This window comes from Neoarius graeffei, chromosome 1 (genome assembly GCF_027579695.1).
Source record: "Neoarius graeffei isolate fNeoGra1 chromosome 1, fNeoGra1.pri, whole genome shotgun sequence".
Lineage (NCBI taxonomy): Eukaryota > Metazoa > Chordata > Actinopteri > Siluriformes > Ariidae > Neoarius > Neoarius graeffei.
In genome coordinates this window covers 17,378,602-17,450,690 of record NC_083569.1, presented here as the reverse complement: position 1 = coordinate 17,450,690, position 72,089 = coordinate 17,378,602, and the positions used below count along the sequence as shown (strand labels likewise).

At 38.0% G+C, this 72,089-nt stretch overlaps 4 protein-coding genes across 4 annotated transcripts; all 4 read right to left on the bottom strand.

The window, feature by feature from the left end:
- Nucleotides 1-9,678: 9,678 nt before the first annotated feature.
- On the bottom strand, nucleotides 9,679-12,183 carry LOC132883846 (uncharacterized). The gene is made up of 4 exons (XM_060917909.1): nucleotides 10,926-12,183; nucleotides 10,665-10,820; nucleotides 10,181-10,276; nucleotides 9,679-9,798 (listed from the first exon to the last, which is right to left on the bottom strand). The coding sequence occupies exons 1-4, from the start codon at nucleotides 12,018-12,020 to the stop codon at nucleotides 9,679-9,681; spliced, it is 1,467 nt and encodes a 488-aa protein (XP_060773892.1). The 5' UTR covers nucleotides 12,021-12,183.
- A 2,523-nt stretch (nucleotides 12,184-14,706) lies between these two features.
- Nucleotides 14,707-31,861, bottom strand: LOC132883836 (uncharacterized). Its single transcript, XM_060917897.1, has 5 exons — nucleotides 30,604-31,861; nucleotides 30,343-30,498; nucleotides 29,859-29,954; nucleotides 29,401-29,476; nucleotides 14,707-14,819 (listed from the first exon to the last, which is right to left on the bottom strand). The coding sequence occupies exons 1-5, from the start codon at nucleotides 31,696-31,698 to the stop codon at nucleotides 14,707-14,709; spliced, it is 1,536 nt and encodes a 511-aa protein (XP_060773880.1). The 5' UTR covers nucleotides 31,699-31,861.
- Nucleotides 31,862-34,384: 2,523 nt separating this feature from the next.
- LOC132883830 (uncharacterized) lies at nucleotides 34,385-46,286 on the bottom strand. Its single transcript, XM_060917885.1, has 5 exons — nucleotides 45,029-46,286; nucleotides 44,768-44,923; nucleotides 44,284-44,379; nucleotides 43,826-43,901; nucleotides 34,385-34,497 (listed from the first exon to the last, which is right to left on the bottom strand). The coding sequence occupies exons 1-5, from the start codon at nucleotides 46,121-46,123 to the stop codon at nucleotides 34,385-34,387; spliced, it is 1,536 nt and encodes a 511-aa protein (XP_060773868.1). The 5' UTR covers nucleotides 46,124-46,286.
- Nucleotides 46,287-48,809: 2,523 nt separating this feature from the next.
- On the bottom strand, nucleotides 48,810-64,209 carry LOC132883824 (uncharacterized). The gene is made up of 5 exons (XM_060917869.1): nucleotides 62,952-64,209; nucleotides 62,691-62,846; nucleotides 62,207-62,302; nucleotides 61,749-61,824; nucleotides 48,810-48,922 (listed from the first exon to the last, which is right to left on the bottom strand). Exons 1-5 carry the CDS (start codon nucleotides 64,044-64,046, stop codon nucleotides 48,810-48,812), a joined length of 1,536 nt encoding a protein of 511 aa, XP_060773852.1. The 5' UTR covers nucleotides 64,047-64,209.
- Nucleotides 64,210-72,089: the final 7,880 nt, after the last annotated feature.

The following is a 72,089-nucleotide window of genomic DNA, read 5'->3' as shown; positions in this document are numbered from 1 at the left end:
TGATATGCACTTGTTCAGAGAGATAAAACACACTTTGTGTCTCTGAGTGCAAGAAAACAGCTTTCCTACAGCAGGAGCCTCTTCAACCTGTTCCTAACGCATTTTCAGCGCATAAAGCAAACATTTAACAAGGACCAGTATTTTCAGTGAAATGAGTGCCTTCGAGCATATGTGACATGAAACAACTTTCTAAGCATGGATTTTCATGTTTTCGAGCTTTTAACACATTTTAATCATATTGGTCATGTTAACTGTAAAAGCACGTCTGAAACGAGTTTTTAACATAGTACTGTGATATGCACTTGTTCAGAGAGATAAAACACACTTTGTGTCTCTGAGTGCAAGAAAACAGCTTTCCTACAGCAGGAGCCTCTTCAACCTGTTCCTAACGCATTTTCAGCGCATAAAGCAAACATTTAACAAGGAACAGTATTTTCAGTGAAATGAGTGCCTTCGAGCATATGTGACATGAAACAACTTTCTAAGCATGGATTTTCATGTTTTCGAGCTTTTAACACATTTTAATCATATTGGTCATGTTAACTGTAAAAGCACGTCTGAAACGAGTTTTTAACATAGTACTGTGATATGCACTTGTTCAGAGAGATAAAACACACTTTGTGTCTCTGAGTGCAAGAAAACAGCTTTCCTACAGCAGGAGCCTCTTCAACCTGTTCCTAACGCATTTTCAGCGCATAAAGCAAACATTTAACAAGGAACAGTAATTTTCAGTGAAATGAGTGCCTTCGAGCATATGTGACATGAAACAACTTTCTAAGCATGGATTTTCATGTTTTCGAGCTTTTAACACATTTTCCTCATATTGGTCATGTTAACTGTAAAAGCACGTCTGAAACGAGTTTTTAACATAGTACTGTGATATGCACTTGTTCAGAGAGATAAAACACACTTTGTGTCTCTGAGTGCAAGAAAACAGCTTTCCTACAGCAGGAGCGCCTTCAACCTGTTCCTAACGCATTTTCAGCGCATAAAGCAAACATTTAACAAGGAACAGTAATTTTCAGTGAAATGAGTGCCTTCGAGCATATGTGACATGAAACAACTTTCTAAGCATGGATTTTCATGTTTTCGAGCTTTTAACACATTTTCCTCATATTGGTCATGTTAACTGTAAAAGCACGTCTGAAACGAGTTTTTAACATAGTACTGTGATATGCACTTGTTCAGAGAGATAAAACACACTTTGTGTCTCTGAGTGCAAGAAAACAGCTTTCCTACAGCAGGAGCCTCTTCAACCTGTTCCTAACGCATTTTCAGCGCATAAAGCAAACATTTAACAAGGAACAGTATTTTCAGTGAAATGAGTGCCTTCGAGCATATGTGACATGAAACAACTTTCTAAGCATGGATTTTCATGTTTTCGAGCTTTTAACACATTTTAATCATATTGGTCATGTTAACTGTAAAAGCACGTCTGAAACGAGTTTTTAACATAGTACTGTGATATGCACTTGTTCAGAGAGATAAAACACACTTTGTGTCTCTGAGTGCAAGAAAACAGCTTTCCTACAGCAGGAGCGTCTTCAACCTGTTCCTAACGCATTTTCAGCGCATAAAGCAAACATTTAACAAGGAACAGTAATTTTCAGTGAAATGAGTGCCTTCGAGCATATGTGACATGAAACAACTTTCTAAGCATGGATTTTCATGTTTTCGAGCTTTTAACACATTTTAATCATATTGGTCATGTTAACTGTAAAAGCACGTCTGAAACGAGTTTTTAACATAGTACTGTGATATGCACTTGTTCAGAGAGATAAAACACACTTTGTGTCTCTGAGTGCAAGAAAACAGCTTTCCTACAGCAGGAGCCTCTTCAACCTGTTCCTAACGCATTTTCAGCGCATAAAGCAAACATTTAACAAGGAACAGTATTTTCAGTGAAATGAGTGCCTTCGAGCATATGTGACATGAAACAACTTTCTAAGCATGGATTTTCATGTTTTCGAGCTTTTAACACATTTTAATCATATTGGTCATGTTAACTGTAAAAGCACGTCTGAAACGAGTTTTTAACATAGTACTGTGATATGCACTTGTTCAGAGAGATAAAACACACTTTGTGTCTCTGAGTGCAAGAAAACAGCTTTCCTACAGCAGGAGCCTCTTCAACCTGTTCCTAACGCATTTTCAGCGCATAAAGCAAACATTTAACAAGGAACAGTCAAATGAGTGCCTTCGAGCATATGTGACATGAAACAACTTTCTAAGCATGGATTTTCATGTTTTCGAGCTTTTAACACATTTTCCTCATATTGGTCATGTTAACTGTAAAAGCACGTCTGAAACGAGTTTTTAACATAGTACTGTGATATGCACTTGTTCAGAGAGATAAAACACACTTTGTGTCTTAGAGTGCAAGAAAACAGCTTTCCTACTGCAGGAGCGCCTTCAACCTATTCCTAACGCATTTTCAGCGCATAAAGCAAACGTTTAACAAGGAACAGTAATTTTCAGTCAAATGAGTGCCTTCGAGCATATGTGACATGAAACAATTTTCTAAGCATGGATTTTCATGTTTTCGAGCTTTTAACACATTTTCCTCATATTGGTCATGTTAACTGTAAAAGCACGGCTGAAACGAGTTTTTAACATAGTACTGTGATATGCACTTGTTCAGAGAGATAAAACACACTTTGTGTCTCTGAGTGCAAGAAAACAGCTTTCCTACTGCAGGAGCGCCTTCAACCTGTTCCTAACGCATTTTCAGCGCATAAAGCAAACATTTAACAAGGAACAGTAATTTTCAGTCAAATGAGTGCCTTCGAGCATATGTGACATGAAACAACTTTCTAAGCATGGATTTTCATGTTTTCGAGCTTTTAACACATTTTAATCATATTGGTCATGTTAACTGTAAAAGCACGTCTGAAACGAGTTTTTAACATAGTACTGTGATATGCACTTGTTCAGAGATATAAAACACACTTTGTGTCTCTGAGTCCAAGAAAACAGCTTTCCTACTGCAGGAGCGCCTTCAACCTGTTCCTAACGCATTTTCAGCGCATAAAGCAAACATTTAACAAGGAACAGTAATTTTCAGTGAAATGAGTGCCTTCGAGCATATGTGACATGAAACAACTTTCTAAGCATGGATTTTCATGTTTTCGAGCTTTTAACACATTTTAATCATATTGGTCATGTTAACTGTAAAAGCACGTCTGAAACGAGTTTTTAACATAGTACTGTGATATGCACTTGTTCAGAGAGATAAAACACACTTTGTGTTTCTGAGTGCAAGAAAACAGCTTTCCTACAGCAGGAGCCTCTTCAACCTGTTCCTAACGCATTTTCAGCGCATAAAGCAAACATTTAACAAGGAACAGTAATTTTCAGTGAAATGAGTGCCTTCGAGCATATGTGACATGAAACAACTTTCTAAGCATGGATTTTCATGTTTTCGAGCTTTTAACACATTTTCCTCATATTGGTCATGTTAACTGTAAAAGCACGTCTGAAACGAGTTTTTAACATAGTACTGTGATATGCACTTGTTCAGAGACATAAAACACACTTTGTGTCTCAGAGTGCAAGAAAACAGCTTTCCTACTGCAGGAGCGCCTTCAACCTGTTCCTAACGCATTTTCAGCGCATAAAGCAAACATTTAACAAGGAACAGTAATTTTCAGTGAAATGAGTGCCTTCGAGCATATGTGACATGAAACAACTTTCTAAGCATGGATTTTCATGTTTTCGAGCTTTTAACACATTTTAATCATATTGGTCATGTTAACTGTAAAAGCACGTCTGAAACGAGTTTTTAACATAGTACTGTGATATGCACTTGTTCAGAGAGATAAAACACACTTTGTGTCTCTGAGTGCAAGAAAACAGCTTTCCTACAGCAGGAGCCTCTTCAACCTGTTCCTAACGCATTTTCAGCGCATAAAGCAAACATTTAACAAGGACCAGTATTTTCAGTGAAATGAGTGCCTTCGAGCATATGTGACATGAAACAACTTTCTAAGCATGGATTTTCATGTTTTCGAGCTTTTAACACATTTTAATCATATTGGTCATGTTAACTGTAAAAGCACGTCTGAAACGAGTTTTTAACATAGTACTGTGATATGCTCTTGTTCAGAGAGATAAAACACACTTTGTGTCTCTGAGTGCAAGAAAACAGCTTTCCTACAGCAGGAGCCTCTTCAACCTGTTCCTAACGCATTTTCAGCGCATAAAGCAAACATTTAACAAGGAACAGTATTTTCAGTGAAATGAGTGCCTTCGAGCATATGTGACATGAAACAACTTTCTAAGCATGGATTTTCATGTTTTCGAGCTTTTAACACATTTTCCTCATATTGGTCATGTTAACTGTAAAAGCACGGCTGAAACGAGTTTTTAACATAGTACTGTGATATGCACTTGTTCAGAGAGATAAAACACACTTTGTGTCTCTGAGTGCAAGAAAACAGCTTTCCTACAGCAGGAGCCTCTTCAACCTGTTCCTAACGCATTTTCAGCGCATAAAGCAAACATTTAACAAGGAACAGTATTTTCAGTGAAATGAGTGCCTTCGAGCATATGTGACATGAAACAACTTTCTAAGCATGGATTTTCATGTTTTCGAGCTTTTAACACATTTTAATCATATTGGTCATGTTAACTGTAAAAGCACGTCTGAAACGAGTTTTTAACATAGTACTGTGATATGCACTTGTTCAGAGAGATAAAACACACTTTGTGTCTCTGAGTGCAAGAAAACAGCTTTCCTACAGCAGGAGCCTCTTCAACCTGTTCCTAACGCATTTTCAGCGCATAAAGCAAACATTTAACAAGGAACAGTAATTTTCAGTGAAATGAGTGCCTTCGAGCATATGTGACATGAAACAACTTTCTAAGCATGGATTTTCATGTTTTCGAGCTTTTAACACATTTTCCTCATATTGGTCATGTTAACTGTAAAAGCACGTCTGAAACGAGTTTTTAACATAGTACTGTGATATGCACTTGTTCAGAGAGATAAAACACACTTTGTGTCTCTGAGTGCAAGAAAACAGCTTTCCTACAGCAGGAGCGCCTTCAACCTGTTCCTAACGCATTTTCAGCGCATAAAGCAAACATTTAACAAGGAACAGTAATTTTCAGTGAAATGAGTGCCTTCGAGCATATGTGACATGAAACAACTTTCTAAGCATGGATTTTCATGTTTTCGAGCTTTTAACACATTTTCCTCATATTGGTCATGTTAACTGTAAAAGCACGTCTGAAACGAGTTTTTAACATAGTACTGTGATATGCACTTGTTCAGAGAGATAAAACACACTTTGTGTCTCTGAGTGCAAGAAAACAGCTTTCCTACAGCAGGAGCCTCTTCAACCTGTTCCTAACGCATTTTCAGCGCATAAAGCAAACATTTAACAAGGAACAGTATTTTCAGTGAAATGAGTGCCTTCGAGCATATGTGACATGAAACAACTTTCTAAGCATGGATTTTCATGTTTTCGAGCTTTTAACACATTTTAATCATATTGGTCATGTTAACTGTAAAAGCACGTCTGAAACGAGTTTTTAACATAGTACTGTGATATGCACTTGTTCAGAGAGATAAAACACACTTTGTGTCTCTGAGTGCAAGAAAACAGCTTTCCTACAGCAGGAGCGTCTTCAACCTGTTCCTAACGCATTTTCAGCGCATAAAGCAAACATTTAACAAGGAACAGTAATTTTCAGTGAAATGAGTGCCTTCGAGCATATGTGACATGAAACAACTTTCTAAGCATGGATTTTCATGTTTTCGAGCTTTTAACACATTTTAATCATATTGGTCATGTTAACTGTAAAAGCACGTCTGAAACGAGTTTTTAACATAGTACTGTGATATGCACTTGTTCAGAGAGATAAAACACACTTTGTGTCTCTGAGTGCAAGAAAACAGCTTTCCTACAGCAGGAGCCTCTTCAACCTGTTCCTAACGCATTTTCAGCGCATAAAGCAAACATTTAACAAGGAACAGTATTTTCAGTGAAATGAGTGCCTTCGAGCATATGTGACATGAAACAACTTTCTAAGCATGGATTTTCATGTTTTCGAGCTTTTAACACATTTTAATCATATTGGTCATGTTAACTGTAAAAGCACGTCTGAAACGAGTTTTTAACATAGTACTGTGATATGCACTTGTTCAGAGAGATAAAACACACTTTGTGTCTCTGAGTGCAAGAAAACAGCTTTCCTACAGCAGGAGCCTCTTCAACCTGTTCCTAACGCATTTTCAGCGCATAAAGCAAACATTTAACAAGGAACAGTCAAATGAGTGCCTTCGAGCATATGTGACATGAAACAACTTTCTAAGCATGGATTTTCATGTTTTCGAGCTTTTAACACATTTTCCTCATATTGGTCATGTTAACTGTAAAAGCACGTCTGAAACGAGTTTTTAACATAGTACTGTGATATGCACTTGTTCAGAGAGATAAAACACACTTTGTGTCTCAGAGTGCAAGAAAACAGCTTTCCTACTGCAGGAGCGCCTTCAACCTATTCCTAACGCATTTTCAGCGCATAAAGCAAACGTTTAACAAGGAACAGTAATTTTCAGTCAAATGAGTGCCTTCGAGCATATGTGACATGAAACAATTTTCTAAGCATGGATTTTCATGTTTTCGAGCTTTTAACACATTTTCCTCATATTGGTCATGTTAACTGTAAAAGCACGGCTGAAACGAGTTTTTAACATAGTACTGTGATATGCACTTGTTCAGAGAGATAAAACACACTTTGTGTCTCTGAGTGCAAGAAAACAGCTTTCCTACTGCAGGAGCGCCTTCAACCTGTTCCTAACGCATTTTCAGCGCATAAAGCAAACATTTAACAAGGAACAGTAATTTTCAGTCAAATGAGTGCCTTCGAGCATATGTGACATGAAACAACTTTCTAAGCATGGATTTTCATGTTTTCGAGCTTTTAACACATTTTAATCATATTGGTCATGTTAACTGTAAAAGCACGTCTGAAACGAGTTTTTAACATAGTACTGTGATATGCACTTGTTCAGAGATATAAAACACACTTTGTGTCTCTGAGTCCAAGAAAACAGCTTTCCTACTGCAGGAGCGCCTTCAACCTGTTCCTAACGCATTTTCAGCGCATAAAGCAAACATTTAACAAGGAACAGTAATTTTCAGTGAAATGAGTGCCTTCGAGCATATGTGACATGAAACAACTTTCTAAGCATGGATTTTCATGTTTTCGAGCTTTTAACACATTTTAATCATATTGGTCATGTTAACTGTAAAAGCACGTCTGAAACGAGTTTTTAACATAGTACTGTGATATGCACTTGTTCAGAGAGATAAAACACACTTTGTGTTTCTGAGTGCAAGAAAACAGCTTTCCTACAGCAGGAGCCTCTTCAACCTGTTCCTAACGCATTTTCAGCGCATAAAGCAAACATTTAACAAGGAACAGTAATTTTCAGTGAAATGAGTGCCTTCGAGCATATGTGACATGAAACAACTTTCTAAGCATGGATTTTCATGTTTTCGAGCTTTTAACACATTTTCCTCATATTGGTCATGTTAACTGTAAAAGCACGTCTGAAACGAGTTTTTAACATAGTACTGTGATATGCACTTGTTCAGAGAGATAAAACACACTTTGTGTCTCAGAGTGCAAGAAAACAGCTTTCCTACTGCAGGAGCGCCTTCAACCTGTTCCTAACGCATTTTCAGCGCATAAAGCAAACATTTAACAAGGAACAGTAATTTTCAGTGAAATGAGTGCCTTCGAGCATATGTGACATGAAACAACTTTCTAAGCATGGATTTTCATGTTTTCGAGCTTTTAACACATTTTAATCATATTGGTCATGTTAACTGTAAAAGCACGTCTGAAACGAGTTTTTAACATAGTACTGTGATATGCACTTGTTCAGAGAGATAAAACACACTTTGTGTCTCTGAGTGCAAGAAAACAGCTTTCCTACACTCTAAAAAGTAATACTGCATATTACTTAATACAATTGGTGAAACATTTTTACACTCAAAGATATTGAGTAGATTTGAAAGCTCCCAAATCAGTTAAATCAAAACATGAATCATGAGTAAATCTGAGTAATATTTTCAAGTAAGTCTGAATGAATTGACTAGGCTCAAATACCACATAAATTAAGTAAATGTAACTGAAACGTTGTGTTAATCGTATTGAAAAACCTGAGTAAAAAAACTAAAGAAACTAAGTAAATGTAATTGAAAACATTTATAGGAGATACTAGCAAATTTGCCAATGACTTACTAAAAAAGGTGTTGTATTGAATGATTTTTTTAGTTTTTATTTTTATTTGAGGATATTCAGTAGCTACTATAAATGAATATGACCAAGGCTTCACAAAACAGGAAAAGTTTATTCAAAACAATTTTCAGAAATTGACATTTTTCCCCCCAACATCTGCACATACTAGCATCAACCAAAAGTGCATCTTAACAGCCCCCCACTCCCACCCCCCCATTCTTCAAAATTCTCCACGAGAACTGGAGTTGTATCACAACAGAAGGATTCAACTGTGATTTTCCCTATCTCAATCACCAACTTTATTTACCTTGTCCGTCTGTCTTAACACTCAAGTTATGGGGACACAACCTACAGCAGCACATTTGAAACTGCTACAAGATCAAACAAATACTTCTTGCCAAATGGCCATGGAAAAAAAAGATAGAAATGAATATTAATGCTAGGTGTAATCTTAACACTAAACACATTGATGAATAGTTACACCTTTCAATCTGTAACATAACGGCAAACATCATCTCCAGCATATAGTATGTGGCTTCATGTTTAGATGTGACGATACAATAGTCAACTCTTGCGCTTTTCTCACATTTCCAAATACTTCAAACTGAAAATACAAAAACTTCTTCTTTAGAAGAACAAAGTTATTTCTGGCCTCAACACTCTATAGTTGAAAAAATTGAAGCCTTGTGGTAAATATGAAATCAAAAAGAAATCAGATGTGCAGTCTGTGCAGAGACAGACTTGCCACACAGGTTCAGTGAATGGCACTTTAGTCCCAATGATGAATGGTAACAATCTCAGTGTCCAGTTCTCGTGTGCGTTTCCGCTGATAGATCTGCGAGAAGAAAGTTTTAGCAGGAGGGCGGTCAGTGTTGTCGGTCCAAATGTATGGAAACTCTGCAATTAAAATGTTCAGTTGTAAATAACGCTTTACAAACAAGTTAAGACATAGTACTATCTCCAATGGTATTACTCCTTCTAAGAGGTTGTGGAGCACATCACAGAACATGTGATGCATAATTGTCCTTTGTTCTTGCTGGAAAAAAAATCCAGAATGCACCTCTTTTTGCTGGTAGTCTGAATGGTCCTCGATACAAAATCTACATATATAATGCCCAGTAACCAGTCTTGTGGCTCAGAAATGATGAACACAACACAACACAATGTAAATGTGCAATGGGTAGAGTCTGTTTTTGCCTTACACGCATAGTTCTATGTTTGAGTCTCAGCTGTGCTCACTCAACAGATATCTATATCATCACGTTGTTTTTCAGTCTTTGCACCTTTGTTGACAGGTTCCCAGCATCCACTTCAACAAGCATCTTCTGAAATACTTCAAAAGTGTACTTGTGAGTTTTTGGGTATTTAAGATCCAAGGCATAAGTTAGCCCAAGCAAGTAGCAGCAGGCTCTGCTGAGATCATCATGGTGGTTGAGTACAATGGAACCCTCGATGACGATTCCTACGTCCACGATTTGTCCATTGAGCCATCATTTCTGCTCCGAGCTCTTCTTCCACATCGATGGCTGAGTCACCAGAAGTCTGTAGACATTGTAAATGAAAGTGGTTAGAGCAGGCAGAATGTCACCAGAACAACATAAATGACCAACTACATAAAATAAGCTATACAAACATCATGGTCCAAGTTGTCTATTATTTTAACAAGCACAACTTTGAATTATAATGAATAGACCCATGAAAATAATAATGATGACGACTTAAACACTAATTCAGGTAATTAACGTTTCAACTTGTAGTTTGGCCTTGGTGTCTCTTTGTTTCCACAGATCCTCGAGAGCTCCACCTCCCTGCACTAACTGATCTGATCTGATTTAGATATAAGCTACAAGAGCAATGTTGCAGTCTTTCCAATAGACACAAAAGGGCAAAGTGCAGCTGACAATGTATTTTTTTTTGCACTCACCTCAAACTCCTTGATTAAGGCACTGACATCTTCTCCCAGGTGATCAATGAGGCATCTGATGACAACTTCTCTAGTTTTCTCAATAGGAATTCCACTCTGTTAAGGAGAGGGGGAAAAAACAACAGCTGACAAGATACTGTAGTCACTCAGTGTACATTTTGGCCCTTCTACTTTAAAGATTATAACAGTTTTGACTACACTGGAAAAATGAAACAGTTTAGTCGAGCAGTTGGTAAATCATTAAAATTTCTATGAACATTCATCCCTTATCTGTAGTGGTCACTGGAATCTTGACGTCATATTTGCCATATGATATTTCTGATGTAGCTCAGAATACAGTCATATTGAAACAGTAAAAATTAACAGTAAAACATTGTAGTAGGCAGAGTATGTTGTTGTATATGAACAAGAAATAGTTGGTTAGAGCAGATAAACAAGAAAACACTGTGGTGGAAAAAATGATCTCAGGAGTAAACTAAAATACCTGCAGTAGAATATTCATCTCTGCACGATGTCTCTCTGCAGCAGCACCTTTCTTGGCCTGGAAGATGGCAAGGAGTTTCGGGGTGTAGTGGTCCAACTTGAACATGAATTTGGCCTCAAGATTTATGGTGGTTATTCGATGGAACTCTGCGTTGACCTGAAAAAAGACAAAACAAAAGCACAAGGCCCAATTTATAGACTTGGGTTTAAACAAGCTGCCTAAGGTGCATTTGCATAAAACTGTACAGATTTTTAATCTCACCTGTGACATGTCAAACAAGGCAGGCCACCTTTCTTTGATCTCTCTGATGCTCAGTTGAAGACTGACAACATCCTGTCTTCTATGAGCAAAAGTGTTGGACATCAATTGGCTGACGGTCGCCCTCTCTCTCTTCTTTAGTTCGGACAGGATTGTTAGCCGCTGTGCCTCTTGTTGTTCAGAGCTTTCTCCTGAAGGATAATGTGGGAGATACATCACTTCCCCTTTGCGTGCCTTTTTAACATTTTGGGCTGGTTTCCTCTCACCAGGACGTTTGTTTTTAAGAGAATTGCACGTGACTTCAGGAAATCCAAGATTTCTTAACTTGGACCTATAATTTCCCATTTTGTATTTGAGGCTGTACATCCATCCAATCCATCCGTTGCGACTTCCGGGTTCTGTTAGACATGGATGTTTTTGGACTAAGGCTTCTGCAACCTGTCCAACCTGAAGGCCTGTAGGATAGGCAGTGTAAATGTACATGTAATCTGACAGCTTTTCCATTATTTCAGACTTGACCCGGGTGTTGTTGAGGACAGTGCCATCTTTCAAAAACAGTTCATTTGCATTCCTGAGTACTGCCTCTGTTGCAACTGAAAAAAGTGGAATTTCAACTTCACTTGGCCACAATGCCCGTTCAGGGCTCAACAATATAGTATCTTGTGATGACACCGATGAGCCATCTGACTGGTAGTCTACAGAACTACAGGATGACTGTGAAGGCAACGTTTTTGAAGTAAAGCTGGAAGTGTCACTCACATCACTTACATCTGCCACATTTTCAGTCTCTGGTGGTACCGTTGTGAGCACTATGGAAGGAATGACAACCACTTTGATTGTTCCCTTATGTTTAACGTCCTTAGTAGAATGAATTGTGAAGAAATCTCCAAAGTCCTCGTCAAGGTAATGAAGAGTGAATTCTTCATGAATCTGAAATGTGTCCTTCACAGTCTTATGCAATTGCTCCACTGTATCTGGAATCCCTGGTGACAGTGTGAGCTTCTCACTATGATGATCAATAATCACCTTCAGAACAACAGGGTCCATCTGTACAAAAACAAATACAGCTTTTACTGACCTAATACTGGATAATAACATGTCGTTTTAAACTGACCATGCATTTCCCTCCCACATAGTATGGTGTCAGTGGGTATGTATCACTAAGTTGCTCTATGCCGAGCAGGGTCACCTTCCCAGAGTGCTCCAAAACAAACCCCCTAAAATGTTCATAATACCAGCTGTTGAGCAACTTAACAATGAAGTTTAGATCACTGCCCACAATCACAATTTGTGAAATCTCCACAAAATTGGGCAGACCACCGGTAGATCCATGGGGTAGAATCATCCCAACTGCATATCTGGTTCCATGATATGACAGTGCACTTGTCAGCTCCACTGTGGTTTGTGTTGGATATGCTTTTTTAAAAGACTCCTGTATCTCTTCATGCAGCAATGCCAATGGAATACTAGTTACTTTACTCACACATAATGCAGGTTTCAAAGCATCAGCATGTAAATGATAAGCCAGCATCATTTGGTGCTTTGTGGCGAGAGTGAGTAGAATGTTTCTGAAACTGTTGGTGTGTCTGACAGTACGCTTGAAAAAATTATGTTTAGCTTCAAAGCGCATGGTCCAGACACAAACCAAAGGCCCAAAGCATTTTATCATGTCCGGATAATGTTCTAAAAAATGGAACTTCGGAGTTAACTTAAAGCCAGGAAACACTTCTAACAGTTGATGGCGATGTTCAGAAATCAATTTATCGAGATAACTAATACTGTCCTCGGTATGAACAGGGGATATCACAAGTTCAGTAATGTCTTTTAAGGTCATGAGAACTTGCCAAGCGGGTTCAGTGAATGGCACTTTTGTACCAATTATGAATGGTAACAATCTCAGTAGTGTCCAATTCTCGTGTGCGTTTCCGCCGATAGATCTGCGAGAAGAAAGATTTAGCGAGATTGGTTGAGGGCGGTCAGTTTTGTCAGTCCACTTATATGGAAACTCTGCAATTAAATTGTTCAGTTGTAACAGAGTGAAATACTGCTTTTTTACAAACAAGTTAAGACATAGTGCTAACTCCAATGGTATTACTCCTTCTAAGAGGTCGTGGAGCACATCTGGGGGGTACCCTGTCACAAAATGGAAATGCTTCAATTTTTCTGTTAAGGGACAAACCTTCTTTACACCATAACAATGTCCCTGATCAGGGTTTTCCTTTACAGCTTGAACATGTGATGCATAATTCTCCTTTGTTCTTGGTGGAAAAAATCCAGAATGCACCTCTTTTTGCTGGTAGTCTGAATGGTCCCCAACACAAAATCTACATATGTAATGCCCAGTAAAACTTTCCACCAGACCACTCAAAGCATGGGCACCCAGATTATCCGCTGAAACACAAAAAACTGTTCCTCTAATATTTTTGCCAATGGCAGGGAAAAAAATGCCTTCTTCCTCTAATATAATAAGGTCCTTCAAGAGAGGCTCCAGGACGGTTTCATAGCCAAATTTCTTAACATCATTAGCTTTGCAAAGTAGTGCCAAATTAATTGATGTTAACTGGGATCTCAATTCTGAAGGCACATCTGCAAGTACCCAATAGAAGGCTGTCACTTTATGTTTTTTCCGCGAGGTTCCAAGCGGATTACATATTTCAAAATCATCCGCATAAAGTATGAGTGAAATTTTTAACTCTCCATCTGAATAAAACTCATTTAACTTAAAATATTTGCCATCTTTAAAGGATGAAAGCTGTGACGCCTTGCCTGAATGACTTGTCAGTATTTTGCTCACAATATCTTTATTGTTTAACAGTTGCTGTAAGGATTTTAGGATAGGCACATATTGAAAGCTATTACTGTCCTGTGGATCAAATATATATTCAACTGGCTCAATAAAATTGAAGTTTTCTTTAAAGTATTTCCCCCTCTTATACTTAGAATGAAAGGGACCATCAGCCGCAAAGGCTTTAGTTAGAGGATTACAGAGTTGTAATTTTTCAACTAACTCACTGATAACATTTTCATCAACAGTGCAGTTATTCTGTGTCAAAATATTTCTCACTAAATTTGGAATTTGTTGAGATGACGATGCACAAATAAACTGGAGCTGTTCCACCAAGTCATCTAAACATTTACCTGTGACATTATAAATGCTTTCTAGCTTCAACAAGAGAGAACCAATTATTTCCACATATGCACCTGTATGTCCCTCGCAATCTGAATCTACAGTAGTTTCCAACTCCACATCATCAGTTGATTCCAGTGATGAAAAATGGCTTTCATTCTGTTGAACACTGGTAGAAATTGGAATTTTTACAATGACATCAGCCTTCAAGTCCTCACATGAGTAAGATTGGTGCTTTCGACTTCTATGAGTAGCATAAGTGCCATATACGTTTGTTGTGAACTCACAGCCATCAAACACACACTCGATCGTTTCTAGTCTTTTAAGATGAGAGTTAATGTGTTGAAAATAATCTTTAGTATTTGGAAAGCATGAGTCACAAATTTTACATTTGAAAGCTATTGCATCTTGTTGATTTTCAGTTTCCTCTGATTTGTGAGCTCTATACAAGTGTGTACGCAAGCCACCCCAAGTTTTAAAGGAACATGAACAGTTCAAATGAATACAAGGCAGAAAATGTCCACGACCAAAATGTCCATGTTTCAGTCGATAGTGTTTAAGAAGTCCCCCCTTCGATGATGCCACAAATGTGCAGAGCTTGCAGTGCCATTCCATACACTGTTACCTTAATGTGGGTTTATAGGGAGCATCAGCAGCTCACACGCCAAAGAACAAGGTGGTCGTGGTAATCTGGGTCAAGTGTGGCCTTCTGCTGTCCTCCCTCAATTTTTCTCTGTAATACGTGCACTTCTGTGGCTCCCACGCCGATTCTGTAACATAAGGAAAAAGAAAAAATGTGACCGCAATAAAAATCTCTGTTACCTGCTACAGCAAGTATATCTTCCCACAAAATTTATAATAAATATTCAGTGTGCTTTACTATTATTAAATCCAAACAACTTACCTCTCCACTCACTCTTACTCAGCGATTTTTTCCCATGCTGAAAAGCAGGTTTTGAAAATATTTTTAAATGCATGAAAACACTTTAACAACCAAACATACAAGCCACTATGAACTTAAAAAAAAGCCTACTACACACACACTGGCTCAAGTGAGTGAGACAGACAACAGACCTGCACTGAAAATCAATATAAGACAGAGCCCAGCCTGAGACGTTAACATTTGAGACAACTATGATAAACACAGGCACAGCACATGTAGTGACTTTTTTTTTTACTTCGTCATGTTTAATCTTAATTACTTAAGACTTACTTAATTTTGATAATATTATTTACACCATAGAAACAATTTTCCCCTTCCATTTATGTGTTTAATTAAAGCACATGAAATTAAAAACAGAGAAAAGGAGATGAGAACGGAGACAGCATCATTCCAAAGTTGGGAGAATTCATACATGGACCACATTTCGCATAGTTTATGGCTCTAAACTCAACAAAACCCCGTGCACACCGCTTCGACCAAGACCACCTCTCCCAGGTGAACCAGGTCGACGGTGAGAGCAGCTCAAAAGACAGCCAAACCCGTGGATATATGAAGCAGACCGACACTTACTTCCAGGCGAACTCGAAAAAAATATGCAGCGCGTGCAACAGTGCATTCAGAGCTTGTACATCCGCTATTTCGGTGCTGGATAACACTACATGCTACCGTAGAGGCCGGGGGCTTGTCCTGCCATAACCCGTGGGTCGGGCCGGGTTGACCCGGCGCCAGAATTAACGTTCACGCGGTCTGAAACCGAACTACAAAGCAAGTCTGTATATGGCTAACTTAGCACGGAGAAAAGTTTTGGAATTTATTGCCGAAACTGTCTCTACCTTAAAATATGCCACAACATGTTTGACACAGTGTTTCAAATAAGTTATGCCATTAAAATAATGTTAGCTAACAAGGCCAATTAGCTTTGGTGAGGAATGGCTTCGTCGCGATAGTAATGTTTGTAACGTTAAATTGATATTTAATGCAAAGGAATGTTATCACAAAAAAATAAATTCATTCAAAATCAGCTACTTACCGTCAGGTCAGGTTGATATTTAAATTAATCCGCTTTGCCCGCCAGCACGACGGCCACATGCTCCTCCATGCCTGCCTCCATTTTTCAGATCTGTCCCAACCGTCAGGGGAAAGACGTCACACAGTCGGTTCTGCTTACTTGATTTTTTTAAGTTGTTAAGTTACTGTCCAATAAAATTGAGTTGAATTGTTTGATAACCACACGTACTTAAAGCTAATTGATATTTGTAGTGCATTCTCAAAAAAATTGTTGAAAACAAACATTTATTATTACAAATATTCAAATAATATAATCTGTGAGTCAAATATGAATTTATTTTAAAGACATTAACTTAATTTTAGTATAGGTATTTCACACAAAGATTCCTGTTGGATTTTTACTAATGAATTTTGATGTAGTCAAATCAAATACCCGTCATGATGACATTCAGCAGTTTTATTAAGCATGCCTACCTATATATTAATGTTACATTTACTGGGCTCTTGAATGATTTCTTTCAGTGTACAGCAGGAGCCTCTTCAACCTGTTCCTAACGCATTTTCAGCGCATAAAGCAAACATTTAACAAGGAACAGTATTTTCAGTGAAATGAGTGCCTTCGAGCATATGTGACATGAAACAATTTTCTAAGCATGGATTTTCATGTTTTCGAGCTTTTAACACATTTTCCTCATATTGGTCATGTTAACTGTAAAAGCACGTCTGAAACGAGTTTTTAACATAGTACTGTGATATGCACTTGTTCAGAGAGATAAAACACACTTTGTGTCTCTGAGTGCAAGAAAACAGCTTTCCTACAGCAGGAGCCTCTTCAACCTGTTCCTAACGCATTTTCAGCGCATAAAGCAAACATTTAACAAGGAACAGTATTTTCAGTGAAATGAGTGCCTTCGAGCATATGTGACATGAAACAACTGTCTAAGCATGGATTTTCATGTTTTCGAGCTTTTAACACATTTTCCTCATATTGGTCATGTTAACTGTAAAAGCACGTCTGAAACGAGTTTTTAACATAGTACTGTGATATGCACTTGTTCAGAGAGATAAAACACACTTTGTGTCTCTGAGTGCAAGAAAACAGCTTTCCTACAGCAGGAGCCTCTTCAACCTGTTCCTAACGCATTTTCAGCGCATAAAGCAAACATTTAACAATGAACAGTATTTTCAGTGAAATGAGTGCCTTCGAGCATATGTGACATGAAACAACTTTCTAAGCATGGATTTTCATGTTTTCGAGCTTTTAACACATTTTCCTCATATTGGTCATGTTAACTGTAAAAGCACGTCTGAAACGAGCTTTTAACATAGTACTGTGATATGCACTTGTTCAGAGAGATAAAACACACTTTGTGTCTCTGAGTGCAAGAAAACAGCTTTCCTACTGCAGGAGCGCCTTCAACCTATTCCTAACGCATTTTCAGCGCATAAAGCAAACATTTAACAAGGAACAGTAATTTTCAGTCAAATGAGTGCCTTCGAGCATATGTGACATGAAACAACTTTCTAAGCATGGATTTTCATGTTTTCGAGCTTTTAACACATTTTAATCATATTGGTCATGTTAACTGTAAAAGCACGTCTGAAACGAGTTTTTAACATAGTACTGTGATATGCACTTGTTCAGAGAGATAAAACACACTTTGTGTCTCTGAGTGCAAGAAAACAGCTTTCCTACAGCAGGAGCCTCTTCAACCTGTTCCTAACGCATTTTCAGCGCATAAAGCAAACATTTAACAAGGAACAGTATTTTCAGTGAAATGAGTGCCTTCGAGCATATGTGACATGAAACAACTTTCTAAGCATGGATTTTCATGTTTTCGAGCTTTTAACACATTTTAATCATATTGGTCATGTTAACTGTAAAAGCACGTCTGAAACGAGTTTTTAACATAGTACTGTGATATGCACTTGTTCAGAGAGATAAAACACACTTTGTGTCTCTGAGTGCAAGAAAACAGCTTTCCTACAGCAGGAGCCTCTTCAACCTGTTCCTAACGCATTTTCAGCGCATAAAGCAAACATTTAACAAGGAACAGTATTTTCAGTGAAATGAGTGCCTTCGAGCATATGTGACATGAAACAACTTTCTAAGCATGGATTTTCATGTTTTCGAGCTTTTAACACATTTTAATCATATTGGTCATGTTAACTGTAAAAGCACGTCTGAAACGAGTTTTTAACATAGTACTGTGATATGCACTTGTTCAGAGAGATAAAACACACTTTGTGTCTCTGAGTGCAAGAAAACAGCTTTCCTACAGCAGGAGCCTCTTCAACCTGTTCCTAACGCATTTTCAGCGCATAAAGCAAACATTTAACAAGGAACAGTATTTTCAGTGAAATGAGTGCCTTCGAGCATATGTGACATGAAACAACTTTCTAAGCATGGATTTTCATGTTTTCGAGCTTTTAACACATTTTAATCATATTGGTCATGTTAACTGTAAAAGCACGTCTGAAACGAGTTTTTAACATAGTACTGTGATATGCACTTGTTCAGAGAGATAAAACACACTTTGTGTCTCTGAGTGCAAGAAAACAGCTTTCCTACAGCAGGAGCCTCTTCAACCTGTTCCTAACGCATTTTCAGCGCATAAAGCAAACATTTAACAAGGAACAGTCAAATGAGTGCCTTCGAGCATATGTGACATGAAACAACTTTCTAAGCATGGATTTTCATGTTTTCGAGCTTTTAACACATTTTCCTCATATTGGTCATGTTAACTGTAAAAGCACGTCTGAAACGAGTTTTTAACATAGTACTGTGATATGCACTTGTTCAGAGAGATAAAACACACTTTGTGTCTCAGAGTGCAAGAAAACAGCTTTCCTACTGCAGGAGCGCCTTCAACCTATTCCTAACGCATTTTCAGCGCATAAAGCAAACGTTTAACAAGGAACAGTAATTTTCAGTCAAATGAGTGCCTTCGAGCATATGTGACATGAAACAATTTTCTAAGCATGGATTTTCATGTTTTCGAGCTTTTAACACATTTTCCTCATATTGGTCATGTTAACTGTAAAAGCACGGCTGAAACGAGTTTTTAACATAGTACTGTGATATGCACTTGTTCAGAGAGATAAAACACACTTTGTGTCTCTGAGTGCAAGAAAACAGCTTTCCTACAGCAGGAGCCTCTTCAACCTGTTCCTAACGCATTTTCAGCGCATAAAGCAAACATTTAACAAGGAACAGTATTTTCAGTGAAATGAGTGCCTTCGAGCATATGTGACATGAAACAACTTTCTAAGCATGGATTTTCATGTTTTCGAGCTTTTAACACATTTTCCTCATATTGGTCATGTTAACTGTAAAAGCACGTCTGAAACGAGTTTTTAACATAGTACTGTGATATGCACTTGTTCAGAGAGATAAAACACACTTTGTGTCTCTGAGTGCAAGAAAACAGCTTTCCTACAGCAGGAGCCTCTTCAACCTGTTCCTAACGCATTTTCAGCGCATAAAGCAAACATTTAACAAGGAACAGTATTTTCAGTGAAATGAGTGCCTTCGAGCATATGTGACATGAAACAACTTTCTAAGCATGGATTTTCATGTTTTCGAGCTTTTAACACATTTTCCTCATATTGGTCATGTTAACTGTAAAAGCACGTCTGAAACGAGTTTTTAACATAGTACTGTGATATGCACTTGTTCAGAGAGATAAAACACACTTTGTGTCTCTGAGTGCAAGAAAACAGCTTTCCTACTGCAGGAGCGCCTTCAACCTATTCCTAACGCATTTTCAGCGCATAAAGCAAACATTTAACAAGGAACAGTAATTTTCAGTCAAATGAGTGCCTTCGAGCATATGTGACATGAAACAACTTTCTAAGCATGGATTTTCATGTTTTCGAGCTTTTAACACATTTTAATCATATTGGTCATGTTAACTGTAAAAGCACGTCTGAAACGAGTTTTTAACATAGTACTGTGATATGCACTTGTTCAGAGAGATAAAACACACTTTGTGTCTCTGAGTGCAAGAAAACAGCTTTCCTACAGCAGGAGCCTCTTCAACCTGTTCCTAACGCATTTTCAGCGCATAAAGCAAACATTTAACAAGGAACAGTATTTTCAGTGAAATGAGTGCCTTCGAGCATATGTGACATGAAACAACTTTCTAAGCATGGATTTTCATGTTTTCGAGCTTTTAACACATTTTAATCATATTGGTCATGTTAACTGTAAAAGCACGTCTGAAACGAGTTTTTAACAGAGTACTGTGATATGCACTTGTTCAGAGAGATAAAACACACTTTGTGTCTCTGAGTGCAAGAAAACAGCTTTCCTACAGCAGGAGCGCCTTCAACCTGTTCCTAACGCATTTTCAGCGCATAAAGCAAACGTTTAACAAGGAACAGTAATTTTCAGTCAAATGAGTGCCTTCGAGCATATGTGACATGAAACAATTTTCTAAGCATGGATTTTCATGTTTTCGAGCTTTTAACACATTTTCCTCATATTGGTCATGTTAACTGTAAAAGCACGTCTGAAACGAGTTTTTAACATAGTACTGTGATATGCACTTGTTCAGAGAGATAAAACACACTTTGTGTCTCTGAGTGCAAGAAAACAACTTTCCTACAGCAGGAGCCTCTTCAACCTGTTCCTAACGCATTTTCAGCGCATAAAGCAAACATTTAACAAGGAACAGTATTTTCAGTGAAATGAGTGCCTTCGAGCATATGTGACATGAAACAACTTTCTAAGCATGGATTTTCATGTTTTCGAGCTTTTAACACATTTTAATCATATTGGTCATGTTAACTGTAAAAGCACGTCTGAAACGAGTTTTTAACATAGTACTGTGATATGCACTTGTTCAGAGAGATAAAACACACTTTGTGTCTCTGAGTGCAAGAAAACAGCTTTCCTACAGCAGGAGCCTCTTCAACCTGTTCCTAACGCATTTTCAGCGCATAAAGCAAACATTTAACAAGGAACAGTATTTTCAGTGAAATGAGTGCCTTCGAGCATATGTGACATGAAACAACTTTCTAAGCATGGATTTTCATGTTTTCGAGCTTTTAACACATTTTAATCATATTGGTCATGTTAACTGTAAAAGCACGTCTGAAACGAGTTTTTAACATAGTACTGTGATATGCACTTGTTCAGAGAGATAAAACACACTTTGTGTCTCTGAGTGCAAGAAAACAGCTTTCCTACAGCAGGAGCCTCTTCAACCTGTTCCTAACGCATTTTCAGCGCATAAAGCAAACATTTAACAAGGAACAGTATTTTCAGTGAAATGAGTGCCTTCGAGCATATGTGACATGAAACAACTTTCTAAGCATGGATTTTCATGTTTTCGAGCTTTTAACACATTTTAATCATATTGGTCATGTTAACTGTAAAAGCACGTCTGAAACGAGTTTTTAACATAGTACTGTGATATGCACTTGTTCAGAGAGATAAAACACACTTTGTGTCTCTGAGTGCAAGAAAACAGCTTTCCTACAGCAGGAGCCTCTTCAACCTGTTCCTAACGCATTTTCAGCGCATAAAGCAAACATTTAACAAGGAACAGTATTTTCAGTGAAATGAGTGCCTTCGAGCATATGTGACATGAAACAACTTTCTAAGCATGGATTTTCATGTTTTCGAGCTTTTAACACATTTTAATCATATTGGTCATGTTAACTGTAAAAGCACGTCTGAAACGAGTTTTTAACATAGTACTGTGATATGCACTTGTTCAGAGAGATAAAACACACTTTGTGTCTCTGAGTGCAAGAAAACAGCTTTCCTACAGCAGGAGCCTCTTCAACCTGTTCCTAACGCATTTTCAGCGCATAAAGCAAACATTTAACAAGGAACAGTAATTTTCAGTGAAATGAGTGCCTTCGAGCATATGTGACATGAAACAACTTTCTAAGCATGGATTTTCATGTTTTCGAGCTTTTAACACATTTTCCTCATATTGGTCATGTTAACTGTAAAAGCACGTCTGAAACGAGTTTTTAACATAGTACTGTGATATGCACTTGTTCAGAGAGATAAAACACACTTTGTGTCTCTGAGTGCAAGAAAACAGCTTTCCTACAGCAGGAGCGCCTTCAACCTGTTCCTAACGCATTTTCAGCGCATAAAGCAAACATTTAACAAGGAACAGTAATTTTCAGTGAAATGAGTGCCTTCGAGCATATGTGACATGAAACAACTTTCTAAGCATGGATTTTCATGTTTTCGAGCTTTTAACACATTTTCCTCATATTGGTCATGTTAACTGTAAAAGCACGTCTGAAACGAGTTTTTAACATAGTACTGTGATATGCACTTGTTCAGAGAGATAAAACACACTTTGTGTCTCTGAGTGCAAGAAAACAGCTTTCCTACAGCAGGAGCCTCTTCAAACTGTTCCTAACGCATTTTCAGCGCATAAAGCAAACATTTAACAAGGAACAGTATTTTCAGTGAAATGAGTGCCTTCGAGCATATGTGACATGAAACAACTTTCTAAGCATGGATTTTCATGTTTTCGAGCTTTTAACACATTTTCCTCATATTGGTCATGTTAACTGTAAAAGCACGTCTGAAACGAGTTTTTAACATAGTACTGTGATATGCACTTGTTCAGAGAGATAAAACACACTTTGTGTCTCTGAGTGCAAGAAAACAGCTTTCCTACAGCAGGAGCGCCTTCAACCTGTTCCTAACGCATTTTCAGCGCATAAAGCAAACATTTAACAAGGAACAGTAATTTTCAGTGAAATGAGTGCCTTCGAGCATATGTGACATGAAACAACTTTCTAAGCATGGATTTTCATGTTTTCGAGCTTTTAACACATTTTCCTCATATTGGTCATGTTAACTGTAAAAGCACGTCTGAAACGAGTTTTTAACATAGTACTGTGATATGCACTTGTTCAGAGAGATAAAACACACTTTGTGTCTCTGAGTGCAAGAAAACAGCTTTCCTACAGCAGGAGCCTCTTCAAACTGTTCCTAACGCATTTTCAGCGCATAAAGCAAACATTTAACAAGGAACAGTATTTTCAGTGAAATGAGTGCCTTCGAGCATATGTGACATGAAACAACTTTCTAAGCATGGATTTTCATGTTTTCGAGCTTTTAACACATTTTCCTCATATTGGTCATGTTAACTGTAAAAGCACGTCTGAAACGAGTTTTTAACATAGTACTGTGATATGCACTTGTTCAGAGAGATAAAACACACTTTGTGTCTCTGAGTGCAAGAAAACAGCTTTCCTACAGCAGGAGCCTCTTCAACCTGTTCCTAACGCATTTTCAGCGCATAAAGCAAACATTTAACAAGGACCAGTATTTTCAGTGAAATGAGTGCCTTCGAGCATATGTGACATGAAACAACTTTCTAAGCATGGATTTTCATGTTTTCGAGCTTTTAACACATTTTAATCATATTGGTCATGTTAACTGTAAAAGCACGTCTGAAACGAGTTTTTAACATAGTACTGTGATATGCACTTGTTCAGAGAGATAAAACACACTTTGTGTCTCTGAGTGCAAGAAAACAGCTTTCCTACAGCAGGAGCCTCTTCAACCTGTTCCTAACGCATTTTCAGCGCATAAAGCAAACATTTAACAAGGAACAGTATTTTCAGTGAAATGAGTGCCTTCGAGCATATGTGACATGAAACAACTTTCTAAGCATGGATTTTCATGTTTTCGAGCTTTTAACACATTTTAATCATATTGGTCATGTTAACTGTAAAAGCACGTCTGAAACGAGTTTTTAACATAGTACTGTGATATGCACTTGTTCAGAGAGATAAAACACACTTTGTGTCTCTGAGTGCAAGAAAACAGCTTTCCTACAGCAGGAGCCTCTTCAACCTGTTCCTAACGCATTTTCAGCGCATAAAGCAAACATTTAACAAGGAACAGTAATTTTCAGTGAAATGAGTGCCTTCGAGCATATGTGACATGAAACAACTTTCTAAGCATGGATTTTCATGTTTTCGAGCTTTTAACACATTTTCCTCATATTGGTCATGTTAACTGTAAAAGCACGTCTGAAACGAGTTTTTAACATAGTACTGTGATATGCACTTGTTCAGAGAGATAAAACACACTTTGTGTCTCTGAGTGCAAGAAAACAGCTTTCCTACAGCAGGAGCGCCTTCAACCTGTTCCTAACGCATTTTCAGCGCATAAAGCAAACATTTAACAAGGAACAGTAATTTTCAGTGAAATGAGTGCCTTCGAGCATATGTGACATGAAACAACTTTCTAAGCATGGATTTTCATGTTTTCGAGCTTTTAACACATTTTCCTCATATTGGTCATGTTAACTGTAAAAGCACGTCTGAAACGAGTTTTTAACATAGTACTGTGATATGCACTTGTTCAGAGAGATAAAACACACTTTGTGTCTCTGAGTGCAAGAAAACAGCTTTCCTACAGCAGGAGCCTCTTCAACCTGTTCCTAACGCATTTTCAGCGCATAAAGCAAACATTTAACAAGGAACAGTATTTTCAGTGAAATGAGTGCCTTCGAGCATATGTGACATGAAACAACTTTCTAAGCATGGATTTTCATGTTTTCGAGCTTTTAACACATTTTAATCATATTGGTCATGTTAACTGTAAAAGCACGTCTGAAACGAGTTTTTAACATAGTACTGTGATATGCACTTGTTCAGAGAGATAAAACACACTTTGTGTCTCTGAGTGCAAGAAAACAGCTTTCCTACAGCAGGAGCGTCTTCAACCTGTTCCTAACGCATTTTCAGCGCATAAAGCAAACATTTAACAAGGAACAGTAATTTTCAGTGAAATGAGTGCCTTCGAGCATATGTGACATGAAACAACTTTCTAAGCATGGATTTTCATGTTTTCGAGCTTTTAACACATTTTAATCATATTGGTCATGTTAACTGTAAAAGCACGTCTGAAACGAGTTTTTAACATAGTACTGTGATATGCACTTGTTCAGAGAGATAAAACACACTTTGTGTCTCTGAGTGCAAGAAAACAGCTTTCCTACAGCAGGAGCCTCTTCAACCTGTTCCTAACGCATTTTCAGCGCATAAAGCAAACATTTAACAAGGAACAGTATTTTCAGTGAAATGAGTGCCTTCGAGCATATGTGACATGAAACAACTTTCTAAGCATGGATTTTCATGTTTTCGAGCTTTTAACACATTTTAATCATATTGGTCATGTTAACTGTAAAAGCACGTCTGAAACGAGTTTTTAACATAGTACTGTGATATGCACTTGTTCAGAGAGATAAAACACACTTTGTGTCTCTGAGTGCAAGAAAACAGCTTTCCTACAGCAGGAGCCTCTTCAACCTGTTCCTAACGCATTTTCAGCGCATAAAGCAAACATTTAACAAGGAACAGTCAAATGAGTGCCTTCGAGCATATGTGACATGAAACAACTTTCTAAGCATGGATTTTCATGTTTTCGAGCTTTTAACACATTTTCCTCATATTGGTCATGTTAACTGTAAAAGCACGTCTGAAACGAGTTTTTAACATAGTACTGTGATATGCACTTGTTCAGAGAGATAAAACACACTTTGTGTCTCAGAGTGCAAGAAAACAGCTTTCCTACTGCAGGAGCGCCTTCAACCTATTCCTAACGCATTTTCAGCGCATAAAGCAAACGTTTAACAAGGAACAGTAATTTTCAGTCAAATGAGTGCCTTCGAGCATATGTGACATGAAACAATTTTCTAAGCATGGATTTTCATGTTTTCGAGCTTTTAACACATTTTCCTCATATTGGTCATGTTAACTGTAAAAGCACGGCTGAAACGAGTTTTTAACATAGTACTGTGATATGCACTTGTTCAGAGAGATAAAACACACTTTGTGTCTCTGAGTGCAAGAAAACAGCTTTCCTACTGCAGGAGCGCCTTCAACCTGTTCCTAACGCATTTTCAGCGCATAAAGCAAACATTTAACAAGGAACAGTAATTTTCAGTCAAATGAGTGCCTTCGAGCATATGTGACATGAAACAACTTTCTAAGCATGGATTTTCATGTTTTCGAGCTTTTAACACATTTTAATCATATTGGTCATGTTAACTGTAAAAGCACGTCTGAAACGAGTTTTTAACATAGTACTGTGATATGCACTTGTTCAGAGATATAAAACACACTTTGTGTCTCTGAGTCCAAGAAAACAGCTTTCCTACTGCAGGAGCGCCTTCAACCTGTTCCTAACGCATTTTCAGCGCATAAAGCAAACATTTAACAAGGAACAGTAATTTTCAGTGAAATGAGTGCCTTCGAGCATATGTGACATGAAACAACTTTCTAAGCATGGATTTTCATGTTTTCGAGCTTTTAACACATTTTAATCATATTGGTCATGTTAACTGTAAAAGCACGTCTGAAACGAGTTTTTAACATAGTACTGTGATATGCACTTGTTCAGAGAGATAAAACACACTTTGTGTTTCTGAGTGCAAGAAAACAGCTTTCCTACAGCAGGAGCCTCTTCAACCTGTTCCTAACGCATTTTCAGCGCATAAAGCAAACATTTAACAAGGAACAGTAATTTTCAGTGAAATGAGTGCCTTCGAGCATATGTGACATGAAACAACTTTCTAAGCATGGATTTTCATGTTTTCGAGCTTTTAACACATTTTCCTCATATTGGTCATGTTAACTGTAAAAGCACGTCTGAAACGAGTTTTTAACATAGTACTGTGATATGCACTTGTTCAGAGAGATAAAACACACTTTGTGTCTCAGAGTGCAAGAAAACAGCTTTCCTACTGCAGGAGCGCCTTCAACCTGTTCCTAACGCATTTTCAGCGCATAAAGCAAACATTTAACAAGGAACAGTAATTTTCAGTGAAATGAGTGCCTTCGAGCATATGTGACATGAAACAACTTTCTAAGCATGGATTTTCATGTTTTCGAGCTTTTAACACATTTTAATCATATTGGTCATGTTAACTGTAAAAGCACGTCTGAAACGAGTTTTTAACATAGTACTGTGATATGCACTTGTTCAGAGAGATAAAACACACTTTGTGTCTCTGAGTGCAAGAAAACAGCTTTCCTACAGCAGGAGCCTCTTCAACCTGTTCCTAACGCATTTTCAGCGCATAAAGCAAACATTTAACAAGGACCAGTATTTTCAGTGAAATGAGTGCCTTCGAGCATATGTGACATGAAACAACTTTCTAAGCATGGATTTTCATGTTTTCGAGCTTTTAACACATTTTAATCATATTGGTCATGTTAACTGTAAAAGCACGTCTGAAACGAGTTTTTAACATAGTACTGTGATATGCTCTTGTTCAGAGAGATAAAACACACTTTGTGTCTCTGAGTGCAAGAAAACAGCTTTCCTACAGCAGGAGCCTCTTCAACCTGTTCCTAACGCATTTTCAGCGCATAAAGCAAACATTTAACAAGGAACAGTATTTTCAGTGAAATGAGTGCCTTCGAGCATATGTGACATGAAACAACTTTCTAAGCATGGATTTTCATGTTTTCGAGCTTTTAACACATTTTAATCATATTGGTCATGTTAACTGTAAAAGCACGTCTGAAACGAGTTTTTAACATAGTACTGTGATATGCACTTGTTCAGAGAGATAAAACACACTTTGTGTCTCTGAGTGCAAGAAAACAGCTTTCCTACACTCTAAAAAGTAATACTGCATATTACTTAATACAATTGGTGAAACATTTTTACACTCAAAGATATTGAGTAGATTTGAAAGCTCCCAAATCAGTTAAATCAAAACATGAATCATGAGTAAATCTGAGTAATATTTTCAAGTAAGTCTGAATGAATTGACTAGGCTCAAATACCACATAAATTAAGTAAATGTAACTGAAACGTTGTGTTAATCGTATTGAAAAACCTGAGTAAAAAAACTAAAGAAACTAAGTAAATGTAATTGAAAACATTTATAGGAGATACTAGCAAATTTGCCAATGACTTACTAAAAAAGGTGTTGTATTGAATGATTTTTTTAGTTTTTATTTTTATTTGAGGATATTCAGTAGCTACTATAAATGAATATGACCAAGGCTTCACAAAACAGGAAAAGTTTATTCAAAACAATTTTCAGAAATTGACATTTTTCCCCCCAACATCTGCACATACTAGCATCAACCAAAAGTGCATCTTAACAGCCCCCCACTCCCACCCCCCCATTCTTCAAAATTCTCCACGAGAACTGGAGTTGTATCACAACAGAAGGATTCAACTGTGATTTTCCCTATCTCAATCACCAACTTTATTTACCTTGTCCGTCTGTCTTAACACTCAAGTTATGGGGACACAACCTACAGCAGCACATTTGAAACTGCTACAAGATCAAACAAATACTTCTTGCCAAATGGCCATGGAAAAAAAAGATAGAAATGAATATTAATGCTAGGTGTAATCTTAACACTAAACACATTGATGAATAGTTACACCTTTCAATCTGTAACATAACGGCAAACATCATCTCCAGCATATAGTATGTGGCTTCATGTTTAGATGTGACGATACAATAGTCAACTCTTGCGCTTTTCTCACATTTCCAAATACTTCAAACTGAAAATACAAAAACTTCTTCTTTAGAAGAACAAAGTTATTTCTGGCCTCAACACTCTATAGTTGAAAAAATTGAAGCCTTGTGGTAAATATGAAATCAAAAAGAAATCAGATGTGCAGTCTGTGCAGAGACAGACTTGCCACACAGGTTCAGTGAATGGCACTTTAGTCCCAATGATGAATGGTAACAATCTCAGTGTCCAGTTCTCGTGTGCGTTTCCGCTGATAGATCTGCGAGAAGAAAGTTTTAGCAGGAGGGCGGTCAGTGTTGTCGGTCCAAATGTATGGAAACTCTGCAATTAAAATGTTCAGTTGTAACAGAGTTAAATAACGCTTTACAAACAAGTTAAGACATAGTACTATCTCCAATGGTATTACTCCTTCTAAGAGGTTGTGGAGCACATCACAGAACATGTGATGCATAATTGTCCTTTGTTCTTGCTGGAAAAAAAATCCAGAATGCACCTCTTTTTGCTGGTAGTCTGAATGGTCCTCGATACAAAATCTACATATATAATGCCCAGTAACCAGTCTTGTGGCTCAGAAATGATGAACACAACACAACACAATGTAAATGTGCAATGGGTAGAGTCTGTTTTTGCCTTACACGCATAGTTCTATGTTTGAGTCTCAGCTGTGCTCACTCAACAGATATCTATATCATCACGTTGTTTTTCAGTCTTTGCACCTTTGTTGACAGGTTCCCAGCATCCACTTCAACAAGCATCTTCTGAAATACTTCAAAAGTGTACTTGTGAGTTTTTGGGTATTTAAGATCCAAGGCATAAGTTAGCCCAAGCAAGTAGCAGCAGGCTCTGCTGAGATCATCATGGTGGTTGAGTACAATGGAACCCTCGATGACGATTCCTACGTCCACGATTTGTCCATTGAGCCATCATTTCTGCTCCGAGCTCTTCTTCCACATCGATGGCTGAGTCACCAGAAGTCTGTAGACATTGTAAATGAAAGTGGTTAGAGCAGGCAGAATGTCACCAGAACAACATAAATGACCAACTACATAAAATAAGCTATACAAACATCATGGTCCAAGTTGTCTATTATTTTAACAAGCACAACTTTGAATTATAATGAATAGACCCATGAAAATAATAATGATGACGACTTAAACACTAATTCAGGTAATTAACGTTTCAACTTGTAGTTTGGCCTTGGTGTCTCTTTGTTTCCACAGATCCTCGAGAGCTCCACCTCCCTGCACTAACTGATCTGATCTGATTTAGATATAAGCTACAAGAGCAATGTTGCAGTCTTTCCAATAGACACAAAAGGGCAAAGTGCAGCTGACAATGTATTTTTTTTTGCACTCACCTCAAACTCCTTGATTAAGGCACTGACATCTTCTCCCAGGTGATCAATGAGGCATCTGATGACAACTTCTCTAGTTTTCTCAATAGGAATTCCACTCTGTTAAGGAGAGGGGGAAAAAACAACAGCTGACAAGATACTGTAGTCACTCAGTGTACATTTTGGCCCTTCTACTTTAAAGATTATAACAGTTTTGACTACACTGGAAAAATGAAACAGTTTAGTCGAGCAGTTGGTAAATCATTAAAATTTCTATGAACATTCATCCCTTATCTGTAGTGGTCACTGGAATCTTGACGTCATATTTGCCATATGATATTTCTGATGTAGCTCAGAATACAGTCATATTGAAACAGTAAAAATTAACAGTAAAACATTGTAGTAGGCAGAGTATGTTGTTGTATATGAACAAGAAATAGTTGGTTAGAGCAGATAAACAAGAAAACACTGTGGTGGAAAAAATGATCTCAGGAGTAAACTAAAATACCTGCAGTAGAATATTCATCTCTGCACGATGTCTCTCTGCAGCAGCACCTTTCTTGGCCTGGAAGATGGCAAGGAGTTTCGGGGTGTAGTGGTCCAACTTGAACATGAATTTGGCCTCAAGATTTATGGTGGTTATTCGATGGAACTCTGCGTTGACCTGAAAAAAGACAAAACAAAAGCACAAGGCCCAATTTATAGACTTGGGTTTAAACAAGCTGCCTAAGGTGCATTTGCATAAAACTGTACAGATTTTTAATCTCACCTGTGACATGTCAAACAAGGCAGGCCACCTTTCTTTGATCTCTCTGATGCTCAGTTGAAGACTGACAACATCCTGTCTTCTATGAGCAAAAGTGTTGGACATCAATTGGCTGACGGTCGCCCTCTCTCTCTTCTTTAGTTCGGACAGGATTGTTAGCCGCTGTGCCTCTTGTTGTTCAGAGCTTTCTCCTGAAGGATAATGTGGGAGATACATCACTTCCCCTTTGCGTGCCTTTTTAACATTTTGGGCTGGTTTCCTCTCACCAGGACGTTTGTTTTTAAGAGAATTGCACGTGACTTCAGGAAATCCAAGATTTCTTAACTTGGACCTATAATTTCCCATTTTGTATTTGAGGCTGTACATCCATCCAATCCATCCGTTGCGACTTCCGGGTTCTGTTAGACATGGATGTTTTTGGACTAAGGCTTCTGCAACCTGTCCAACCTGAAGGCCTGTAGGATAGGCAGTGTAAATGTACATGTAATCTGACAGCTTTTCCATTATTTCAGACTTGACCCGGGTGTTGTTGAGGACAGTGCCATCTTTCAAAAACAGTTCATTTGCATTCCTGAGTACTGCCTCTGTTGCAACTGAAAAAAGTGGAATTTCAACTTCACTTGGCCACAATGCCCGTTCAGGGCTCAACAATATAGTATCTTGTGATGACACCGATGAGCCATCTGACTGGTAGTCTACAGAACTACAGGATGACTGTGAAGGCAACGTTTTTGAAGTAAAGCTGGAAGTGTCACTCACATCACTTACATCTGCCACATTTTCAGTCTCTGGTGGTACCGTTGTGAGCACTATGGAAGGAATGACAACCACTTTGATTGTTCCCTTATGTTTAACGTCCTTAGTAGAATGAATTGTGAAGAAATCTCCAAAGTCCTCGTCAAGGTAATGAAGAGTGAATTCTTCATGAATCTGAAATGTGTCCTTCACAGTCTTATGCAATTGCTCCACTGTATCTGGAATCCCTGGTGACAGTGTGAGCTTCTCACTATGATGATCAATAATCACCTTCAGAACAACAGGGTCCATCTGTACAAAAACAAATACAGCTTTTACTGACCTAATACTGGATAATAACATGTCGTTTTAAACTGACCATGCATTTCCCTCCCACATAGTATGGTGTCAGTGGGTATGTATCACTAAGTTGCTCTATGCCGAGCAGGGTCACCTTCCCAGAGTGCTCCAAAACAAACCCCCTAAAATGTTCATAATACCAGCTGTTGAGCAACTTAACAATGAAGTTTAGATCACTGCCCACAATCACAATTTGTGAAATCTCCACAAAATTGGGCAGACCACCGGTAGATCCATGGGGTAGAATCATCCCAACTGCATATCTGGTTCCATGATATGACAGTGCACTTGTCAGCTCCACTGTGGTTTGTGTTGGATATGCTTTTTTAAAAGACTCCTGTATCTCTTCATGCAGCAATGCCAATGGAATACTAGTTACTTTACTCACACATAATGCAGGTTTCAAAGCATCAGCATGTAAATGATAAGCCAGCATCATTTGGTGCTTTGTGGCGAGAGTGAGTAGAATGTTTCTGAAACTGTTGGTGTGTCTGACAGTACGCTTGAAAAAATTATGTTTAGCTTCAAAGCGCATGGTCCAGACACAAACCAAAGGCCCAAAGCATTTTATCATGTCCGGATAATGTTCTAAAAAATGGAACTTCGGAGTTAACTTAAAGCCAGGAAACACTTCTAACAGTTGATGGCGATGTTCAGAAATCAATTTATCGAGATAACTAATACTGTCCTCGGTATGAACAGGGGATATCACAAGTTCAGTAATGTCTTTTAAGGTCATGAGAACTTGCCAAGCGGGTTCAGTGAATGGCACTTTTGTACCAATTATGAATGGTAACAATCTCAGTAGTGTCCAATTCTCGTGTGCGTTTCCGCCGATAGATCTGCGAGAAGAAAGATTTAGCGAGATTGGTTGAGGGCGGTCAGTTTTGTCAGTCCACTTATATGGAAACTCTGCAATTAAATTGTTCAGTTGTAACAGAGTGAAATACTGCTTTTTTACAAACAAGTTAAGACATAGTGCTAACTCCAATGGTATTACTCCTTCTAAGAGGTCGTGGAGCACATCTGGGGGGTACCCTGTCACAAAATGGAAATGCTTCAATTTTTCTGTTAAGGGACAAACCTTCTTTACACCATAACAATGTCCCTGATCAGGGTTTTCCTTTACAGCTTGAACATGTGATGCATAATTCTCCTTTGTTCTTGGTGGAAAAAATCCAGAATGCACCTCTTTTTGCTGGTAGTCTGAATGGTCCCCAACACAAAATCTACATATGTAATGCCCAGTAAAACTTTCCACCAGACCACTCAAAGCATGGGCACCCAGATTATCCGCTGAAACACAAAAAACTGTTCCTCTAATATTTTTGCCAATGGCAGGGAAAAAAATGCCTTCTTCCTCTAATATAATAAGGTCCTTCAAGAGAGGCTCCAGGACGGTTTCATAGCCAAATTTCTTAACATCATTAGCTTTGCAAAGTAGTGCCAAATTAATTGATGTTAACTGGGATCTCAATTCTGAAGGCACATCTGCAAGTACCCAATAGAAGGCTGTCACTTTATGTTTTTTCCGCGAGGTTCCAAGCGGATTACATATTTCAAAATCATCCGCATAAAGTATGAGTGAAATTTTTAACTCTCCATCTGAATAAAACTCATTTAACTTAAAATATTTGCCATCTTTAAAGGATGAAAGCTGTGACGCCTTGCCTGAATGACTTGTCAGTATTTTGCTCACAATATCTTTATTGTTTAACAGTTGCTGTAAGGATTTTAGGATAGGCACATATTGAAAGCTATTACTGTCCTGTGGATCAAATATATATTCAACTGGCTCAATAAAATTGAAGTTTTCTTTAAAGTATTTCCCCCTCTTATACTTAGAATGAAAGGGACCATCAGCCGCAAAGGCTTTAGTTAGAGGATTACAGAGTTGTAATTTTTCAACTAACTCACTGATAACATTTTCATCAACAGTGCAGTTATTCTGTGTCAAAATATTTCTCACTAAATTTGGAATTTGTTGAGATGACGATGCACAAATAAACTGGAGCTGTTCCACCAAGTCATCTAAACATTTACCTGTGACATTATAAATGCTTTCTAGCTTCAACAAGAGAGAACCAATTATTTCCACATATGCACCTGTATGTCCCTCGCAATCTGAATCTACAGTAGTTTCCAACTCCACATCATCAGTTGATTCCAGTGATGAAAAATGGCTTTCATTCTGTTGAACACTGGTAGAAATTGGAATTTTTACAATGACATCAGCCTTCAAGTCCTCACATGAGTAAGATTGGTGCTTTCGACTTCTATGAGTAGCATAAGTGCCATATACGTTTGTTGTGAACTCACAGCCATCAAACACACACTCGATCGTTTCTAGTCTTTTAAGATGAGAGTTAATGTGTTGAAAATAATCTTTAGTATTTGGAAAGCATGAGTCACAAATTTTACATTTGAAAGCTATTGCATCTTGTTGATTTTCAGTTTCCTCTGATTTGTGAGCTCTATACAAGTGTGTACGCAAGCCACCCCAAGTTTTAAAGGAACATGAACAGTTCAAATGAATACAAGGCAGAAAATGTCCACGACCAAAATGTCCATGTTTCAGTCGATAGTGTTTAAGAAGTCCCCCCTTCGATGATGCCACAAATGTGCAGAGCTTGCAGTGCCATTCCATACACTGTTACCTTAATGTGGGTTTATAGGGAGCATCAGCAGCTCACACGCCAAAGAACAAGGTGGTCGTGGTAATCTGGGTCAAGTGTGGCCTTCTGCTGTCCTCCCTCAATTTTTCTCTGTAATACGTGCACTTCTGTGGCTCCCACGCCGATTCTGTAACATAAGGAAAAAGAAAAAATGTGACCGCAATAAAAATCTCTGTTACCTGCTACAGCAAGTATATCTTCCCACAAAATTTATAATAAATATTCAGTGTGCTTTACTATTATTAAATCCAAACAACTTACCTCTCCACTCACTCTTACTCAGCGATTTTTTCCCATGCTGAAAAGCAGGTTTTGAAAATATTTTTAAATGCATGAAAACACTTTAACAACCAAACATACAAGCCACTATGAACTTAAAAAAAAGCCTACTACACACACACTGGCTCAAGTGAGTGAGACAGACAACAGACCTGCACTGAAAATCAATATAAGACAGAGCCCAGCCTGAGACGTTAACATTTGAGACAACTATGATAAACACAGGCACAGCACATGTAGTGACTTTTTTTTTTACTTCGTCATGTTTAATCTTAATTACTTAAGACTTACTTAATTTTGATAATATTATTTACACCATAGAAACAATTTTCCCCTTCCATTTATGTGTTTAATTAAAGCACATGAAATTAAAAACAGAGAAAAGGAGATGAGAACGGAGACAGCATCATTCCAAAGTTGGGAGAATTCATACATGGACCACATTTCGCATAGTTTATGGCTCTAAACTCAACAAAACCCCGTGCACACCGCTTCGACCAAGACCACCTCTCCCAGGTGAACCAGGTCGACGGTGAGAGCAGCTCAAAAGACAGCCAAACCCGTGGATATATGAAGCAGACCGACACTTACTTCCAGGCGAACTCGAAAATAATATGCAGCGCGTGCAACAGTGCATTCAGAGCTTGTACATCCGCTATTTCGGTGCTGGATAACACTACATGCTACCGTAGAGGCCGGGGGCTTGTCCTGCCATAACCCGTGGGTCGGGCCGGGTTGACCCGGCGCCAGAATTAACGTTCACGCGGTCTGAAACCGAACTACAAAGCAAGTCTGTATATGGCTAACTTAGCACGGAGAAAAGTTTTGGAATTTATTGCCGAAACTGTCTCTACCTTAAAATATGCCACAACATGTTTGACACAGTGTTTCAAATAAGTTATGCCATTAAAATAATGTTAGCTAACAAGGCCAATTAGCTTTGGTGAGGAATGGCTTCGTCGCGATAGTAATGTTTGTAACGTTAAATTGATATTTAATGCAAAGGAATGTTATCACAAAAAAATAAATTCATTCAAAATCAGCTACTTACCGTCAGGTCAGGTTGATATTTAAATTAATCCGCTTTGCCCGCCAGCACGACGGCCACATGCTCCTCCATGCCTGCCTCCATTTTTCAGATCTGTCCCAACCGTCAGGGGAAAGACGTCACACAGTCGGTTCTGCTTACTTGATTTTTTTAAGTTGTTAAGTTACTGTCCAATAAAATTGAGTTGAATTGTTTGATAACCACACGTACTTAAAGCTAATTGATATTTGTAGTGCATTCTCAAAAAAATTGTTGAAAACAAACATTTATTATTACAAATATTCAAATAATATAATCTGTGAGTCAAATATGAATTTATTTTAAAGACATTAACTTAATTTTAGTATAGGTATTTCACACAAAGATTCCTGTTGGATTTTTACTAATGAATTTTGATGTAGTCAAATCAAATACCCGTCATGATGACATTCAGCAGTTTTATTAAGCATGCCTACCTATATATTAATGTTACATTTACTGGGCTCTTGAATGATTTCTTTCAGTGTACAGCAGGAGCCTCTTCAACCTGTTCCTAACGCATTTTCAGCGCATAAAGCAAACATTTAACAAGGAACAGTATTTTCAGTGAAATGAGTGCCTTCGAGCATATGTGACATGAAACAATTTTCTAAGCATGGATTTTCATGTTTTCGAGCTTTTAACACATTTTCCTCATATTGGTCATGTTAACTGTAAAAGCACGTCTGAAACGAGTTTTTAACATAGTACTGTGATATGCACTTGTTCAGAGAGATAAAACACACTTTGTGTCTCTGAGTGCAAGAAAACAGCTTTCCTACAGCAGGAGCCTCTTCAACCTGTTCCTAACGCATTTTCAGCGCATAAAGCAAACATTTAACAATGAACAGTATTTTCAGTGAAATGAGTGCCTTCGAGCATATGTGACATGAAACAACTTTCTAAGCATGGATTTTCATGTTTTCGAGCTTTTAACACATTTTCCTCATATTGGTCATGTTAACTGTAAAAGCACGTCTGAAACGAGCTTTTAACATAGTACTGTGATATGCACTTGTTCAGAGAGATAAAACACACTTTGTGTCTCTGAGTGCAAGAAAACAGCTTTCCTACTGCAGGAGCGCCTTCAACCTATTCCTAACGCATTTTCAGCGCATAAAGCAAACATTTAACAAGGAACAGTAATTTTCAGTCAAATGATTGCCTTCGAGCATATGTGACATGAAACAACTTTCTAAGCATGGATTTTCATGTTTTCGAGCTTTTAACACATTTTAATCATATTGGTCATGTTAACTGTAAAAGCACGTCTGAAACGAGTTTTTAACATAGTACTGTGATATGCACTTGTTCAGAGAGATAAAACACACTTTGTGTCTCTGAGTGCAAGAAAACAGCTTTCCTACAGCAGGAGCCTCTTCAACCTGTTCCTAACGCATTTTCAGCGCATAAAGCAAACATTTAACAAGGAACAGTATTTTCAGTGAAATGAGTGCCTTCGAGCATATGTGACATGAAACAACTTTCTAAGCATGGATTTTCATGTTTTCGAGCTTTTAACACATTTTAATCATATTGGTCATGTTAACTGTAAAAGCACGTCTGAAACGAGTTTTTAACATAGTACTGTGATATGCACTTGTTCAGAGAGATAAAACACACTTTGTGTCTCTGAGTGCAAGAAAACAGCTTTCCTACAGCAGGAGCCTCTTCAACCTGTTCCTAACGCATTTTCAGCGCATAAAGCAAACATTTAACAAGGAACAGTATTTTCAGTGAAATGAGTGCCTTCGAGCATATGTGACATGAAACAACTTTCTAAGCATGGATTTTCATGTTTTCGAGCTTTTAACACATTTTAATCATATTGGTCATGTTAACTGTAAAAGCACGTCTGAAACGAGTTTTTAACATAGTACTGTGATATGCACTTGTTCAGAGAGATAAAACACACTTTGTGTCTCTGAGTGCAAGAAAACAGCTTTCCTACAGCAGGAGCCTCTTCAACCTGTTCCTAACGCATTTTCAGCGCATAAAGCAAACATTTAACAAGGACCAGTATTTTCAGTGAAATGAGTGCCTTCGAGCATATGTGACATGAAACAACTTTCTAAGCATGGATTTTCATGTTTTCGAGCTTTTAACACATTTTAATCATATTGGTCATGTTAACTGTAAAAGCACGTCTGAAACGAGTTTTTAACATAGTACTGTGATATGCACTTGTTCAGAGAGATAAAACACACTTTGTGTCTCTGAGTGCAAGAAAACAGCTTTCCTACAGCAGGAGCCTCTTCAACCTGTTCCTAACGCATTTTCAGCGCATAAAGCAAACATTTAACAAGGAACAGTATTTTCAGTGAAATGAGTGCCTTCGAGCATATGTGACATGAAACAACTTTCTAAGCATGGATTTTCATGTTTTCGAGCTTTTAACACATTTTAATCATATTGGTCATGTTAACTGTAAAAGCACGTCTGAAACGAGTTTTTAACATAGTACTGTGATATGCACTTGTTCAGAGAGATAAAACACACTTTGTGTCTCTGAGTGCAAGAAAACAGCTTTCCTACAGCAGGAGCCTCTTCAACCTGTTCCTAACGCATTTTCAGCGCATAAAGCAAACATTTAACAAGGAACAGTAATTTTCAGTGAAATGAGTGCCTTCGAGCATATGTGACATGAAACAACTTTCTAAGCATGGATTTTCATGTTTTCGAGCTTTTAACACATTTTCCTCATATTGGTCATGTTAACTGTAAAAGCACGTCTGAAACGAGTTTTTAACATAGTACTGTGATATGCACTTGTTCAGAGAGATAAAACACACTTTGTGTCTCTGAGTGCAAGAAAACAGCTTTCCTACAGCAGGAGCGCCTTCAACCTGTTCCTAACGCATTTTCAGCGCATAAAGCAAACATTTAACAAGGAACAGTAATTTTCAGTGAAATGAGTGCCTTCGAGCATATGTGACATGAAACAACTTTCTAAGCATGGATTTTCATGTTTTCGAGCTTTTAACACATTTTCCTCATATTGGTCATGTTAACTGTAAAAGCACGTCTGAAACGAGTTTTTAACATAGTACTGTGATATGCACTTGTTCAGAGAGATAAAACACACTTTGTGTCTCTGAGTGCAAGAAAACAGCTTTCCTACAGCAGGAGCCTCTTCAACCTGTTCCTAACGCATTTTCAGCGCATAAAGCAAACATTTAACAAGGAACAGTATTTTCAGTGAAATGAGTGCCTTCGAGCATATGTGACATGAAACAACTTTCTAAGCATGGATTTTCATGTTTTCGAGCTTTTAACACATTTTAATCATATTGGTCATGTTAACTGTAAAAGCACGTCTGAAACGAGTTTTTAACATAGTACTGTGATATGCACTTGTTCAGAGAGATAAAACACACTTTGTGTCTCTGAGTGCAAGAAAACAGCTTTCCTACAGCAGGAGCGTCTTCAACCTGTTCCTAACGCATTTTCAGCGCATAAAGCAAACATTTAACAAGGAACAGTAATTTTCAGTGAAATGAGTGCCTTCGAGCATATGTGACATGAAACAACTTTCTAAGCATGGATTTTCATGTTTTCGAGCTTTTAACACATTTTAATCATATTGGTCATGTTAACTGTAAAAGCACGTCTGAAACGAGTTTTTAACATAGTACTGTGATATGCACTTGTTCAGAGAGATAAAACACACTTTGTGTCTCTGAGTGCAAGAAAACAGCTTTCCTACAGCAGGAGCCTCTTCAACCTGTTCCTAACGCATTTTCAGCGCATAAAGCAAACATTTAACAAGGAACAGTATTTTCAGTGAAATGAGTGCCTTCGAGCATATGTGACATGAAACAACTTTCTAAGCATGGATTTTCATGTTTTCGAGCTTTTAACACATTTTAATCATATTGGTCATGTTAACTGTAAAAGCACGTCTGAAACGAGTTTTTAACATAGTACTGTGATATGCACTTGTTCAGAGAGATAAAACACACTTTGTGTCTCTGAGTGCAAGAAAACAGCTTTCCTACAGCAGGAGCCTCTTCAACCTGTTCCTAACGCATTTTCAGCGCATAAAGCAAACATTTAACAAGGAACAGTCAAATGAGTGCCTTCGAGCATATGTGACATGAAACAACTTTCTAAGCATGGATTTTCATGTTTTCGAGCTTTTAACACATTTTCCTCATATTGGTCATGTTAACTGTAAAAGCACGTCTGAAACGAGTTTTTAACATAGTACTGTGATATGCACTTGTTCAGAGAGATAAAACACACTTTGTGTCTCAGAGTGCAAGAAAACAGCTTTCCTACTGCAGGAGCGCCTTCAACCTATTCCTAACGCATTTTCAGCGCATAAAGCAAACGTTTAACAAGGAACAGTAATTTTCAGTCAAATGAGTGCCTTCGAGCATATGTGACATGAAACAATTTTCTAAGCATGGATTTTCATGTTTTCGAGCTTTTAACACATTTTCCTCATATTGGTCATGTTAACTGTAAAAGCACGGCTGAAACGAGTTTTTAACATAGTACTGTGATATGCACTTGTTCAGAGAGATAAAACACACTTTGTGTCTCTGAGTGCAAGAAAACAGCTTTCCTACTGCAGGAGCGCCTTCAACCTGTTCCTAACGCATTTTCAGCGCATAAAGCAAACATTTAACAAGGAACAGTAATTTTCAGTCAAATGAGTGCCTTCGAGCATATGTGACATGAAACAACTTTCTAAGCATGGATTTTCATGTTTTCGAGCTTTTAACACATTTTAATCATATTGGTCATGTTAACTGTAAAAGCACGTCTGAAACGAGTTTTTAACATAGTACTGTGATATGCACTTGTTCAGAGATATAAAACACACTTTGTGTCTCTGAGTCCAAGAAAACAGCTTTCCTACTGCAGGAGCGCCTTCAACCTGTTCCTAACGCATTTTCAGCGCATAAAGCAAACATTTAACAAGGAACAGTAATTTTCAGTGAAATGAGTGCCTTCGAGCATATGTGACATGAAACAACTTTCTAAGCATGGATTTTCATGTTTTCGAGCTTTTAACACATTTTAATCATATTGGTCATGTTAACTGTAAAAGCACGTCTGAAACGAGTTTTTAACATAGTACTGTGATATGCACTTGTTCAGAGAGATAAAACACACTTTGTGTTTCTGAGTGCAAGAAAACAGCTTTCCTACAGCAGGAGCCTCTTCAACCTGTTCCTAACGCATTTTCAGCGCATAAAGCAAACATTTAACAAGGAACAGTAATTTTCAGTGAAATGAGTGCCTTCGAGCATATGTGACATGAAACAACTTTCTAAGCATGGATTTTCATGTTTTCGAGCTTTTAACACATTTTCCTCATATTGGTCATGTTAACTGTAAAAGCACGTCTGAAACGAGTTTTTAACATAGTACTGTGATATGCACTTGTTCAGAGAGATAAAACACACTTTGTGTCTCAGAGTGCAAGAAAACAGCTTTCCTACTGCAGGAGCGCCTTCAACCTGTTCCTAACGCATTTTCAGCGCATAAAGCAAACATTTAACAAGGAACAGTAATTTTCAGTGAAATGAGTGCCTTCGAGCATATGTGACATGAAACAACTTTCTAAGCATGGATTTTCATGTTTTCGAGCTTTTAACACATTTTAATCATATTGGTCATGTTAACTGTAAAAGCACGTCTGAAACGAGTTTTTAACATAGTACTGTGATATGCACTTGTTCAGAGAGATAAAACACACTTTGTGTCTCTGAGTGCAAGAAAACAGCTTTCCTACAGCAGGAGCCTCTTCAACCTGTTCCTAACGCATTTTCAGCGCATAAAGCAAACATTTAACAAGGACCAGTATTTTCAGTGAAATGAGTGCCTTCGAGCATATGTGACATGAAACAACTTTCTAAGCATGGATTTTCATGTTTTCGAGCTTTTAACACATTTTAATCATATTGGTCATGTTAACTGTAAAAGCACGTCTGAAACGAGTTTTTAACATAGTACTGTGATATGCTCTTGTTCAGAGAGATAAAACACACTTTGTGTCTCTGAGTGCAAGAAAACAGCTTTCCTACAGCAGGAGCCTCTTCAACCTGTTCCTAACGCATTTTCAGCGCATAAAGCAAACATTTAACAAGGAACAGTATTTTCAGTGAAATGAGTGCCTTCGAGCATATGTGACATGAAACAACTTTCTAAGCATGGATTTTCATGTTTTCGAGCTTTTAACACATTTTAATCATATTGGTCATGTTAACTGTAAAAGCACGTCTGAAACGAGTTTTTAACATAGTACTGTGATATGCACTTGTTCAGAGAGATAAAACACACTTTGTGTCTCTGAGTGCAAGAAAACAGCTTTCCTACACTCTAAAAAGTAATACTGCATATTACTTAATACAATTGGTGAAACATTTTTACACTCAAAGATATTGAGTAGATTTGAAAGCTCCCAAATCAGTTAAATCAAAACATGAATCATGAGTAAATCTGAGTAATATTTTCAAGTAAGTCTGAATGAATTGACTAGGCTCAAATACCACATAAATTAAGTAAATGTAACTGAAACGTTGTGTTAATCGTATTGAAAAACCTGAGTAAAAAAACTAAAGAAACTAAGTAAATGTAATTGAAAACATTTATAGGAGATACTAGCAAATTTGCCAATGACTTACTAAAAAAGGTGTTGTATTGAATGATTTTTTTAGTTTTTATTTTTATTTGAGGATATTCAGTAGCTACTATAAATGAATATGACCAAGGCTTCACAAAACAGGAAAAGTTTATTCAAAACAATTTTCAGAAATTGACATTTTTCCCCCCAACATCTGCACATACTAGCATCAACCAAAAGTGCATCTTAACAGCCCCCCACTCCCACCCCCCCATTCTTCAAAATTCTCCACGAGAACTGGAGTTGTATCACAACAGAAGGATTCAACTGTGATTTTCCCTATCTCAATCACCAACTTTATTTACCTTGTCCGTCTGTCTTAACACTCAAGTTATGGGGACACAACCTACAGCAGCACATTTGAAACTGCTACAAGATCAAACAAATACTTCTTGCCAAATGGCCATGGAAAAAAAAGATAGAAATGAATATTAATGCTAGGTGTAATCTTAACACTAAACACATTGATGAATAGTTACACCTTTCAATCTGTAACATAACGGCAAACATCATCTCCAGCATATAGTATGTGGCTTCATGTTTAGATGTGACGATACAATAGTCAACTCTTGCGCTTTTCTCACATTTCCAAATACTTCAAACTGAAAATACAAAAACTTCTTCTTTAGAAGAACAAAGTTATTTCTGGCCTCAACACTCTATAGTTGAAAAAATTGAAGCCTTGTGGTAAATATGAAATCAAAAAGAAATCAGATGTGCAGTCTGTGCAGAGACAGACTTGCCACACAGGTTCAGTGAATGGCACTTTAGTCCCAATGATGAATGGTAACAATCTCAGTGTCCAGTTCTCGTGTGCGTTTCCGCTGATAGATCTGCGAGAAGAAAGTTTTAGCAGGAGGGCGGTCAGTGTTGTCGGTCCAAATGTATGGAAACTCTGCAATTAAAATGTTCAGTTGTAACAGAGTTAAATAACGCTTTACAAACAAGTTAAGACATAGTACTATCTCCAATGGTATTACTCCTTCTAAGAGGTTGTGGAGCACATCACAGAACATGTGATGCATAATTGTCCTTTGTTCTTGCTGGAAAAAAAATCCAGAATGCACCTCTTTTTGCTGGTAGTCTGAATGGTCCTCGATACAAAATCTACATATATAATGCCCAGTAACCAGTCTTGTGGCTCAGAAATGATGAACACAACACAACACAATGTAAATGTGCAATGGGTAGAGTCTGTTTTTGCCTTACACGCATAGTTCTATGTTTGAGTCTCAGCTGTGCTCACTCAACAGATATCTATATCATCACGTTGTTTTTCAGTCTTTGCACCTTTGTTGACAGGTTCCCAGCATCCACTTCAACAAGCATCTTCTGAAATACTTCAAAAGTGTACTTGTGAGTTTTTGGGTATTTAAGATCCAAGGCATAAGTTAGCCCAAGCAAGTAGCAGCAGGCTCTGCTGAGATCATCATGGTGGTTGAGTACAATGGAACCCTCGATGACGATTCCTACGTCCACGATTTGTCCATTGAGCCATCATTTCTGCTCCGAGCTCTTCTTCCACATCGATGGCTGAGTCACCAGAAGTCTGTAGACATTGTAAATGAAAGTGGTTAGAGCAGGCAGAATGTCACCAGAACAACATAAATGACCAACTACATAAAATAAGCTATACAAACATCATGGTCCAAGTTGTCTATTATTTTAACAAGCACAACTTTGAATTATAATGAATAGACCCATGAAAATAATAATGATGACGACTTAAACACTAATTCAGGTAATTAACGTTTCAACTTGTAGTTTGGCCTTGGTGTCTCTTTGTTTCCACAGATCCTCGAGAGCTCCACCTCCCTGCACTAACTGATCTGATCTGATTTAGATATAAGCTACAAGAGCAATGTTGCAGTCTTTCCAATAGACACAAAAGGGCAAAGTGCAGCTGACAATGTATTTTTTTTTGCACTCACCTCAAACTCCTTGATTAAGGCACTGACATCTTCTCCCAGGTGATCAATGAGGCATCTGATGACAACTTCTCTAGTTTTCTCAATAGGAATTCCACTCTGTTAAGGAGAGGGGGAAAAAACAACAGCTGACAAGATACTGTAGTCACTCAGTGTACATTTTGGCCCTTCTACTTTAAAGATTATAACAGTTTTGACTACACTGGAAAAATGAAACAGTTTAGTCGAGCAGTTGGTAAATCATTAAAATTTCTATGAACATTCATCCCTTATCTGTAGTGGTCACTGGAATCTTGACGTCATATTTGCCATATGATATTTCTGATGTAGCTCAGAATACAGTCATATTGAAACAGTAAAAATTAACAGTAAAACATTGTAGTAGGCAGAGTATGTTGTTGTATATGAACAAGAAATAGTTGGTTAGAGCAGATAAACAAGAAAACACTGTGGTGGAAAAAATGATCTCAGGAGTAAACTAAAATACCTGCAGTAGAATATTCATCTCTGCACGATGTCTCTCTGCAGCAGCACCTTTCTTGGCCTGGAAGATGGCAAGGAGTTTCGGGGTGTAGTGGTCCAACTTGAACATGAATTTGGCCTCAAGATTTATGGTGGTTATTCGATGGAACTCTGCGTTGACCTGAAAAAAGACAAAACAAAAGCACAAGGCCCAATTTATAGACTTGGGTTTAAACAAGCTGCCTAAGGTGCATTTGCATAAAACTGTACAGATTTTTAATCTCACCTGTGACATGTCAAACAAGGCAGGCCACCTTTCTTTGATCTCTCTGATGCTCAGTTGAAGACTGACAACATCCTGTCTTCTATGAGCAAAAGTGTTGGACATCAATTGGCTGACGGTCGCCCTCTCTCTCTTCTTTAGTTCGGACAGGATTGTTAGCCGCTGTGCCTCTTGTTGTTCAGAGCTTTCTCCTGAAGGATAATGTGGGAGATACATCACTTCCCCTTTGCGTGCCTTTTTAACATTTTGGGCTGGTTTCCTCTCACCAGGACGTTTGTTTTTAAGAGAATTGCACGTGACTTCAGGAAATCCAAGATTTCTTAACTTGGACCTATAATTTCCCATTTTGTATTTGAGGCTGTACATCCATCCAATCCATCCGTTGCGACTTCCGGGTTCTGTTAGACATGGATGTTTTTGGACTAAGGCTTCTGCAACCTGTCCAACCTGAAGGCCTGTAGGATAGGCAGTGTAAATGTACATGTAATCTGACAGCTTTTCCATTATTTCAGACTTGACCCGGGTGTTGTTGAGGACAGTGCCATCTTTCAAAAACAGTTCATTTGCATTCCTGAGTACTGCCTCTGTTGCAACTGAAAAAAGTGGAATTTCAACTTCACTTGGCCACAATGCCCGTTCAGGGCTCAACAATATAGTATCTTGTGATGACACCGATGAGCCATCTGACTGGTAGTCTACAGAACTACAGGATGACTGTGAAGGCAACGTTTTTGAAGTAAAGCTGGAAGTGTCACTCACATCACTTACATCTGCCACATTTTCAGTCTCTGGTGGTACCGTTGTGAGCACTATGGAAGGAATGACAACCACTTTGATTGTTCCCTTATGTTTAACGTCCTTAGTAGAATGAATTGTGAAGAAATCTCCAAAGTCCTCGTCAAGGTAATGAAGAGTGAATTCTTCATGAATCTGAAATGTGTCCTTCACAGTCTTATGCAATTGCTCCACTGTATCTGGAATCCCTGGTGACAGTGTGAGCTTCTCACTATGATGATCAATAATCACCTTCAGAACAACAGGGTCCATCTGTACAAAAACAAATACAGCTTTTACTGACCTAATACTGGATAATAACATGTCGTTTTAAACTGACCATGCATTTCCCTCCCACATAGTATGGTGTCAGTGGGTATGTATCACTAAGTTGCTCTATGCCGAGCAGGGTCACCTTCCCAGAGTGCTCCAAAACAAACCCCCTAAAATGTTCATAATACCAGCTGTTGAGCAACTTAACAATGAAGTTTAGATCACTGCCCACAATCACAATTTGTGAAATCTCCACAAAATTGGGCAGACCACCGGTAGATCCATGGGGTAGAATCATCCCAACTGCATATCTGGTTCCATGATATGACAGTGCACTTGTCAGCTCCACTGTGGTTTGTGTTGGATATGCTTTTTTAAAAGACTCCTGTATCTCTTCATGCAGCAATGCCAATGGAATACTAGTTACTTTACTCACACATAATGCAGGTTTCAAAGCATCAGCATGTAAATGATAAGCCAGCATCATTTGGTGCTTTGTGGCGAGAGTGAGTAGAATGTTTCTGAAACTGTTGGTGTGTCTGACAGTACGCTTGAAAAAATTATGTTTAGCTTCAAAGCGCATGGTCCAGACACAAACCAAAGGCCCAAAGCATTTTATCATGTCCGGATAATGTTCTAAAAAATGGAACTTCGGAGTTAACTTAAAGCCAGGAAACACTTCTAACAGTTGATGGCGATGTTCAGAAATCAATTTATCGAGATAACTAATACTGTCCTCGGTATGAACAGGGGATATCACAAGTTCAGTAATGTCTTTTAAGGTCATGAGAACTTGCCAAGCGGGTTCAGTGAATGGCACTTTTGTACCAATTATGAATGGTAACAATCTCAGTAGTGTCCAATTCTCGTGTGCGTTTCCGCCGATAGATCTGCGAGAAGAAAGATTTAGCGAGATTGGTTGAGGGCGGTCAGTTTTGTCAGTCCACTTATATGGAAACTCTGCAATTAAATTGTTCAGTTGTAACAGAGTGAAATACTGCTTTTTTACAAACAAGTTAAGACATAGTGCTAACTCCAATGGTATTACTCCTTCTAAGAGGTCGTGGAGCACATCTGGGGGGTACCCTGTCACAAAATGGAAATGCTTCAATTTTTCTGTTAAGGGACAAACCTTCTTTACACCATAACAATGTCCCTGATCAGGGTTTTCCTTTACAGCTTGAACATGTGATGCATAATTCTCCTTTGTTCTTGGTGGAAAAAATCCAGAATGCACCTCTTTTTGCTGGTAGTCTGAATGGTCCCCAACACAAAATCTACATATGTAATGCCCAGTAAAACTTTCCACCAGACCACTCAAAGCATGGGCACCCAGATTATCCGCTGAAACACAAAAAACTGTTCCTCTAATATTTTTGCCAATGGCAGGGAAAAAAATGCCTTCTTCCTCTAATATAATAAGGTCCTTCAAGAGAGGCTCCAGGACGGTTTCATAGCCAAATTTCTTAACATCATTAGCTTTGCAAAGTAGTGCCAAATTAATTGATGTTAACTGGGATCTCAATTCTGAAGGCACATCTGCAAGTACCCAATAGAAGGCTGTCACTTTATGTTTTTTCCGCGAGGTTCCAAGCGGATTACATATTTCAAAATCATCCGCATAAAGTATGAGTGAAATTTTTAACTCTCCATCTGAATAAAACTCATTTAACTTAAAATATTTGCCATCTTTAAAGGATGAAAGCTGTGACGCCTTGCCTGAATGACTTGTCAGTATTTTGCTCACAATATCTTTATTGTTTAACAGTTGCTGTAAGGATTTTAGGATAGGCACATATTGAAAGCTATTACTGTCCTGTGGATCAAATATATATTCAACTGGCTCAATAAAATTGAAGTTTTCTTTAAAGTATTTCCCCCTCTTATACTTAGAATGAAAGGGACCATCAGCCGCAAAGGCTTTAGTTAGAGGATTACAGAGTTGTAATTTTTCAACTAACTCACTGATAACATTTTCATCAACAGTGCAGTTATTCTGTGTCAAAATATTTCTCACTAAATTTGGAATTTGTTGAGATGACGATGCACAAATAAACTGGAGCTGTTCCACCAAGTCATCTAAACATTTACCTGTGACATTATAAATGCTTTCTAGCTTCAACAAGAGAGAACCAATTATTTCCACATATGCACCTGTATGTCCCTCGCAATCTGAATCTACAGTAGTTTCCAACTCCACATCATCAGTTGATTCCAGTGATGAAAAATGGCTTTCATTCTGTTGAACACTGGTAGAAATTGGAATTTTTACAATGACATCAGCCTTCAAGTCCTCACATGAGTAAGATTGGTGCTTTCGACTTCTATGAGTAGCATAAGTGCCATATACGTTTGTTGTGAACTCACAGCCATCAAACACACACTCGATCGTTTCTAGTCTTTTAAGATGAGAGTTAATGTGTTGAAAATAATCTTTAGTATTTGGAAAGCATGAGTCACAAATTTTACATTTGAAAGCTATTGCATCTTGTTGATTTTCAGTTTCCTCTGATTTGTGAGCTCTATACAAGTGTGTACGCAAGCCACCCCAAGTTTTAAAGGAACATGAACAGTTCAAATGAATACAAGGCAGAAAATGTCCACGACCAAAATGTCCATGTTTCAGTCGATAGTGTTTAAGAAGTCCCCCCTTCGATGATGCCACAAATGTGCAGAGCTTGCAGTGCCATTCCATACACTGTTACCTTAATGTGGGTTTATAGGGAGCATCAGCAGCTCACACGCCAAAGAACAAGGTGGTCGTGGTAATCTGGGTCAAGTGTGGCCTTCTGCTGTCCTCCCTCAATTTTTCTCTGTAATACGTGCACTTCTGTGGCTCCCACGCCGATTCTGTAACATAAGGAAAAAGAAAAAATGTGACCGCAATAAAAATCTCTGTTACCTGCTACAGCAAGTATATCTTCCCACAAAATTTATAATAAATATTCAGTGTGCTTTACTATTATTAAATCCAAACAACTTACCTCTCCACTCACTCTTACTCAGCGATTTTTTCCCATGCTGAAAAGCAGGTTTTGAAAATATTTTTAAATGCATGAAAACACTTTAACAACCAAACATACAAGCCACTATGAACTTAAAAAAAAGCCTACTACACACACACTGGCTCAAGTGAGTGAGACAGACAACAGACCTGCACTGAAAATCAATATAAGACAGAGCCCAGCCTGAGACGTTAACATTTGAGACAACTATGATAAACACAGGCACAGCACATGTAGTGACTTTTTTTTTTACTTCGTCATGTTTAATCTTAATTACTTAAGACTTACTTAATTTTGATAATATTATTTACACCATAGAAACAATTTTCCCCTTCCATTTATGTGTTTAATTAAAGCACATGAAATTAAAAACAGAGAAAAGGAGATGAGAACGGAGACAGCATCATTCCAAAGTTGGGAGAATTCATACATGGACCACATTTCGCATAGTTTATGGCTCTAAACTCAACAAAACCCCGTGCACACCGCTTCGACCAAGACCACCTCTCCCAGGTGAACCAGGTCGACGGTGAGAGCAGCTCAAAAGACAGCCAAACCCGTGGATATATGAAGCAGACCGACACTTACTTCCAGGCGAACTCGAAAATAATATGCAGCGCGTGCAACAGTGCATTCAGAGCTTGTACATCCGCTATTTCGGTGCTGGATAACACTACATGCTACCGTAGAGGCCGGGGGCTTGTCCTGCCATAACCCGTGGGTCGGGCCGGGTTGACCCGGCGCCAGAATTAACGTTCACGCGGTCTGAAACCGAACTACAAAGCAAGTCTGTATATGGCTAACTTAGCACGGAGAAAAGTTTTGGAATTTATTGCCGAAACTGTCTCTACCTTAAAATATGCCACAACATGTTTGACACAGTGTTTCAAATAAGTTATGCCATTAAAATAATGTTAGCTAACAAGGCCAATTAGCTTTGGTGAGGAATGGCTTCGTCGCGATAGTAATGTTTGTAACGTTAAATTGATATTTAATGCAAAGGAATGTTATCACAAAAAAATAAATTCATTCAAAATCAGCTACTTACCGTCAGGTCAGGTTGATATTTAAATTAATCCGCTTTGCCCGCCAGCACGACGGCCACATGCTCCTCCATGCCTGCCTCCATTTTTCAGATCTGTCCCAACCGTCAGGGGAAAGACGTCACACAGTCGGTTCTGCTTACTTGATTTTTTTAAGTTGTTAAGTTACTGTCCAATAAAATTGAGTTGAATTGTTTGATAACCACACGTACTTAAAGCTAATTGATATTTGTAGTGCATTCTCAAAAAAATTGTTGAAAACAAACATTTATTATTACAAATATTCAAATAATATAATCTGTGAGTCAAATATGAATTTATTTTAAAGACATTAACTTAATTTTAGTATAGGTATTTCACACAAAGATTCCTGTTGGATTTTTACTAATGAATTTTGATGTAGTCAAATCAAATACCCGTCATGATGACATTCAGCAGTTTTATTAAGCATGCCTACCTATATATTAATGTTACATTTACTGGGCTCTTGAATGATTTCTTTCAGTGTACAGCAGGAGCCTCTTCAACCTGTTCCTAACGCATTTTCAGCGCATAAAGCAAACATTTAACAAGGAACAGTATTTTCAGTGAAATGAGTGCCTTCGAGCATATGTGACATGAAACAATTTTCTAAGCATGGATTTTCATGTTTTCGAGCTTTTAACACATTTTCCTCATATTGGTCATGTTAACTGTAAAAGCACGTCTGAAACGAGTTTTTAACATAGTACTGTGATATGCACTTGTTCAGAGAGATAAAACACACTTTGTGTCTCTGAGTGCAAGAAAACAGCTTTCCTACAGCAGGAGCCTCTTCAACCTGTTCCTAACGCATTTTCAGCGCATAAAGCAAACATTTAACAAGGAACAGTATTTTCAGTGAAATGAGTGCCTTCGAGCATATGTGACATGAAACAACTTTCTAAGCATGGATTTTCATGTTTTCGAGCTTTTAACACATTTTCCTCATATTGGTCATGTTAACTGTAAAAGCACGTCTGAAACGAGTTTTTAACATAGTACTGTGATATGCACTTGTTCAGAGAGATAAAACACACTTTGTGTCTCTGAGTGCAAGAAAACAGCTTTCCTACAGCAGGAGCCTCTTCAACCTGTTCCTAACGCATTTTCAGCGCATAAAGCAAACATTTAACAATGAACAGTATTTTCAGTGAAATGAGTGCCTTCGAGCATATGTGACATGAAACAACTTTCTAAGCATGGATTTTCATGTTTTCGAGCTTTTAACACATTTTCCTCATATTGGTCATGTTAACTGTAAAAGCACGTCTGAAACGAGCTTTTAACATAGTACTGTGATATGCACTTGTTCAGAGAGATAAAACACACTTTGTGTCTCTGAGTGCAAGAAAACAGCTTTCCTACTGCAGGAGCGCCTTCAACCTATTCCTAACGCATTTTCAGCGCATAAAGCAAACATTTAACAAGGAACAGTAATTTTCAGTCAAATGAGTGCCTTCGAGCATATGTGACATGAAACAACTTTCTAAGCATGGATTTTCATGTTTTCGAGCTTTTAACACATTTTAATCATATTGGTCATGTTAACTGTAAAAGCACGTCTGAAACGAGTTTTTAACATAGTACTGTGATATGCACTTGTTCAGAGAGATAAAACACACTTTGTGTCTCTGAGTGCAAGAAAACAGCTTTCCTACAGCAGGAGCCTCTTCAACCTGTTCCTAACGCATTTTCAGCGCATAAAGCAAACATTTAACAAGGAACAGTATTTTCAGTGAAATGAGTGCCTTCGAGCATATGTGACATGAAACAACTTTCTAAGCATGGATTTTCATGTTTTCGAGCTTTTAACACATTTTAATCATATTGGTCATGTTAACTGTAAAAGCACGTCTGAAACGAGTTTTTAACATAGTACTGTGATATGCACTTGTTCAGAGAGATAAAACACACTTTGTGTCTCTGAGTGCAAGAAAACAGCTTTCCTACAGCAGGAGCCTCTTCAACCTGTTCCTAACGCATTTTCAGCGCATAAAGCAAACATTTAACAAGGAACAGTATTTTCAGTGAAATGAGTGCCTTCGAGCATATGTGACATGAAACAACTTTCTAAGCATGGATTTTCATGTTTTCGAGCTTTTAACACATTTTAATCATATTGGTCATGTTAACTGTAAAAGCACGTCTGAAACGAGTTTTTAACATAGTACTGTGATATGCACTTGTTCAGAGAGATAAAACACACTTTGTGTCTCTGAGTGCAAGAAAACAGCTTTCCTACAGCAGGAGCCTCTTCAACCTGTTCCTAACGCATTTTCAGCGCATAAAGCAAACATTTAACAAGGAACAGTATTTTCAGTGAAATGAGTGCCTTCGAGCATATGTGACATGAAACAACTTTCTAAGCATGGATTTTCATGTTTTCGAGCTTTTAACACATTTTAATCATATTGGTCATGTTAACTGTAAAAGCACGTCTGAAACGAGTTTTTAACATAGTACTGTGAGATGCACTTGTTCAGAGAGATAAAACACACTTTGTGTCTCTGAGTGCAAGAAAACAGCTTTCCTACAGCAGGAGCCTCTTCAACCTGTTCCTAACGCATTTTCAGCGCATAAAGCAAACATTTAACAAGGAACAGTCAAATGAGTGCCTTCGAGCATATGTGACATGAAACAACTTTCTAAGCATGGATTTTCATGTTTTCGAGCTTTTAACACATTTTCCTCATATTGGTCATGTTAACTGTAAAAGCACGTCTGAAACGAGTTTTTAACATAGTACTGTGATATGCACTTGTTCAGAGAGATAAAACACACTTTGTGTCTCAGAGTGCAAGAAAACAGCTTTCCTACTGCAGGAGCGCCTTCAACCTATTCCTAACGCATTTTCAGCGCATAAAGCAAACGTTTAACAAGGAACAGTAATTTTCAGTCAAATGAGTGCCTTCGAGCATATGTGACATGAAACAATTTTCTAAGCATGGATTTTCATGTTTTCGAGCTTTTAACACATTTTCCTCATATTGGTCATGTTAACTGTAAAAGCACGGCTGAAACGAGTTTTTAACATAGTACTGTGATATGCACTTGTTCAGAGAGATAAAACACACTTTGTGTCTCTGAGTGCAAGAAAACAGCTTTCCTACAGCAGGAGCCTCTTCAACCTGTTCCTAACGCATTTTCAGCGCATAAAGCAAACATTTAACAAGGAACAGTATTTTCAGTGAAATGAGTGCCTTCGAGCATATGTGACATGAAACAACTTTCTAAGCATGGATTTTCATGTTTTCGAGCTTTTAACACATTTTCCTCATATTGGTCATGTTAACTGTAAAAGCACGTCTGAAACGAGTTTTTAACATAGTACTGTGATATGCACTTGTTCAGAGAGATAAAACACACTTTGTGTCTCTGAGTGCAAGAAAACAGCTTTCCTACAGCAGGAGCCTCTTCAACCTGTTCCTAACGCATTTTCAGCGCATAAAGCAAACATTTAACAAGGAACAGTATTTTCAGTGAAATGAGTGCCTTCGAGCATATGTGACATGAAACAACTTTCTAAGCATGGATTTTCATGTTTTCGAGCTTTTAACACATTTTCCTCATATTGGTCATGTTAACTGTAAAAGCACGTCTGAAACGAGTTTTTAACATAGTACTGTGATATGCACTTGTTCAGAGAGATAAAACACACTTTGTGTCTCTGAGTGCAAGAAAACAGCTTTCCTACTGCAGGAGCGCCTTCAACCTATTCCTAACGCATTTTCAGCGCATAAAGCAAACATTTAACAAGGAACAGTAATTTTCAGTCAAATGAGTGCCTTCGAGCATATGTGACATGAAACAACTTTCTAAGCATGGATTTTCATGTTTTCGAGCTTTTAACACATTTTAATCATATTGGTCATGTTAACTGTAAAAGCACGTCTGAAACGAGTTTTTAACATAGTACTGTGATATGCACTTGTTCAGAGAGATAAAACACACTTTGTGTCTCTGAGTGCAAGAAAACAGCTTTCCTACAGCAGGAGCCTCTTCAACCTGTTCCTAACGCATTTTCAGCGCATAAAGCAAACATTTAACAAGGAACAGTATTTTCAGTGAAATGAGTGCCTTCGAGCATATGTGACATGAAACAACTTTCTAAGCATGGATTTTCATGTTTTCGAGCTTTTAACACATTTTAATCATATTGGTCATGTTAACTGTAAAAGCACGTCTGAAACGAGTTTTTAACAGAGTACTGTGATATGCACTTGTTCAGAGAGATAAAACACACTTTGTGTCTCTGAGTGCAAGAAAACAGCTTTCCTACTGCAGGAGCGCCTTCAACCTGTTCCTAACGCATTTTCAGCGCATAAAGCAAACGTTTAACAAGGAACAGTAATTTTCAGTCAAATGAGTGCCTTCGAGCATATGTGACATGAAACAATTTTCTAAGCATGGATTTTCATGTTTTCGAGCTTTTAACACATTTTCCTCATATTGGTCATGTTAACTGTAAAAGCACGTCTGAAACGAGTTTTTAACATAGTACTGTGATATGCACTTGTTCAGAGAGATAAAACACACTTTGTGTCTCTGAGTGCAAGAAAACAACTTTCCTACAGCAGGAGCCTCTTCAACCTGTTCCTAACGCATTTTCAGCGCATAAAGCAAACATTTAACAAGGAACAGTATTTTCAGTGAAATGAGTGCCTTCGAGCATATGTGACATGAAACAACTTTCTAAGCATGGATTTTCATGTTTTCGAGCTTTTAACACATTTTCCTCATATTGGTCATGTTAACTGTAAAAGCACGTCTGAAACGAGTTTTTAACATAGTACTGTGATATGCACTTGTTCAGAGAGATAAAACACACTTTGTGTCTCTGAGTGCAAGAAAACAGCTTTCCTACAGCAGGAGCCTCTTCAACCTGTTCCTAACGCATTTTCAGCGCATAAAGCAAACATTTAACAAGGAACAGTATTTTCAGTGAAATGAGTGCCTTCGAGCATATGTGACATGAAACAACTTTCTAAGCATGGATTTTCATGTTTTCGAGCTTTTAACACATTTTAATCATATTGGTCATGTTAACTGTAAAAGCACGTCTGAAACGAGTTTTTAACATAGTACTGTGATATGCACTTGTTCAGAGAGATAAAACACACTTTGTGTCTCTGAGTGCAAGAAAACAGCTTTCCTACAGCAGGAGCCTCTTCAACCTGTTCCTAACGCATTTTCAGCGCATAAAGCAAACATTTAACAAGGAACAGTATTTTCAGTGAAATGAGTGCCTTCGAGCATATGTGACATGAAACAACTTTCTAAGCATGGATTTTCATGTTTTCGAGCTTTTAACACATTTTAATCATATTGGTCATGTTAACTGTAAAAGCACGTCTGAAACGAGTTTTTAACATAGTACTGTGATATGCACTTGTTCAGAGAGATAAAACACACTTTGTGTCTCAGAGTGCAAGAAAACAGCTTTCCTACTGCAGGAGCGCCTTCAACCTATTCCTAACGCATTTTCAGCGCATAAAGCAAACGTTTAACAAGGAACAGTAATTTTCAGTCAAATGAGTGCCTTCGAGCATATGTGACATGAAACAATTTTCTAAGCATGGATTTTCATGTTTTCGAGCTTTTAACACATTTTCCTCATATTGGTCATGTTAACTGTAAAAGCACGGCTGAAACGAGTTTTTAACATAGTACTGTGATATGCACTTGTTCAGAGAGATAAAACACACTTTGTGTCTCTGAGTGCAAGAAAACAGCTTTCCTACAGCAGGAGCCTCTTCAACCTGTTCCTAACGCATTTTCAGCGCATAAAGCAAACATTTAACAAGGAACAGTATTTTCAGTGAAATGAGTGCCTTCGAGCATATGTGACATGAAACAACTTTCTAAGCATGGATTTTCATGTTTTCGAGCTTTTAACACATTTTCCTCATATTGGTCATGTTAACTGTAAAAGCACGTCTGAAACGAGTTTTTAACATAGTACTGTGATATGCACTTGTTCAGAGAGATAAAACACACTTTGTGTCTCTGAGTGCAAGAAAACAGCTTTCCTACAGCAGGAGCGCCTTCAACCTGTTCCTAACGCATTTTCAGCGCATAAAGCAAACATTTAACAAGGAACAGTAATTTTCAGTGAAATGAGTGCCTTCGAGCATATGTGACATGAAACAACTTTCTAAGCATGGATTTTCATGTTTTCGAGCTTTTAACACATTTTCCTCATATTGGTCATGTTAACTGTAAAAGCACGTCTGAAACGAGTTTTTAACATAGTACTGTGATATGCACTTGTTCAGAGAGATAAAACACACTTTGTGTCTCTGAGTGCAAGAAAACAGCTTTCCTACAGCAGGAGCCTCTTCAAACTGTTCCTAACGCATTTTCAGCGCATAAAGCAAACATTTAACAAGGAACAGTATTTTCAGTGAAATGAGTGCCTTCGAGCATATGTGACATGAAACAACTTTCTAAGCATGGATTTTCATGTTTTCGAGCTTTTAACACATTTTAATCATATTGGTCATGTTAACTGTAAAAGCACGTCTGAAACGAGTTTTTAACATAGTACTGTGATATGCACTTGTTCAGAGAGATAAAACACACTTTGTGTCTCTGAGTGCAAGAAAACAGCTTTCCTACAGCAGGAGCCTCTTCAACCTGTTCCTAACGCATTTTCAGCGCATAAAGCAAACATTTAACAAGGAACAGTATTTTCAGTGAAATGAGTGCCTTCGAGCATATGTGACATGAAACAACTTTCTAAGCATGGATTTTCATGTTTTCGAGCTTTTAACACATTTTAATCATATTGGTCATGTTAACTGTAAAAGCACGTCTGAAACGAGTTTTTAACATAGTACTGTGATATGCACTTGTTCAGAGAGATAAAACACACTTTGTGTCTCTGAGTGCAAGAAAACAGCTTTCCTACAGCAGGAGCGTCTTCAACCTGTTCCTAACGCATTTTCAGCGCATAAAGCAAACATTTAACAAGGAACAGTAATTTTCAGTGAAATGAGTGCCTTCGAGCATATGTGACATGAAACAACTTTCTAAGCATGGATTTTCATGTTTTCGAGCTTTTAACACATTTTAATCATATTGGTCATGTTAACTGTAAAAGCACGTCTGAAACGAGTTTTTAACATAGTACTGTGATATGCACTTGTTCAGAGAGATAAAACACACTTTGTGTCTCTGAGTGCAAGAAAACAGCTTTCCTACAGCAGGAGCCTCTTCAACCTGTTCCTAACGCATTTTCAGCGCATAAAGCAAACATTTAACAAGGACCAGTATTTTCAGTGAAATGAGTGCCTTCGAGCATATGTGACATGAAACAACTTTCTAAGCATGGATTTTCATGTTTTCGAGCTTTTAACACATTTTAATCATATTGGTCATGTTAACTGTAAAAGCACGTCTGAAACGAGTTTTTAACATAGTACTGTGATATGCACTTGTTCAGAGAGATAAAACACACTTTGTGTCTCTGAGTGCAAGAAAACAGCTTTCCTACAGCAGGAGCCTCTTCAACCTGTTCCTAACGCATTTTCAGCGCATAAAGCAAACATTTAACAAGGAACAGTCAAATGAGTGCCTTCGAGCATATGTGACATGAAACAACTTTCTAAGCATGGATTTTCATGTTTTCGAGCTTTTAACACATTTTCCTCATATTGGTCATGTTAACTGTAAAAGCACGTCTGAAACGAGTTTTTAACATAGTACTGTGATATGCACTTGTTCAGAGAGATAAAACACACTTTGTGTCTCAGAGTGCAAGAAAACAGCTTTCCTACTGCAGGAGCGCCTTCAACCTATTCCTAACGCATTTTCAGCGCATAAAGCAAACGTTTAACAAGGAACAGTAATTTTCAGTCAAATGAGTGCCTTCGAGCATATGTGACATGAAACAATTTTCTAAGCATGGATTTTCATGTTTTCGAGCTTTTAACACATTTTCCTCATATTGGTCATGTTAACTGTAAAAGCACGGCTGAAACGAGTTTTTAACATAGTACTGTGATATGCACTTGTTCAGAGAGATAAAACACACTTTGTGTCTCTGAGTGCAAGAAAACAGCTTTCCTACTGCAGGAGCGCCTTCAACCTGTTCCTAACGCATTTTCAGCGCATAAAGCAAACATTTAACAAGGAACAGTAATTTTCAGTCAAATGAGTGCCTTCGAGCATATGTGACATGAAACAACTTTCTAAGCATGGATTTTCATGTTTTCGAGCTTTTAACACATTTTAATCATATTGGTCATGTTAACTGTAAAAGCACGTCTGAAACGAGTTTTTAACATAGTACTGTGATATGCACTTGTTCAGAGATATAAAACACACTTTGTGTCTCTGAGTCCAAGAAAACAGCTTTCCTACTGCAGGAGCGCCTTCAACCTGTTCCTAACGCATTTTCAGCGCATAAAGCAAACATTTAACAAGGAACAGTAATTTTCAGTGAAATGAGTGCCTTCGAGCATATGTGACATGAAACAACTTTCTAAGCATGGATTTTCATGTTTTCGAGCTTTTAACACATTTTAATCATATTGGTCATGTTAACTGTAAAAGCACGTCTGAAACGAGTTTTTAACATAGTACTGTGATATGCACTTGTTCAGAGAGATAAAACACACTTTGTGTTTCTGAGTGCAAGAAAACAGCTTTCCTACAGCAGGAGCCTCTTCAACCTGTTCCTAACGCATTTTCAGCGCATAAAGCAAACATTTAACAAGGAACAGTAATTTTCAGTGAAATGAGTGCCTTCGAGCATATGTGACATGAAACAACTTTCTAAGCATGGATTTTCATGTTTTCGAGCTTTTAACACATTTTCCTCATATTGGTCATGTTAACTGTAAAAGCACGTCTGAAACGAGTTTTTAACATAGTACTGTGATATGCACTTGTTCAGAGAGATAAAACACACTTTGTGTCTCAGAGTGCAAGAAAACAGCTTTCCTACTGCAGGAGCGCCTTCAACCTGTTCCTAACGCATTTTCAGCGCATAAAGCAAACATTTAACAAGGAACAGTAATTTTCAGTGAAATGAGTGCCTTCGAGCATATGTGACATGAAACAACTTTCTAAGCATGGATTTTCATGTTTTCGAGCTTTTAACACATTTTAATCATATTGGTCATGTTAACTGTAAAAGCACGTCTGAAACGAGTTTTTAACATAGTACTGTGATATGCACTTGTTCAGAGAGATAAAACACACTTTGTGTCTCTGAGTGCAAGAAAACAGCTTTCCTACAGCAGGAGCCTCTTCAACCTGTTCCTAACGCATTTTCAGCGCATAAAGCAAACATTTAACAAGGACCAGTATTTTCAGTGAAATGAGTGCCTTCGAGCATATGTGACATGAAACAACTTTCTAAGCATGGATTTTCATGTTTTCGAGCTTTTAACACATTTTAATCATATTGGTCATGTTAACTGTAAAAGCACGTCTGAAACGAGTTTTTAACATAGTACTGTGATATGCTCTTGTTCAGAGAGATAAAACACACTTTGTGTCTCTGAGTGCAAGAAAACAGCTTTCCTACAGCAGGAGCCTCTTCAACCTGTTCCTAACGCATTTTCAGCGCATAAAGCAAACATTTAACAAGGAACAGTATTTTCAGTGAAATGAGTGCCTTCGAGCATATGTGACATGAAACAACTTTCTAAGCATGGATTTTCATGTTTTCGAGCTTTTAACACATTTTAATCATATTGGTCATGTTAACTGTAAAAGCACGTCTGAAACGAGTTTTTAACATAGTACTGTGATATGCACTTGTTCAGAGAGATAAAACACACTTTGTGTCTCTGAGTGCAAGAAAACAGCTTTCCTACACTCTAAAAAGTAATACTGCATATTACTTAATACAATTGGTGATACATTTTTACACTCAAAGATATTGAGTAGATTTGAAAGCTCCCAAATCAGTTAAATCAAAACATGAATCATGAGTAAATCTGAGTAATATTTTCAAGTAAGTCTGAATGAATTGACTAGGCTCAAATACCACATAAATTAAGTAAATGTAACTGAAACGTTGTGTTAATCGTATTGAAAAACCTGAGTAAAAAAACTAAAGAAACTAAGTAAATGTAATTGAAAACATTTATAGGAGATACTAGCAAATTTGCCAATGACTTACTAAAAAAGGTGTTGTATTGAATGATTTTTTTAGTTTTTATTTTTATTTGAGGATATTCAGTAGCTACTATAAATGAATATGACCAAGGCTTCACAAAACAGGAAAAGTTTATTCAAAACAATTTTCAGAAATTGACATTTTTCCCCCCAACATCTGCACATACTAGCATCAACCAAAAGTGCATCTTAACAGCCCCCCACTCCCACCCCCCCATTCTTCAAAATTCTCCACGAGAACTGGAGTTGTATCACAACAGAAGGATTCAACTGTGATTTTCCCTATCTCAATCACCAACTTTATTTACCTTGTCCGTCTGTCTTAACACTCAAGTTATGGGGACACAACCTACAGCAGCACATTTGAAACTGCTACAAGATCAAACAAATACTTCTTGCCAAATGGCCATGGAAAAAAAAGATAGAAATGAATATTAATGCTAGGTGTAATCTTAACACTAAACACATTGATGAATAGTTACACCTTTCAATCTGTAACATAACGGCAAACATCATCTCCAGCATATAGTATGTGGCTTCATGTTTAGATGTGACGATACAATAGTCAACTCTTGCGCTTTTCTCACATTTCCAAATACTTCAAACTGAAAATACAAAAACTTCTTCTTTAGAAGAACAAAGTTATTTCTGGCCTCAACACTCTATAGTTGAAAAAATTGAAGCCTTGTGGTAAATATGAAATCAAAAAGAAATCAGATGTGCAGTCTGTGCAGAGACAGACTTGCCACACAGGTTCAGTGAATGGCACTTTAGTCCCAATGATGAATGGTAACAATCTCAGTGTCCAGTTCTCGTGTGCGTTTCCGCTGATAGATCTGCGAGAAGAAAGTTTTAGCAGGAGGGCGGTCAGTGTTGTCGGTCCAAATGTATGGAAACTCTGCAATTAAAATGTTCAGTTGTAACAGAGTTAAATAACGCTTTACAAACAAGTTAAGACATAGTACTATCTCCAATGGTATTACTCCTTCTAAGAGGTTGTGGAGCACATCACAGAACATGTGATGCATAATTGTCCTTTGTTCTTGCTGGAAAAAAAATCCAGAATGCACCTCTTTTTGCTGGTAGTCTGAATGGTCCTCGATACAAAATCTACATATATAATGCCCAGTAACCAGTCTTGTGGCTCAGAAATGATGAACACAACACAACACAATGTAAATGTGCAATGGGTAGAGTCTGTTTTTGCCTTACACGCATAGTTCTATGTTTGAGTCTCAGCTGTGCTCACTCAACAGATATCTATATCATCACGTTGTTTTTCAGTCTTTGCACCTTTGTTGACAGGTTCCCAGCATCCACTTCAACAAGCATCTTCTGAAATACTTCAAAAGTGTACTTGTGAGTTTTTGGGTATTTAAGATCCAAGGCATAAGTTAGCCCAAGCAAGTAGCAGCAGGCTCTGCTGAGATCATCATGGTGGTTGAGTACAATGGAACCCTCGATGACGATTCCTACGTCCACGATTTGTCCATTGAGCCATCATTTCTGCTCCGAGCTCTTCTTCCACATCGATGGCTGAGTCACCAGAAGTCTGTAGACATTGTAAATGAAAGTGGTTAGAGCAGGCAGAATGTCACCAGAACAACATAAATGACCAACTACATAAAATAAGCTATACAAACATCATGGTCCAAGTTGTCTATTATTTTAACAAGCACAACTTTGAATTATAATGAATAGACCCATGAAAATAATAATGATGACGACTTAAACACTAATTCAGGTAATTAACGTTTCAACTTGTAGTTTGGCCTTGGTGTCTCTTTGTTTCCACAGATCCTCGAGAGCTCCACCTCCCTGCACTAACTGATCTGATCTGATTTAGATATAAGCTACAAGAGCAATGTTGCAGTCTTTCCAATAGACACAAAAGGGCAAAGTGCAGCTGACAATGTATTTTTTTTTGCACTCACCTCAAACTCCTTGATTAAGGCACTGACATCTTCTCCCAGGTGATCAATGAGGCATCTGATGACAACTTCTCTAGTTTTCTCAATAGGAATTCCACTCTGTTAAGGAGAGGGGGAAAAAACAACAGCTGACAAGATACTGTAGTCACTCAGTGTACATTTTGGCCCTTCTACTTTAAAGATTATAACAGTTTTGACTACACTGGAAAAATGAAACAGTTTAGTCGAGCAGTTGGTAAATCATTAAAATTTCTATGAACATTCATCCCTTATCTGTAGTGGTCACTGGAATCTTGACGTCATATTTGCCATATGATATTTCTGATGTAGCTCAGAATACAGTCATATTGAAACAGTAAAAATTAACAGTAAAACATTGTAGTAGGCAGAGTATGTTGTTGTATATGAACAAGAAATAGTTGGTTAGAGCAGATAAACAAGAAAACACTGTGGTGGAAAAAATGATCTCAGGAGTAAACTAAAATACCTGCAGTAGAATATTCATCTCTGCACGATGTCTCTCTGCAGCAGCACCTTTCTTGGCCTGGAAGATGGCAAGGAGTTTCGGGGTGTAGTGGTCCAACTTGAACATGAATTTGGCCTCAAGATTTATGGTGGTTATTCGATGGAACTCTGCGTTGACCTGAAAAAAGACAAAACAAAAGCACAAGGCCCAATTTATAGACTTGGGTTTAAACAAGCTGCCTAAGGTGCATTTGCATAAAACTGTACAGATTTTTAATCTCACCTGTGACATGTCAAACAAGGCAGGCCACCTTTCTTTGATCTCTCTGATGCTCAGTTGAAGACTGACAACATCCTGTCTTCTATGAGCAAAAGTGTTGGACATCAATTGGCTGACGGTCGCCCTCTCTCTCTTCTTTAGTTCGGACAGGATTGTTAGCCGCTGTGCCTCTTGTTGTTCAGAGCTTTCTCCTGAAGGATAATGTGGGAGATACATCACTTCCCCTTTGCGTGCCTTTTTAACATTTTGGGCTGGTTTCCTCTCACCAGGACGTTTGTTTTTAAGAGAATTGCACGTGACTTCAGGAAATCCAAGATTTCTTAACTTGGACCTATAATTTCCCATTTTGTATTTGAGGCTGTACATCCATCCAATCCATCCGTTGCGACTTCCGGGTTCTGTTAGACATGGATGTTTTTGGACTAAGGCTTCTGCAACCTGTCCAACCTGAAGGCCTGTAGGATAGGCAGTGTAAATGTACATGTAATCTGACAGCTTTTCCATTATTTCAGACTTGACCCGGGTGTTGTTGAGGACAGTGCCATCTTTCAAAAACAGTTCATTTGCATTCCTGAGTACTGCCTCTGTTGCAACTGAAAAAAGTGGAATTTCAACTTCACTTGGCCACAATGCCCGTTCAGGGCTCAACAATATAGTATCTTGTGATGACACCGATGAGCCATCTGACTGGTAGTCTACAGAACTACAGGATGACTGTGAAGGCAACGTTTTTGAAGTAAAGCTGGAAGTGTCACTCACATCACTTACATCTGCCACATTTTCAGTCTCTGGTGGTACCGTTGTGAGCACTATGGAAGGAATGACAACCACTTTGATTGTTCCCTTATGTTTAACGTCCTTAGTAGAATGAATTGTGAAGAAATCTCCAAAGTCCTCGTCAAGGTAATGAAGAGTGAATTCTTCATGAATCTGAAATGTGTCCTTCACAGTCTTATGCAATTGCTCCACTGTATCTGGAATCCCTGGTGACAGTGTGAGCTTCTCACTATGATGATCAATAATCACCTTCAGAACAACAGGGTCCATCTGTACAAAAACAAATACAGCTTTTACTGACCTAATACTGGATAATAACATGTCGTTTTAAACTGACCATGCATTTCCCTCCCACATAGTATGGTGTCAGTGGGTATGTATCACTAAGTTGCTCTATGCCGAGCAGGGTCACCTTCCCAGAGTGCTCCAAAACAAACCCCCTAAAATGTTCATAATACCAGCTGTTGAGCAACTTAACAATGAAGTTTAGATCACTGCCCACAATCACAATTTGTGAAATCTCCACAAAATTGGGCAGACCACCGGTAGATCCATGGGGTAGAATCATCCCAACTGCATATCTGGTTCCATGATATGACAGTGCACTTGTCAGCTCCACTGTGGTTTGTGTTGGATATGCTTTTTTAAAAGACTCCTGTATCTCTTCATGCAGCAATGCCAATGGAATACTAGTTACTTTACTCACACATAATGCAGGTTTCAAAGCATCAGCATGTAAATGATAAGCCAGCATCATTTGGTGCTTTGTGGCGAGAGTGAGTAGAATGTTTCTGAAACTGTTGGTGTGTCTGACAGTACGCTTGAAAAAATTATGTTTAGCTTCAAAGCGCATGGTCCAGACACAAACCAAAGGCCCAAAGCATTTTATCATGTCCGGATAATGTTCTAAAAAATGGAACTTCGGAGTTAACTTAAAGCCAGGAAACACTTCTAACAGTTGATGGCGATGTTCAGAAATCAATTTATCGAGATAACTAATACTGTCCTCGGTATGAACAGGGGATATCACAAGTTCAGTAATGTCTTTTAAGGTCATGAGAACTTGCCAAGCGGGTTCAGTGAATGGCACTTTTGTACCAATTATGAATGGTAACAATCTCAGTAGTGTCCAATTCTCGTGTGCGTTTCCGCCGATAGATCTGCGAGAAGAAAGATTTAGCGAGATTGGTTGAGGGCGGTCAGTTTTGTCAGTCCACTTATATGGAAACTCTGCAATTAAATTGTTCAGTTGTAACAGAGTGAAATACTGCTTTTTTACAAACAAGTTAAGACATAGTGCTAACTCCAATGGTATTACTCCTTCTAAGAGGTCGTGGAGCACATCTGGGGGGTACCCTGTCACAAAATGGAAATGCTTCAATTTTTCTGTTAAGGGACAAACCTTCTTTACACCATAACAATGTCCCTGATCAGGGTTTTCCTTTACAGCTTGAACATGTGATGCATAATTCTCCTTTGTTCTTGGTGGAAAAAATCCAGAATGCACCTCTTTTTGCTGGTAGTCTGAATGGTCCCCAACACAAAATCTACATATGTAATGCCCAGTAAAACTTTCCACCAGACCACTCAAAGCATGGGCACCCAGATTATCCGCTGAAACACAAAAAACTGTTCCTCTAATATTTTTGCCAATGGCAGGGAAAAAAATGCCTTCTTCCTCTAATATAATAAGGTCCTTCAAGAGAGGCTCCAGGACGGTTTCATAGCCAAATTTCTTAACATCATTAGCTTTGCAAAGTAGTGCCAAATTAATTGATGTTAACTGGGATCTCAATTCTGAAGGCACATCTGCAAGTACCCAATAGAAGGCTGTCACTTTATGTTTTTTCCGCGAGGTTCCAAGCGGATTACATATTTCAAAATCATCCGCATAAAGTATGAGTGAAATTTTTAACTCTCCATCTGAATAAAACTCATTTAACTTAAAATATTTGCCATCTTTAAAGGATGAAAGCTGTGACGCCTTGCCTGAATGACTTGTCAGTATTTTGCTCACAATATCTTTATTGTTTAACAGTTGCTGTAAGGATTTTAGGATAGGCACATATTGAAAGCTATTACTGTCCTGTGGATCAAATATATATTCAACTGGCTCAATAAAATTGAAGTTTTCTTTAAAGTATTTCCCCCTCTTATACTTAGAATGAAAGGGACCATCAGCCGCAAAGGCTTTAGTTAGAGGATTACAGAGTTGTAATTTTTCAACTAACTCACTGATAACATTTTCATCAACAGTGCAGTTATTCTGTGTCAAAATATTTCTCACTAAATTTGGAATTTGTTGAGATGACGATGCACAAATAAACTGGAGCTGTTCCACCAAGTCATCTAAACATTTACCTGTGACATTATAAATGCTTTCTAGCTTCAACAAGAGAGAACCAATTATTTCCACATATGCACCTGTATGTCCCTCGCAATCTGAATCTACAGTAGTTTCCAACTCCACATCATCAGTTGATTCCAGTGATGAAAAATGGCTTTCATTCTGTTGAACACTGGTAGAAATTGGAATTTTTACAATGACATCAGCCTTCAAGTCCTCACATGAGTAAGATTGGTGCTTTCGACTTCTATGAGTAGCATAAGTGCCATATACGTTTGTTGTGAACTCACAGCCATCAAACACACACTCGATCGTTTCTAGTCTTTTAAGATGAGAGTTAATGTGTTGAAAATAATCTTTAGTATTTGGAAAGCATGAGTCACAAATTTTACATTTGAAAGCTATTGCATCTTGTTGATTTTCAGTTTCCTCTGATTTGTGAGCTCTATACAAGTGTGTACGCAAGCCACCCCAAGTTTTAAAGGAACATGAACAGTTCAAATGAATACAAGGCAGAAAATGTCCACGACCAAAATGTCCATGTTTCAGTCGATAGTGTTTAAGAAGTCCCCCCTTCGATGATGCCACAAATGTGCAGAGCTTGCAGTGCCATTCCATACACTGTTACCTTAATGTGGGTTTATAGGGAGCATCAGCAGCTCACACGCCAAAGAACAAGGTGGTCGTGGTAATCTGGGTCAAGTGTGGCCTTCTGCTGTCCTCCCTCAATTTTTCTCTGTAATACGTGCACTTCTGTGGCTCCCACGCCGATTCTGTAACATAAGGAAAAAGAAAAAATGTGACCGCAATAAAAATCTCTGTTACCTGCTACAGCAAGTATATCTTCCCACAAAATTTATAATAAATATTCAGTGTGCTTTACTATTATTAAATCCAAACAACTTACCTCTCCACTCACTCTTACTCAGCGATTTTTTCCCATGCTGAAAAGCAGGTTTTGAAAATATTTTTAAATGCATGAAAACACTTTAACAACCAAACATACAAGCCACTATGAACTTAAAAAAAAGCCTACTACACACACACTGGCTCAAGTGAGTGAGACAGACAACAGACCTGCACTGAAAATCAATATAAGACAGAGCCCAGCCTGAGACGTTAACATTTGAGACAACTATGATAAACACAGGCACAGCACATGTAGTGACTTTTTTTTTTACTTCGTCATGTTTAATCTTAATTACTTAAGACTTACTTAATTTTGATAATATTATTTACACCATAGAAACAATTTTCCCCTTCCATTTATGTGTTTAATTAAAGCACATGAAATTAAAAACAGAGAAAAGGAGATGAGAACGGAGACAGCATCATTCCAAAGTTGGGAGAATTCATACATGGACCACATTTCGCATAGTTTATGGCTCTAAACTCAACAAAACCCCGTGCACACCGCTTCGACCAAGACCACCTCTCCCAGGTGAACCAGGTCGACGGTGAGAGCAGCTCAAAAGACAGCCAAACCCGTGGATATATGAAGCAGACCGACACTTACTTCCAGGCGAACTCGAAAAAAATATGCAGCGCGTGCAACAGTGCATTCAGAGCTTGTACATCCGCTATTTCGGTGCTGGATAACACTACATGCTACCGTAGAGGCCGGGGGCTTGTCCTGCCATAACCCGTGGGTCGGGCCGGGTTGACCCGGCGCCAGAATTAACGTTCACGCGGTCTGAAACCGAACTACAAAGCAAGTCTGTATATGGCTAACTTAGCACGGAGAAAAGTTTTGGAATTTATTGCCGAAACTGTCTCTACCTTAAAATATGCCACAACATGTTTGACACAGTGTTTCAAATAAGTTATGCCATTAAAATAATGTTAGCTAACAAGGCCAATTAGCTTTGGTGAGGAATGGCTTCGTCGCGATAGTAATGTTTGTAACGTTAAATTGATATTTAATGCAAAGGAATGTTATCACAAAAAAATAAATTCATTCAAAATCAGCTACTTACCGTCAGGTCAGGTTGATATTTAAATTAATCCGCTTTGCCCGCCAGCACGACGGCCACATGCTCCTCCATGCCTGCCTCCATTTTTCAGATCTGTCCCAACCGTCAGGGGAAAGACGTCACACAGTCGGTTCTGCTTACTTGATTTTTTTAAGTTGTTAAGTTACTGTCCAATAAAATTGAGTTGAATTGTTTGATAACCACACGTACTTAAAGCTAATTGATATTTGTAGTGCATTCTCAAAAAAATTGTTGAAAACAAACATTTATTATTACAAATATTCAAATAATATAATCTGTGAGTCAAATATGAATTTATTTTAAAGACATTAACTTAATTTTAGTATAGGTATTTCACACAAAGATTCCTGTTGGATTTTTACTAATGAATTTTGATGTAGTCAAATCAAATACCCGTCATGATGACATTCAGCAGTTTTATTAAGCATGCCTACCTATATATTAATGTTACATTTACTGGGCTCTTGAATGATTTCTTTCAGTGTACAGCAGGAGCCTCTTCAACCTGTTCCTAACGCATTTTCAGCGCATAAAGCAAACATTTAACAAGGAACAGTATTTTCAGTGAAATGAGTGCCTTCGAGCATATGTGACATGAAACAATTTTCTAAGCATGGATTTTCATGTTTTCGAGCTTTTAACACATTTTCCTCATATTGGTCATGTTAACTGTAAAAGCACGTCTGAAACGAGTTTTTAACATAGTACTGTGATATGCACTTGTTCAGAGAGATAAAACACACTTTGTGTCTCTGAGTGCAAGAAAACAGCTTTCCTACAGCAGGAGCCTCTTCAACCTGTTCCTAACGCATTTTCAGCGCATAAAGCAAACATTTAACAAGGAACAGTAATTTTCAGTGAAATGAGTGCCTTCGAGCATATGTGACATGAAACAACTTTCTAAGCATGGATTTTCATGTTTTCGAGCTTTTAACACATTTTCCTCATATTGGTCATGTTAACTGTAAAAGCACGTCTGAAACGAGTTTTTAACATAGTACTGTGATATGCACTTGTTCAGAGAGATAAAACACACTTTGTGTCTCTGAGTGCAAGAAAACAGCTTTCCTACAGCAGGAGCCTCTTCAACCTGTTCCTAACGCATTTTCAGCGCATAAAGCAAACATTTAACAATGAACAGTATTTTCAGTGAAATGAGTGCCTTCGAGCATATGTGACATGAAACAACTTTCTAAGCATGGATTTTCATGTTTTCGAGCTTTTAACACATTTTCCTCATATTGGTCATGTTAACTGTAAAAGCACGTCTGAAACGAGCTTTTAACATAGTACTGTGATATGCACTTGTTCAGAGAGATAAAACACACTTTGTGTCTCTGAGTGCAAGAAAACAGCTGCAGGAGCGCCTTCAACCTATTCCTAACGCATTTTCAGCGCATAAAGCAAACATTTAACAAGGAACAGTAATTTTCAGTCAAATGAGTGCCTTCGAGCATATGTGACATGAAACAACTTTCTAAGCATGGATTTTCATGTTTTCGAGCTTTTAACACATTTTAATCATATTGGTCATGTTAACTGTAAAAGCACGTCTGAAACGAGTTTTTAACATAGTACTGTGATATGCACTTGTTCAGAGAGATAAAACACACTTTGTGTCTCTGAGTGCAAGAAAACAGCTTTCCTACAGCAGGAGCCTCTTCAACCTGTTCCTAACGCATTTTCAGCGCATAAAGCAAACATTTAACAAGGAACAGTATTTTCAGTGAAATGAGTGCCTTCGAGCATATGTGACATGAAACAACTTTCTAAGCATGGATTTTCATGTTTTCGAGCTTTTAACACATTTTAATCATATTGGTCATGTTAACTGTAAAAGCACGTCTGAAACGAGTTTTTAACATAGTACTGTGATATGCACTTGTTCAGAGAGATAAAACACACTTTGTGTCTCTGAGTGCAAGAAAACAGCTTTCCTACAGCAGGAGCCTCTTCAACCTGTTCCTAACGCATTTTCAGCGCATAAAGCAAACATTTAACAAGGAACAGTATTTTCAGTGAAATGAGTGCCTTCGAGCATATGTGACATGAAACAACTTTCTAAGCATGGATTTTCATGTTTTCGAGCTTTTAACACATTTTAATCATATTGGTCATGTTAACTGTAAAAGCACGTCTGAAACGAGTTTTTAACATAGTACTGTGATATGCACTTGTTCAGAGAGATAAAACACACTTTGTGTCTCTGAGTGCAAGAAAACAGCTTTCCTACAGCAGGAGCCTCTTCAACCTGTTCCTAACGCATTTTCAGCGCATAAAGCAAACATTTAACAAGGACCAGTATTTTCAGTGAAATGAGTGCCTTCGAGCATATGTGACATGAAACAACTTTCTAAGCATGGATTTTCATGTTTTCGAGCTTTTAACACATTTTAATCATATTGGTCATGTTAACTGTAAAAGCACGTCTGAAACGAGTTTTTAACATAGTACTGTGATATGCACTTGTTCAGAGAGATAAAACACACTTTGTGTCTCAGAGTGCAAGAAAACAGCTTTCCTACTGCAGGAGCGCCTTCAACCTATTCCTAACGCATTTTCAGCGCATAAAGCAAACGTTTAACAAGGAACAGTAATTTTCAGTCAAATGAGTGCCTTCGAGCATATGTGACATGAAACAATTTTCTAAGCATGGATTTTCATGTTTTCGAGCTTTTAACACATTTTCCTCATATTGGTCATGTTAACTGTAAAAGCACGGCTGAAACGAGTTTTTAACATAGTACTGTGATATGCACTTGTTCAGAGAGATAAAACACACTTTGTGTCTCTGAGTGCAAGAAAACAGCTTTCCTACAGCAGGAGCCTCTTCAACCTGTTCCTAACGCATTTTCAGCGCATAAAGCAAACATTTAACAAGGAACAGTATTTTCAGTGAAATGAGTGCCTTCGAGCATATGTGACATGAAACAACTTTCTAAGCATGGATTTTCATGTTTTCGAGCTTTTAACACATTTTCCTCATATTGGTCATGTTAACTGTAAAAGCACGTCTGAAACGAGTTTTTAACATAGTACTGTGATATGCACTTGTTCAGAGAGATAAAACACACTTTGTGTCTCTGAGTGCAAGAAAACAGCTTTCCTACTGCAGGAGCGCCTTCAACCTATTCCTACCGCATTTTCAGCGCATAAAGCAAACATTTAACAAGGAACAGTAATTTTCAGTCAAATGAGTGCCTTCGAGCATATGTGACATGAAACAACTTTCTAAGCATGGATTTTCATGTTTTCGAGCTTTTAACACATTTTAATCATATTGGTCATGTTAACTGTAAAAGCACGTCTGAAACGAGTTTTTAACATAGTACTGTGATATGCACTTGTTCAGAGAGATAAAACACACTTTGTGTCTCTGAGTGCAAGAAAACAGCTTTCCTACAGCAGGAGCCTCTTCAACCTGTTCCTAACGCATTTTCAGCGCATAAAGCAAACATTTAACAAGGAACAGTATTTTCAGTGAAATGAGTGCCTTCGAGCATATGTGACATGAAACAACTTTCTAAGCATGGATTTTCATGTTTTCGAGCTTTTAACACATTTTAATCATATTGGTCATGTTAACTGTAAAAGCACGTCTGAAACGAGTTTTTAACAGAGTACTGTGATATGCACTTGTTCAGAGAGATAAAACACACTTTGTGTCTCTGAGTGCAAGAAAACAGCTTTCCTACTGCAGGAGCGCCTTCAACCTGTTCCTAACGCATTTTCAGCGCATAAAGCAAACGTTTAACAAGGAACAGTAATTTTCAGTCAAATGAGTGCCTTCGAGCATATGTGACATGAAACAATTTTCTAAGCATGGATTTTCATGTTTTCGAGCTTTTAACACATTTTCCTCATATTGGTCATGTTAACTGTAAAAGCACGTCTGAAACGAGTTTTTAACATAGTACTGTGATATGCACTTGTTCAGAGAGATAAAACACACTTTGTGTCTCTGAGTGCAAGAAAACAACTTTCCTACAGCAGGAGCCTCTTCAACCTGTTCCTAACGCATTT

What these genes read in the sequence shown, in the direction of transcription:
- LOC132883846 (XM_060917909.1), bottom strand. Translation starts at nt 12,020, where the DNA reads ATGTTATTATCCAGTATTAGGTCAGTAAAAGCTGTATTTGTTTTTGTA. An exon ending in CCTTGTTTGACATGTCACAG is followed by an intron (nt 10,821 to 10,925) that starts GTGAGATTAAAA and finishes GTCTTTTTTCAG; the next exon opens with GTCAACGCAGAGTTCCATCG. An exon ending in CCTTAATCAAGGAGTTTGAG is followed by an intron (nt 9,799 to 10,180) that starts GTGAGTGCAAAA and finishes CAATGTCTACAG; the next exon opens with ACTTCTGGTGACTCAGCCAT.
- LOC132883830 (XM_060917885.1), bottom strand. Translation starts at nt 46,123, where the DNA reads ATGTTATTATCCAGTATTAGGTCAGTAAAAGCTGTATTTGTTTTTGTA. An exon ending in CCTTGTTTGACATGTCACAG is followed by an intron (nt 44,924 to 45,028) that starts GTGAGATTAAAA and finishes GTCTTTTTTCAG; the next exon opens with GTCAACGCAGAGTTCCATCG. An exon ending in TCAATGGACAAATCGTGGAC is followed by an intron (nt 34,498 to 43,825) that starts GTAGGAATCGTC and finishes CTTATGTTACAG; the next exon opens with AATCGGCGTGGGAGCCACAG.
- LOC132883836 (XM_060917897.1), bottom strand. Translation starts at nt 31,698, where the DNA reads ATGTTATTATCCAGTATTAGGTCAGTAAAAGCTGTATTTGTTTTTGTA. An exon ending in CCTTAATCAAGGAGTTTGAG is followed by an intron (nt 29,477 to 29,858) that starts GTGAGTGCAAAA and finishes CAATGTCTACAG; the next exon opens with ACTTCTGGTGACTCAGCCAT. An exon ending in TCAATGGACAAATCGTGGAC is followed by an intron (nt 14,820 to 29,400) that starts GTAGGAATCGTC and finishes CTTATGTTACAG; the next exon opens with AATCGGCGTGGGAGCCACAG.
- LOC132883824 (XM_060917869.1), bottom strand. Translation starts at nt 64,046, where the DNA reads ATGTTATTATCCAGTATTAGGTCAGTAAAAGCTGTATTTGTTTTTGTA. An exon ending in AGATGAATATTCTACTGCAG is followed by an intron (nt 62,303 to 62,690) that starts GTATTTTAGTTT and finishes TCTCCTTAACAG; the next exon opens with AGTGGAATTCCTATTGAGAA. An exon ending in TCAATGGACAAATCGTGGAC is followed by an intron (nt 48,923 to 61,748) that starts GTAGGAATCGTC and finishes CTTATGTTACAG; the next exon opens with AATCGGCGTGGGAGCCACAG.